At 39.1% G+C, this 72089-nt stretch overlaps 2 protein-coding genes across 2 annotated transcripts; both read left to right on the forward strand.

Moving 5' to 3' along the window:
* Nucleotides 1–8708: 8708 nt before the first annotated feature.
* Nucleotides 8709–11836, forward strand: LOC145135909 (DHHC-type zinc finger family protein). Its single transcript, XM_079070104.1, has 7 exons — nt 8709–9101; nt 9443–9535; nt 9643–9744; nt 9825–9896; nt 10031–10129; nt 11187–11282; nt 11554–11836. Exons 1-7 carry the CDS (start codon nt 8829–8831, stop codon nt 11647–11649), a joined length of 831 nt encoding a protein of 276 aa, XP_078926230.1. The 5' UTR covers nt 8709–8828; the 3' UTR covers nt 11650–11836.
* A 2843-nt stretch (nt 11837–14679) lies between these two features.
* LOC145140620 (uncharacterized) lies at nt 14680–16550 on the forward strand. Its single transcript, XM_079074049.1, has 5 exons — nt 14680–14813; nt 14912–15160; nt 15238–15355; nt 15563–15811; nt 15981–16550. Exons 1-5 carry the CDS (start codon nt 14680–14682, stop codon nt 16548–16550), a joined length of 1320 nt encoding a protein of 439 aa, XP_078930175.1.
* Nucleotides 16551–72089: the final 55539 nt, after the last annotated feature.

A 72089-nucleotide genomic window follows, 5' to 3' on the forward strand; every position in this document is an offset into this window, starting at 1 on the left:
TCTGGAATTTGGACAAAAGAGCTTAAGGATTAAGCTTTTAATAAGAAGGAAAAGGTACCAGGTACGCTGCACGTACGAAGTCAACCCTTATGTTTTTGGTCAAGCCTCGTGTACGCTAAGCGTACAAGCTGAGTACGTTGGGCATACTCAGTTGTGTTGATCAGGTTTGACTTTTTTACTATTTGACATGGACCAAGGTTTGACCAAGTTTGGCCTAAGGGTATTTTGGGTATTTTGATTATAAGTTGAGTTTGGTCATGTTCCAATGAATAGGTGACCGGTAGAGCTGATATTCAGAGCTGTATCTTGTTCAATGATCTTTTCAGACTGAGAGGTGAGTTTTTCCTCACTGTACTTGTGGGTCGAAGGCACCAATATCGATCCACTAGGTTATGTATCTTGGTTTAGAGAATGTCTCTATTTGTATTGATATGTTACAATTGTATTTTGTTGTTATGTGATAGTGATCTGTTGATCTGTCTGTGAGTCTGTTGACTGGTTATATGCTTATTCGTTACTGGTCATTTATCTATTATGTATATGTCAACATTGTATAGTTGATTTGAGGTGATGCTGCTCTGTGCGGAGGCCAACAAACCTAGGAGCAAGCCATGCATAACCTATAGGCCCCAGAGGCATGGCAGACTTATGTTGTGGTCTCGGGAGTAAGTTATACATGAGTTATGGGCCGGAAGGCAAGCCAGACTCATGTTGTGGACTCGGGGGGTAATCCAGTCCGTTAGTTGTGGACCCAATATGCATGTTGTTATATGTTGTGTGGTGGTACTTTAGGGGAACACACTAAGCTTTGGCTTACAGTTTCAGTTTATTGTTTCAGGTACTTCAGATGACCGTGGCAAGGCGAAAGTGTGATCGTACACATCCTTCGATATTATGTTTTTTGAAGTTTTATGATACACTGATCTTTGGGATATTTGTATTCGATACTTGATTTTGATATGGGTTTTGTTTGAAAAAAATGGTTTCTCTCAATTTAAAAATGAAAAAAAAATTTGATTTTTGGGATGTTAAAAGTTGGTATCAAAGCCCTACTTTGAGAGAATTGGATGAGCATCTGTGCAAATCCAGACTGAAACTAAGTATCTATAAAAGTTTTCGACATGATCTTCAAATTATTTTCAAATTGAATTCAAATTGCTTTCAGAAGTAACCTAGGAAGAATGAGATGTGTACGATCAATCGGAGCAAGAAAGTATACCCCAAGTGACCACATTGTTATTTGTTATTATATGATAGAACCGCATGCTAGTGATATGCTAGGGATCTTCAGGGAATTGCATGATAGGATTGTCTGATGTATGATGCCTGATAGCCTAGGAGGACTTCTTGTATGAAATTGACATCATTATTGTAGTTGCTTAATGCATCATAGTTGTACATAACAAAGATTTTATAACTGGAGAATGTTTGGTTTAGCCTTATTTCCTATTCCTTGTTTGGTTGTGGGATTAGGGTAAAATCAAGTATTTGACTGTCTATAGGATCTAGCGTTATGTATGATTAGCATGAACAAGTGGTTGCAGGGTTGGTGGAAGTTTCATGTATGATTATGTGTGTAAGCAACCGACCAGATAAGGAATGATTACCACTCTCTATAGAATGAGGATATGATGTATGCGTATCCTAGTTGTATATTTGTATCGGGTGTTTGTGATGATCCTTGAGACAAACACGGGTAGGTGTGGAAGGTAGTATGGGCCCGTACTACTAGAATCACAGGTTCCGTACGCGTAGCAAGGAAGTCAAAAACCTCGAGGGTTTCATCTGTCTGGGAGGGTTATGATGTTATGAATTGTGACATTTCTTATATATTCTGGTTTATTTTCAGTATGGTATTCACGAGGGGATCAGGTTCTGGATCTGGAGCGAGTGGCCAGGATAGGCTAGGGTTAACTGATGATTAGATACGAGAGATGATTGTCACTGAGGTGGATACTGATGTATGGGGATCTATTACGGAGTTGTTTGGGTCTATCAAGACCGCCATGATTGAGCTATTCGATGATCGTTATGTTGCACTCTCTGAGACTGTTCTTGTTGCAGCTACTGCGGCTATTGCTGACGCATGGGTTCGAGGGGAAAGAGCTTTCCAGTATTGGGACTTTGATAATACGAAGCCCCCACAGTTTGATGGGGTCAAGGACCCAATTGTAGAGATAATGTAGCTGTCTGATGTGGAGGGTTATTTCTTCACATGTTCTTTCCCTACTGACCAGAAGGTCAAGTGCGCCCTGAAACTTCTCAGGTTGGGGGTGAAGGATTGGTGGAGATTGGTGACTGGTACTTACACTCCTGAGCAAAGGGCTGCTGTTACTTGGGAGAAGTTTTGGGAGATGTTCTGTGCGAGATACATTCCCTTGGTGGAGAGGGAGAGGTTGGCTCAAGAGTACTTGCACCTGAGACATACGACTGAGTTGTTGACTGAGATCACCAAGATGTTTACTAAGAGGGCTCTTTTCGGCCCTGAGTTTGCTGCTTCGGAGCAGGCTCAGATGACTCGGTACCTGAGCATGCTCAAGACGGATATTCGACGGTTCATATCCACCCAGTGTTATGCTACCCTCACTGAGCTTTAGGATGCCATGAAGAGGCGGGAGATTGAGATAGAGATTCAGACGAGGGAGTTGAGGCAGGCTCCTGTTCAGTCACAGCCTGCACTGAAGCGGTTCAAGCCCGCTGATTTGAGATCCAGGGGACAGAGGGACCGCACTTGTGGCAAGTGTGACAAGGTTTATGTGGGTGCTTTCTGATCATCATCTGGATGCCAAAAATGTGGAAAGGAGGGGCATTATTCCAAGTATTTTCTTCAGTAGGCCCCACCCATGGGTCCCTGGATTTGTTACCACTGTGAGAAGGTTGGCCATATGAAGGCCAACTGTCCATTGCTCAAGGCTAGATTGGCACAGGGTCCAACACCAGCTACTCTGAGGATCACAGATGAACGCCAGGGTAGGTCGGAGCCCCCGAGGGCTTGAGGTCGTGCATTCTATTTCACTACAGAGGAGGCTAGAGATGCGTCGGACGTTGTTACTGATATGTTTCCATTTATTATTTTGTCATTTATTTTACGGTATGCTTATATTTATGACTCTGTTAGGTACCTTCTTAGTGAACTCCTTGCCTGCTCTTGTGTTTTTTTGGCTCGGGTGCGAGTCGGTCCTTTGTATCTAGATCCTTTAGTCGGAGTATTGATATGACTCTTGGAGAGTTGGAGTGTCTGTTACGGGTTTCTATCGCCAAAAAACACGGGATTCCTGCTTCGAGAATTTAGCAGGGTTGTGTCTTAGAGATTTTTGGGTTGCCTTATCTGATTGATCTGATTCCCATTCCCATGGGAGATGTGTGCGTGATAGTATGGATGGATTGGTTGAGCAGGTTTGGGGCTATGATTGACTGCGAGGGTTAACAGGTGGTAGTTCGAACCCTAAGTGGGGGAGAACTGGTTATTTATGGAGAGGGTACCAGGATTGGGTCAACCTTTTGTTCTGTTGCTAGGTCTCGGCAGTATATTCAGCATGGTTGTATGGGTTATCTTACATTTGTGGTTGATACTCGAGCTGCAGTTTCGGATGTGCCTATTGTTAGAGAGTTTGTTGATGTATTCCTAGAGGAGTTACCCGGTGTGCCTCCTGAGATGGCAGGTTGAGTTCAAGATCGAATTGGTTCTAGGTGTGGGTCTGATTGTTAAGGTGTCGTACTGATTGGCACCACCTGAGATGCAGGAGTTTCCCTTACATCTTCAGGAGCTGTTGGTCAAGAAGTATATTAGGTCGAGCATTTCACCATGGGGATCACCGATTTTGTTTATCAAGAAGAAGGATGGTTCACATCGAATGTGCATTGATTACTGGGAGTTAAATAAGTTGACGATGAAGAACCGTTACCCACTTCCACGAATTGATGACCTCTTCGATCAGCTGCACGGTGCATCTTGGTTCTCCAAGATCGATTTGAGGTCAGCGTATCATCGAATGAGGGTTAGAGAGGAGGATGTGGAGAAGACCGCATTTCGGACTCGTTATGGTCATTACGAGTTTGTGGTGATGCCATTTGGGCTCACCAATACGCCTGCAATATTTATGAATTTGATGAATCGGGTACGCAGGCTGATGCTCGATTGATTAGTCATTTTTTTCATTGATGACATCTAACACACATTACCCAAAGCCAAACAGTACAGGAGATTGATTGCGATCCAAGTCTCATCTTCAATTGGATGTCTGTAACAAAGGGTAACTAATAAACTTACCTTATACATCAATTGGAGCTTTGAGCTTTTGGGATTTGAATGTTGATGAATGACATTCTTCGTCGTATGTTATTGGGGGAAGTGAAATGTTGCTAGACGTTCACCACTGTCTATATCAATCTATGATGAGTCTTGTGCAAGTGGGAAATTGAAAGATCTTATATGCCCAAGATTTATTATAGAATGATATTGCTAATAACATATGATCATATATGGTCACACCTTATAGCAAGTTACAACTGATAGATTATTTATTAGTATAATTTCATTCTTAATAAATATATCAACACTTGTATCTTAATTGGAAAAACATTATTTTGGGAAATAATATTTTATCAACATATTGGAAATTATTATTTCTATGAAATAATAATAAAATGAACAAAAGTAGTAATATATCATATGGTATGATTATTTATGCTATGTACAAAATATTGGACACGTTAAGTAACCAACTTAGTTCATATCCAACTACTAGTTAATGGCTTGAGTGTAAGACACATCTTATCTCTCTTTATCATCATTTGGATGAAAATTGCTTGGAATGGGCATAAGATTGTTTTTTCATTAGTCTATTGTGTCTCCCATGCATGATAGACAAGTCGTACCTCTTTTTCTTTTTGGTCTTGGGTTTTTGTTACATGCTTTGGTATTTAAAGAACACTAAACTAATGAAAGAGTATGATTCTTCTTGCACTTCTTTTTCTTCTTCCTTTGGAGACCAAAATCGTGAGGTAGAAGAGCTCCCAAGGGTTGCCAAATTTCGAAGTTAAAAGCCTCCTCCCTCTCCTCTTCTATTTTACAATTTGGTGCTACAAGTGAATGCTTAAATTGTTGCTTCTCTTTAAGCATATTTTGGAATATGGTTTAAAGCTTAAGAACAATATTTTACAAGTGAATGACTAGCATCTAATGGTGGTTTCATCTTGCTTGGTGGATACTTCTAGAGAGCTTCTTCTTTAGAGCTTAAAATCATCTTCATCAACTTCCTAATTGTCAAAAGGAACAAAATTCTTAAAAGGTTGTAATACTTTTCTTTCTATGGTTGTTTTACCTTTCTAAGACTTGCAAAATGATCTTTTTGTGGGAATAAAGCTACTTTTATTTTGTTCAAAATTAAAGTCTTCTGTTGCTATCTTTGTGTTTATGAAACAAATTTTTGAATAAAAACCCAACAGTAAAAATCTCCACTAGGTCCTGATAAATCCTTAATCAGTCCATAGACGTTACTCCACCGACTAGAAGATGTCAAATGATTAATCTTTGCCTACATAATTAGTGAAGCAGTAGCAGTCGATAAAATTTCAATAACTTGAAGAATTTCTATCTCAATAGAAACTATTTAAGGAATGCTTATTTTTTTTATTAATTATATTAACCTATTTTGTTATTATATTAGTGATATTTATGAACTTTTTTATGGTATTAGTCATATTTAATCTTTTAAAATTCAAAGAATTAACAGTTTAAGGTCTCGATTAATACCTTAACTCCTCCCCCCCCCCCCCACTGTCTCACACATACACACAGACATCAAACTTTAATAATTTTGAAGAATTTCTCTCTTAATAAAAATTATTTAAGGAACGATTATTGTTTTATTAATTATATCAACCTATTTTATTATTATATTAGTGATATTTACGAACTTTGTTATGATATTAGTCATATTTAATATTTTAAAATTCAAACAATTAGCTATTTAAGGTACCGATTAATACCTTACCCCACCCTCCCCAACACACACACACACACACAGACCACGCCACACCACATCAGGCTAGCTAACGTTGAACGTTTTTTTTTACAAACTTGAATAATTGTAAAGAAAATCTTCATAGCATAACTAATACTCGATTATTTAATAAATTGACAAAACTACAAAATTGGTCCTTGTGGTTTACAAAAATCTGTGGATAGAGTCCAAAAAGTTTTCCGACTTGCGTGGAAGGTGTTGGTGATTTTAGTGTCACCATGTCATTTTAAGTAACTGGAACTAACATGTGAGCTAAGAGGCTTCAAAATTTGTATTCTATTATATGTGCGGGGTTGTGCGGAGTGCACGCATGTATAAGATCGAATTAGAAGCCAGTTCGACGACTAGTCGGGGGTCCGGGGGCAGCGCCCCCGGGTCCGGGGTTTCCAAAGGGGCAGCGCCCCTTTGGCGGGGTCTAGGGGCAGTGCCCCTAGCGGGGTCCAAGGGGCAGAGCCCTTGGCTGGGGTCGCGCTGTATCCTAGGCTGAATTTCTTGTAACCCAGACATAGGGTAGAAATATCAGTTCGGAAAGTGATATCACGATCCAAGTCGGTATCCAGATCTCCACCACAAACGCTAATATTCCCAACAGAAGGTCCAAAATCGAATACTTTTTGTGGTTTTAGTCCTAAAATTAAGAAATTTATGTGTTTTTGGTCCTAGGGAAACCTGAAAGGACGATTTTACCCTTCTAATTTCCTTTTTGTATTTTTTGTATTTTTATTTTAATCTTTTATCAATTAAAAATAGAAAAGAAAAGAATGGACCCACTTCTCTCTCTCTCTCTCTCTCTCTCTCTCTCTCTTTCTCTCTCTTTCCGATGACCAAGAAGACCACGACTCAGACTCTTCCTCTCCCTTCGTATACTCCTCCCTAAACCCAATGACACCACCATGATCCTCTAAACCCATGGTCATCGGCACCATTGTCGACCACCGCCGTAGCCACATTTGGTTCGCAATTTGTCCCGATTAGCCCTCGAATGCCATAACTCCCCATAATCGATTCAATCCATGACTGTGGATGTTGGTGTTATTCCATCTTTCCGATTTGAATCTGGAGGCGATTCTGAACCCAGATAAACCTATTAATCTCATGCTCAAATCGATTCAATCTATGAATGCATTATGGATGGACCATATTCTGAATCTTTTCATCTGATTAATCCAGATATGTGTCTTGGTCAAGAAGAAGATAGGAGAGACACGGAAGCCTTACCCTTCAATCACATGTTCAAGGTCCAAATGAACCCAGATGAATCGATTCAACACGGGTCGTGTAAATTCTAGGCTTGACTTCCATGGATATTGCATATCTAGGGCTTGTAAAGTTAAGATTCAAACCTGCAAATTGATTGTAGAGTGTTTGTGTGTGTATCTATGCATGTGTGTTCATTAGTGTATATGAGTTTTGAATCAGGAAGATGTCGATAGAGAAATGGAAGATGATGCAGGTTAAAGTAAGATTTTGCATGTGAAAGGGAGAGGGGATTCATGTCTGAACATCGGTGTGGATGAATGGAGGTTAGGAAGAAATTAACCAACACCGTTTTCGATACCCCAAATCAGAACCAATAGCATCACTGCTTTTTCTTGCTCCATTCAATCGATCTAAATTCTGTAAAATCTCGTATTCTCCAATAGACATACCTGCAGCCATGTTTGTTCTTGATTGTGCATAAAACCTCCAAATTGGATGTTGGAATTGCTAGGGTCGACGGTGATAAAAAGGTCGTCGGACCCGTTCTACTTAGAGATGCATCTCTGATAAGGAGGTCGTCGAATTTACAGCTAGAGTGGAAATTTTTATTTTTTATTTTTTATGATTATTTAAATACTAAAACAAATTAAAAAAATGTAAAATAGAAATAATAAGGGCAAAATAGTCATTTTAACCTTTTTAGGACTAAAATCACGGAAAGTTTCTGATTTTGGACCATCCATGCAAGTCGAAAAGATTTTTGACCCCATCCAAAGTTTTTTACAAACCACAAGGGCCAAATTTGTAGTTTTGTCTAATAAATTCTTTAAGATCATGCTTTTGGCAGACCGATTCGGGGGGATAGAATGTTAAATTGATAATTTGTTAAAACTATATAATAATTTTTAAACGATATAGAATATCTATTAATAATTCCTTATGCAGTATATAGTATATGATACATTAGTAATTTATATTTCATATGTGGTCCGAAAATGATCTTATAATTTTAATGACTTGTTTATTTGACATTATATCCCCGAATCGGGACCCGTAAAAAATATTATCTTAAAGAATTTATTAAATAAACGAGTGTTAATTTATCAGATTTCTATGATATGTAGTTTTATTGTATTAAACATTGATAAAATAAAGTGTATTAAATTATGATATTACTTAGTTGGATACAAAATGAAGTTGGGGTGAGGTGTAACGAGCCGAGTTGAACCGAATCCTGTCAAACTTGAAGCTTAACTCGACTAAAATATTCAAGCTTGAAGCTCGACTCAAGCCTAAATTTGCCGAATCAAATTTCTCATGAGTTAACTCAGTATGGTTTACACCCTAAATAATCAACATATTTTACAAACATCTACGGGATTTTTTATGCTTAATTATAAATAAAAAGTCAAAGATTTTTATGTTAATAGGATCAAAGAAGATTACAAAGTTATTAATACAATTTTGTATTTCATACTTGAATGCAAAATTAATACAAAATTGACCCGATTACAAAATTTCTCTTTCATTTCAACAGGCAAAGGGCAAAACCCATTCCGACTCAACCCTGTACTCTTCCCCAAAATCAAGCAATCAAGCGAGATGAAATGGCGAAGATTCGTATCGTTCCCTATACTAGCAGTTTTGATACTAATGGAAATGGTCTATTACGGTACGGTTTTCGTATTTCTTGATGATTGGTTAGGGTTACAGAGCCCAGCAGGTTGGATAAATGCCGTGATCTTCACTTCGTTGGCATCGTTCACTCTTTTCTCGTTTTTCGTCTCCGTTCTCACTGATCCTGGTGGTGTCCCATCTGGGTATTTCCCTGATATTGAGGACAATGATGGCTCAGATCAAGAATCGAGAGACGCTGTAAGATTTACGTTTTATTCATATCCCCTTCGAATTCGTCATACATATTTTGATTAGACCCATATCGGTTTTCTCTTTAGAATAGCTTATGTTAATTGAATTTGGTGATTATTTGTGTTTAAATGGACCCAAAGGGTGATGATCAAGGTTAAAATCTTTGTTCAAGGTAAAGAATCATCTATGAATACATTGAAATCGCACAAACATACAATTGGATAAGTTTTATCGCTGTAGAATACTTGTTAGAATACTTGCTACCTAATCAAAATCACAAGGAATTCAACCAAATAAATAGTTCATACACTTATCTTTTTCTTGATACAATACGATGCGTATTTCAGGAAGCACTTAAAAAGAGATGCGACAAATGTCCTGCATACAAGCCTCCAAGAGCACACCATTGTCGAGTTTGCAGAAGGTGTGTCTTGAAAATGGTGGGTATGAAAGATTGAAATCACAATAACATAATCTATGTATTGACCTAAAAAGTCAAATATTTTTTTTCATCATGTTATCTTCTCATTCTTTAACTTTTGTTTAGGATCATCATTGCACATGGATAAACAATTGTGTAGGACAAAGGAATTATAAATCCTTTTTTCTTCTAGTGGCATATGGAACTATCTCAAGTTTATATTCTTCGGTATGTATAAACTATAAAGTATAAATCTTTCTTTATTTTCAATGAAATATACATTTTTTTTAATCGTTTCGGTTTACTAGGTTATAATCATTGGTTGTGGGATTCAAAAGGATTGGGATTCTACACAAACAACTCACATCAAAACCTTTTATGTAAGATTATATATTTGTTTTCATTTCTTTTGTTTAACTTTTCATATTTCTTGTTAGCATTAAACTTACAACAATTTTACCTTTTGAAATGTTTCTCTTATATTTTAAAAGACTTATTAGTTTATAATTATCAGATTACATCAGGGGCAGTGATTTCTCTCTTAAGTTTGACTCTTGGAACACTCTTGGGGTGGCATATATACTTGTTGACCCACAATATGACCACAATAGAGGTTAAAAAATTGCTTCCCTTTTTAATTTATGCAAATATGTTTCACTTTTTTACTAAATTATGCAACAATGTTTAATCTGTTTACTAATATATGCAATAATGTTTTACTTTTCGGAAAATAGCAATGTAATTTTCTATTTCTTACCAATATAGGCAATGTACTTTATTTTTTACTTATAATAGAAAGCAATTAGCTTACATTTCTTCACCCATAATAGTAATGCACATATTTTTTTTACCAATAATAGCAATACGTTGCTCTTAAGGGTAAAAATAAAGTATATTTTTTACATTGCCTATATTGCCTACATTGGTCTTAAAAGGAAGCATTGTTTGCATAATCATACATTTAACAGTTATTAAATTATGAGATTTGGTTAGGGTTAATCTCAAAAAAGACCTTATATTTTGTGTTTTTTCCAGATTAAACCTCAAATTTACTTTTTGCTTGAAAAAGACCTTATATTTTTTCATTTTTTTCCGTAAAAACCATAAAGTTTGTATTTTTTTTCGAAAAAAATCCTCAACCTTCTAAATGCTTCCGAATAAACCCTGAACTTTTTTAGTTTTCTTTGAAAAAATCCTCACATTTTACAATTTTTTTGGAAAAAAAAAGGATTAATCTCATAAAACACCTTGTATTCTGTGTTTTTTCCGGATTAAACCTTAAACTTATTTTTTTGCCTGAGTATTTCTTTTCATATTTTTCGATCTGGCCCTTTTAGTCATTTTTTTCCAAAACAATTTGTAAAATGTGAGGTTTTTGCGAAAAACAAAAAAAGTTGAGAGTTTATTTGGAAGCATTTAGAAGTTTGAGGTTTTTTTCAGAAAAAAAAAAATACAAAGTTGAGGGTTTTTTACGGAAAAAAATGAAAAACTACGAGCTCTTTTTCAAGCAAAAAATAAATTTCAGGTTTAATGCGGAAAAAACATAAAATATAAAGTCTTTTTTGAGATTAACCCATTTGGTTATCAATCAAAAACATGTCTCTTAAACTACGTGTCTAATTAAACATATTCCAATTTGATAAAAAAGAATTGATTTTTTTTTTAATCAGTATTATGAAGGGACTCGGGCAGCATGGTTGGCTAAAAAATCCGGGCAGATTTATAACCATCCTTATGATGTTGGCGCATACAGAAATATCACTATGGTACTTTTCTTTTTCTATTTTTTTTTTTTTTTTTTCACTTTTTCCCTTAATGAATTTGAAGATCTTTGAAAATTTGATTTCTGGGTACAAGATCTTTGAAAATTATGATTAGAATGATAAAAAAAAAAAAGTAATAATTTTGTCGCATCAAAAAAGGTGGGACGAGTTTTGTTGTGGAAAAGACATGGAACCTTTCTATTTCTGTTAATATGCAAAGGTACATGTATTGATGCACGGAGTACAAATAATAATGCGTTTTTGTTGTTTACAGGTTTTAGGCCCAAGCATTATAAAATGGCTATGGCCAAGTTCATTGGGCCATGTTAAAGAGGGAACAAGCTTTCCTACAGTTCGAGATACCTTATAACATCATTTTCAGTTTCACACATCAATTTCACAACAAATGAGGTAAATATCAAGCATTTTGGGAGAGGATATTGTTTAAATGGTTTTCTTGTATTTATTTTAATTGATACTTAGATTAGATCAAACAAGATTGTTTATTCTGAAAGCGCAATTCTTGATAAAAACGTTTATTAAGTTTTGTTTTTTAATCTATTTGTATGATAGAAACGTTTATTATAAAAGATAAAAGGAAATATACCTAAAATATATAGTATATCTTTAACAAAGTCTGATTCGAACTATGAAATGAGAATAAAATTTCTGCACATGGCAACTAAAATTTTAATATTCATCTAAATTCATAATTATTATTAGTATATTTTTATAATTAGTTTTCTTTAACAACTCAAAAAATAAATATATAATAAAAAGTAATGAGAACTAGCGTTATATCTTTCGGTATCGGATATTCCGATGTGCTAAAATATCAAACTATAAGATACTTTCTTTTGCTATGTTATTTTTTGCGCTAAATAACAAAATACTTTTATTTTTTTCCATTTTTTTTGATGACATGATTTAAAAAGGACAATTTAGTTTCTATTTAAATTAAATGGATTATAAAGTCTACTAATTGGATAAAATATAAAATGAGGTAGTTTTCGTTTTTCTTTCAAAAGAAAAACGTAATGCAACTATTTTAAATTCCAAACAATATGCCAATAACAAAGAAAATAGGAAATTTCATTACAATAACTAAATTTGAAGAGACAAAATATCTACGACTTGTGCATAAATATACATAGCTCCTGATTTTTCATTTTTCATTCAGTTCTTGATATACCCATAACCCATTCAACCGCCTTCACCAGATCATTGTTAGTGGAAATCTCTATAGAAAAGTACATGAAGGAAAAATTCTAAATATCACCAGAAGAAACACCCTTCAATTTCAAAGTCTCGAAATGTTTCTCTTTATTGATGAACTCTTAGAATGAATGACCTCTAATTTAAAATCTAAGATCATGTCTTTTCCTTCATCCATGTTGGCATGAAAAAACGGTAAGGAGGAGAGAGTCATTCCCTCCCAACTTACTACTCCACTGCCATATCAGTTCCACATCAATTTTTCTCTCTCATCTCTCTTCAATCTTTCTCAGCCCACAATACATAAAAACCTTATCTTTCCAACTCATTCAACCCATTGTCAAGCCACTATTTTTGATACTTATACACATACAAATTAATTTATAATGTTTTTAATACTGTAATTCAAATATTTTCTCATAAAATTTGGGCTCATAAGCTTATTTTCACCGAAAGGTTATTTGATAAAATTTGGGCCAGAAAGAACGAACCAGAGACTTGGATCAAATCCCCTACGACTCTCTTACTTGTTTGTCATTTTCAATCGGAAGCTCAATTAGATTGAAAGAGATTCAGAGAACTCTTTGATAAGATCGGAGCAATCAACGATGGGGAAGATTTCGGTGAAGGTAAAGGCTGTGACATACGCCATATCTCCTTTCCAAGTCCTCAATGGATGAGGAGTAAAGGTTGAAGCGGGTTCACCAACCCGCACAAGAGCTCCCACCTCCCTAAACCGCTAGAACCCGCCATTGAAAGGCCATGACATGGCGTACCGCTAGTACCGCCCTAAACCGCCGGCGAACCCAACCTCGACTCCGTCCTCCCTTACAATCTCAAAATCAAACTGTTGAGGAGTGACATCAGGCTTATTGCTATTGAAGGAGGGTGGATGGGGGATAGGATGAAGCCATAGAAAACTAAATTTCTTAAATTCTAAAGATATAAAACTAAGGTAGTGATATAAAATTCATGTAGAAACAGTGGCAGATCCACTATAGATCCTGGGATACCCCTCAAAAAAAATTTAGTAGTGTTAATTTTTTCCAAAAAATTCGTTTTATGTTTGGGGTTTTATATCGGAAAAAAAGTTGGGCTATCCTAAAAAATTTCATGTTATTTCTAAATGGTCCAAAATACAAACTAGCCCAAATGGTCCAAAATTTTTAAGCCCACACCAACTAGTTTATTGAAACAAAAAGGTATTAAGCCCAATTAGTTTAATGAAAAGAAAATCGGACGTAAACTCTAATCTTTATGTGATCTGTCGACTCGTCTTCTGTTTCTCATCCTATCGTCGACAGTCAAACTTCATCGCACGTAACCCTTAGTCGTCTTCTCAATTGTCGTCGCTTGTCGGAGGGAGAATTCTGACGACCTCCTCATCGGCTCCTCCATCACAATGAAACAAGTTAGTAAAAAAATACTCAATCCTATTATGTATTTAGGTTAATTCAAATTCCAATTTTTTGTCATTAAGCTTGAAAAATTAGAAATTACCAATTAACTTTGTTAAATTAGGGACTTAGGGTTAATACTTAATGATTTTTTGTTGTTGAAACTTGAAATCAAGTTATAGTTGATATAATTTGATTGTAGGTTGCTATTTGTTCATTTGTTGTTGAAACTTGGAATGAAGTTTATAGTTGATATATCTTGATAAATGATAATTTGATTGTAGGTTATTATTTGTTGACTGTTGTTGAAACCTGAAATCAAGTTTATAGTTCATATATTTTGATTATGGGTTGCTATTAAAACTTTTTTCAAAAGACATTTAGATGTTGGAGACAACAATAGTGAAGGAACTTCCAAAAAAAATAGAGCTAATGAAAGTAACCAAGTTCCACAAACTAATCAACCTATGCCAAAACCACAAGAAACACAATCTAATGAACCTACTCAAAAACCAAAAGTGACACAATCTTTTGATTTGAATGATCTTCCTTCGGACCCGGGAGATAGGCCAAATATTATATCTTATAATCCTAATCAAAGGGATGAAATAAGGAGGGCATATTTGATTAAAGGGTCTTATCAACCAAAGGGGCATAGTTTTGAATATACATTATTTAGTAATAAGCCAAGACGTTTTGTTGTGTAATGGTTTACTGATTTTCCATGGTTAGAGTATAGCATAAAAAATAAGAAGGCATATTGTTTTTGTTGCTACTTGTTTGGAGACATGGTAGGGGAACAAGGTGGAAGAGATGCATTTATAACCGAAGGCTTTGACAATTGGAGTAAAAAAGGCTCATCCCAGAAACATATGGGTATATTCGAAGTTATCACCATAAGGCCCAAGAAAAATGTGATTTGGTATTGAGAAAAAACCAATCTATTGGGGAAGTCTTGCATAAGCAAACAAAACTTGAGAAAAGTAATTATGAAATTCGATTACGTGCTATAATCCGTAGTTGTAGATTTTTATTGAAATATGCATTACCATTTCGTGGACATGATGAGATGGAAAAGTCTAATAATAAAGGACTTTTCATTGAAGTCTTATATTTGATTAGAGAAGATAATGAGAAGATTTTTAAAGTTACTTTAGAAAATGCTCCAAAAAATGAAAAGTTGACTTCTCCGACGATTCAAAAAGATATTGTCAATTGCTTTTCAAAAGAGATAATCAAGTCTATTTGCGATGAAATTGGTAAAAATGTGTTCGCTATATTAGTTGATGAGTCTAGTGATGTTTCCAAAAAAGAACAAATGACTATAGTTTGAGATATGTTGATAGACTTGAGATTGTAAAGGAAAGATTTATTGGAGTTGTTCACTTGTTGGATACATCTTCTTTGACTCTTAAATCTGCCATCGATACCGTATTTTCCAACAACAACTCGAATATGGCTCAGGTGAGAAATCATATAATATTTAATCCTTTAAACTTTAATACGATATTAGTTTTATTTTTATTTCTTATATTTTTTTATTAATTTTTCAAATATATAGGTGAGGGGGTAAGGTTATGATGGAGCAAGTAATATGAGTGATGCATTCAATGGTTTGAAATCTTTGATTTTAAATGAACCACACATTATATACATTGTTTTTCACACCAGCTTCAATTAGTGGTTGTGGCGGTTGCAAAAAAACATAATGATGTTGATGAATTCTTTAAACAACTAGCTTTGGTGATTACTGTCGTTTGTGGGTATTGTAAGAGAAAATATATGATACGAGAGATGCAAAAAGAAAGAATGACAGCTGAAATTGGTATTGGTGAAACTGAAACAGCAAGATGGTTGAATCAAAAGATTTCTCTTGTTCGAGCTGGAGATACTAGATGGGCTTCACATTTTAGAACAATTGTAATTTTGTTGAATTTATTTGCAGAAGTTGTAGTGGTCCTTAAATATGTCAAAGAGGAGGGGTATACTTTATCTAATCGTAATCAAGCAAAGAGTATTTTGTCATATTTCAAGACACTTGATTTCGTGTTTCTTTTACACTTGATGTTGGAAATTCTATGCCTCACAGATACCTTTTCGATGCATCTTCAAAAAAAAAGATCAAGATATTTTGGAAGCGGTTTCGTTAGTAAAAGGGACAAAGAAAGCATTGCTAGCTTTTAGAAAAGATGGGTTTCCACAAATTTGGAAGAAGTTATGTGCTTTTTGTGAAAAACATAGTATTGGAATTGTGGACATGTCGGAATATTATGTTACTCCACGAAAGCGAAGGACCAATAAGACTAATCAACATCATTTTGAAGTTGTGATTTTTAACACAATTTTGGATATGAAAATTCAAGAATTTGGGGATAGATTTAGTGAAGTTGGCACGGAGTTGATGGAGAACATGGCGGCTTTGTGTCCTTGTGACTTATTTTCTAGTTTTGATAAAACAAATTTCTTAAAGCTAAGCGAGATATACAAAAACGATTTTGATGATTCAGAAAGGGTACAACTTAATGGGCAACTTGATATCTATTATCACTCTTTGCTCCATGATGAGAGATTTTTCAACTTGAAGGGAATTTGCAGACCTCTCTCGTTTGTTGGTGGAAACTGGGAAACACCTCTTTTTTTTTGGTTTATAGATTATTAAAACTAACTTTGGTTTTGCACGTTGCAACCGCAACCGTTGAACGGTTTTTTCTGCAATGAAGTTCTTGAAGACCGATTTGCGTAATAGAATACATGATGATTTTATGAATGATACTTTGATTTGTAGCGTAGAAAAGAAAGTTGTAGAGAATGTTAAGACTGAAAATGTAATTACTTGCTTTCATAAAATTAAAGAACGAAGATGTGAACTTTAAAACTTAACTTTGTTATGAAAGTTGAGCTTTATATCTAATGAAATTGCGGTTTTTATTTTTTTCTTATTGTATATTACACAAAAAAAATTTCAAAATACCCTTTTACTTTGACCTGTGTAGAAATATATGTATATCTATAATAAACAAAAAGTTAACGATTATTACTATATAATAGGGTTTCTATTGCATTAATTTATCATCACACCATTTGAACCGTGAACGGTTGATTTTAATAATCTAATAATGTATATTGTTCTTATAATGACAATAGTTGAGCAAATAAACTTGTTTGACTAACTATTTAGTTTTTAGGAAATATGATTATTAAAAAAGAATTAAATTTGTCATCATTTTTAGTTCTTTACCAACATCATTTTGACGTATAGGGACAATGTTGTCACGTATAGCAACATCAACATCACAAATGTACTTACTATTTTTTGTATCAACATAATGAATTTGTCGTTGTACTATATTGCATATACAATATATCCATGAATTTATGGTTGTACTGGATCGACGTTGTTTGTTGTTGTACTAGTGTTTCATATACAACATCTCAGGGGATATTAAATAACAACTTAAGAAATAAAGATACATGTTTGATTGTTGTTACCTCTCCCGTTAGACCAATTCTCATTGGAGCCATTTATTCTTTCGTTAAATCGTTTCTCACCAGAAGATTTTCTGCTAAATCGGTTCCCACCAACAATTGATTGATTCATTACATTGTACTGAATAGTTGGAGCTTCTTCAATTGGAGCACTATCTACTAGATATACATATACAACAACAGAGACTTTCTAAATAACATGTTTCAAGTGTTTAACGCTAATCTCATCGACTATCTCTATAACCTACTTTAATGTATGATGTTGGAAAGACATATTGATACACTGTTTGTATTCCAAACATGTCTTCAATTGACCAAGCTTAATAAATTTGAGAAATTTATATTTGACAAAAGTTATACGCATATTTTTTTTAACAAAAAGCCATAATATATTGAGTTTCATCATTTTACCAACTGTCATGAACCACTAACACAAACAATAATATTATACAAAGAGGGAAAAAAATTAAATTCATGTTTTATTTTTCAGGGAGAACTGATATAAGACAACTTTTTGTTAAATTATTTATGTTCCAAAAGTATATTTTATAATATAACCATTATTTTTATAAAAAAAATCACAATACAAGTGTTAGATTTTGCAGTAAGGATGTCAGATTTCGCAGTACATGAATGACATAAATACATGGTTTTGTCAAAAAAAAAAAAGCTACAATTTCTTAGATGATATCTACAAGATTGTAGATGATATTTGAGATTTCATAGATGTCATATGAGAAAAAGGATTTTTCAAGCCAATTTCACATATAGATATCAATTGATTTTGCAAATTTTATTTACAAAATCCTAACCTCCTCCTGGAGAAATTTAGGGTAAATTACATCAATCGTCCCTCGTGCAAGTGTCAAAACGCATGTTTGGTCTCTATTTTCAAAAATTAATTCGGAGCGTCCATTGTTTGTTTTATACTTGCATGCTCCATCCCTAAAAGACGAATTTATTTCGGTTTTAGTCTGTTCCAAATTTAAAATGACAATAATGCCCTTATGTATTTATTTATCAATTAATCTAATAATATTTATTATTAATTTTAATTTTAAAATAAAATGGGTCCCACTTCCACCACCCCTCATCCTCTACTTTCACTTCACTCACCCAAGTTAGTATCCCCTTTTCTCTCTTAACCTGAAGAACACCACACACCACCATCACCTCCCAAATTCCTGCAACCGCTACCTCCCCTATAATGTCAAAATTCGGTCATCAGATGTACATATTTATCTAAAGTCATCACCACCGGAGGTACATTCGACCTCCAAACCACCATCGTTGCCTCTAAGCCACCGTCACCTCTTCACCTATGTGCTGCTAACGATATTCGTTGACTAGGGTTTCGTCATATGTGTACCTCCATCAACGTCGGCTAGGTTTTCGACAAATCTATATTCAAAATCTCTGTCTCCATAGTTGGATCTACACCTTCTGTAACACCCAAAATTTTCATGCCAAATTAAAACTTTTTCAAAACATTTAAAACACATGGTTATTACAAACTTGTTTTCAAAATAGTATATTGTCAGAGTATCCCAGAATCAAATCATAAAATCATAAAATGTGAGGAGCAGTACGATCACGCCTTTGCCTTCCCGCGATCATCAGAAGTACCTGAAACAATAATCGATAAATGTAAGCTCGAAGACTTAGTGAGTTATCCCCAAAATACCAACGTCACACACTCATAATCATATCATATAAACCATCAGCATGTATAATGAGCCTTCAGCCTGACTGGACCGCTTCGCAGGCCTTCAGCCCATCTGGACCGCTCTCCGAGCCTTCGGCACGTCTGGACCGCGTCGCAGGGACTACAGCCTATCCGGACCGCTCGTCGGGCCTTCGGTCTGATTGACATGCCATCCTGGGCCTATAGTCTATCCGGACCGCCCTGGGTATGTTGGCCTTCAGCACAAAGCAGGTCCGTCTCAACCCAACCCCCAATCAAACAACATGTGCACATAATATCATACGCTAACTCATATCATATAACAGTCAAACCGATATAACAGATCACTAACATAGCATCATCCTATAACCAGGAAACTTACCTAACCAGGTAACTAAGCATAAGCATACCACCATCCTAACTACCAGGATGTAATCAACAACATGTCATACCATAGTCCAGATACAAATATATAAAAGGGCCGGCCTTGGTGCCTTAGACCCTATTGATATAGTGAGGATAACTCACCTCGCAAGTAGCTCGGAGGGTAGTGTCAAACTCTTCCAAAAGTAGCTCCAACTCCAACACCTATATTCACCAATGTCCTTTGCTATCAATATTCAAACTACCCTCAGAAGTCAACTGGTCAACCCTTGGTCAAGGTCAAAGCCAACTATCAAGGTCAACAGTCCATGTTGACCTCAACTCGTCGAGTACCCTTGGCTACTCGCCGAGTTCCTGTCATGACTCGTCAACTCGCCGAGTCACTTGAGTGACTCGTCGAGTTCCTAGTGTCAGTGGCCGTAACTCCGTGGCTACCTCGCCAAGTTTTCCCCTTACAACTCGTCGCGTTCATACGTGTCTAAAGGTTGGGAAAACCCTAGCCGACTCGCCGAGTCATTCGACTGACTCGCCGAGTCCAAGGCAATCTTCATCGGACTCGTCGAGTTGTTCATCCAACTCGTCGAGTACAGGACCATCTTGATGTGGCTCGTCGAGTTGACTATGCAACTCGCCGAGTCTCTTCAGACCTTCATCCATACAGTTACTTTTTAAGCCATGCAGCGGCTCCATATTGCAGATCCAAGCTTCTAAGGCATGTTTATCACGTAAAGTTGCAAACTTTACGTGCATGCAAGGCCCTAGAGTCTCTAAATGACCAATCTAAGATTCTAATGGAGCTTTACACCTTAGGAGAGTCTCATTCTTGCAAAATCTGGAAACTTTATGGACTTAGAGACCCAAGAGAGTTTAGATCTGAGGTTGCAACCTCAGATCTTAGCTCAAACATAAGAAAGGCTTCCTAATTAGTTAGAAAAGCCCTAAAATCCACCCAAAATAGATCTAGAATGAAAAGAGGTCAAGGTAACAACTTGATACCTTCCAAAAGATGCTAACTGAGGTAGATATCAGATCCCCACACGTTCCTTTCTTCTAGCCTCTTACCCTCCAAGCTCTTCTTACAAAGATCCACTTTCCAAAGCTTAAAACACACAAGAATGAAGCACCACATGGATTAGGGTTTTCTGGACTCTCAAGAGACTGTAAAGAGGCTGAGGGAGGCTTATGACTCTTTAAATAGGGTGCAAAACCCCGGGATTTAGGGTTTCATCTGCCAGCTCCTACTCGTCGAGTCCCTTCTTGGACTCGGTGAGTAGGTCACTAAAATACGTGGACCAACCCGCTGCTACTCGACGAGTAGGGCAATCAACTCGTCGAGTAGACCTTGGAATCAAAGAAATTCTTATTTAAATCAATACCTGAGAATCGGGGCGTTACAATTCTCCCCCACTTGAACTAGATTTCGTCCTCGAATTCTGCCGCGACGAACAACTCCGAGTAGTGCTCCCACATCTCCACCTCTGGCTCCCACGTCCACTCGGACCCCCTCCGATGTTCCCACTGTACCTTTACCAAAGGTATGTCTTTGTTCCGCATGACTTTTATCTTCCTTTCCAGAATGGCCACATGCCTCTCCATGTAATTCAGGCGCTCATCGACCTGGATATCATCTAACGACACCATTGCCTCCTGATCCATAATGCACTTTCGCAACTACGAAACGTGGAAAGTGCTGTGGATCCGACTAAGCTCCTCTAGTAGCTCTAGCCTGTAAGCCACCTTGCCAACCCTTGCAATGATCCTGAACGGCCCAATGTAACGGGGACCCAATTTCCCCCTCTTCCTGAAGCGGATCACACCCTTCCAGGGTGAGACCTTCAGGAGAACCATATCACCCACCTGAAATTCTAACTCAGATCGACGCCTGTCGGCGTAACTCTTCTGCCGACTCTGAGCGGTCTGCAATCGCTGCCTTATCTGCTGAATCTTCTCAGTAGTCTGCAAGGGTACTTTTGTCCGCCCCATCACCCTGTGTCCCACCTCTCCCCAACAAACCGGGATGCGACATCTCCGTCCATACAACAGCTCGAAAGGCGGGCCGCCAATGCTAGAATGATAGCTGTTGTTGTAGGCGAACTCTGCAAGAGGTAGGTGGGAATCCCAGCTTCCACCGAAATCAATGACATACGCCCTCAACATATCCTCGAGGGTCTGAATGGTCCGCTCGCTCTGACCGTCAGTCTGCGGATGGAATGTTGTGCTGAAGTGCAACTGCGTGCCTAGCTCTCGTGGAACTTCTTCCAGAAACGGGAAGTAAACCTGACATCCCGATCGGAGACAATGGAGACGGAAACCCCATGACGAGACAAGATCTCGCGAACGTACATGTCGGCCAACTTCTCGGCCGACGAACTCTCCCGAATCGCCAAGAAATGGGCACTCTTGGTCAATCGATCCACGATGACCCATATAGCATCAAATTCCTTCGTCGTCCTCGGCAACTTGGTAATGAAATCCATCGTGATCTGTTCCCATTTCCACATGGGAATCTCTAGAGGCAGCAGCTTACCATGCGGCCTCTGATGTTCGGCCTTGACCATCCTGCAGGTCAAGCACCTCTCGACATACCAAGCGATTTCTCGCTTCATACATGGCCACCAGTAACTCAAACTCAGGTCTCTGTACATCTTGGTGGCCCCTGGGTGAATAGAAAAATGAGATTTGTGAGCCTCTTCCATGACCGTCTGCCTGACCCCACCAAACATCGGAACCCAAACCCGACCGTATCGTGTCAATAATCCCCGACTATCCTGCACAAACCGGGTATTCTCACCCTTGATCCTCTCCAGCTTCCAATTCTCCGGTCGCATGCCCTGAACCTGGGCATCTCTGATCAATCTCACAAGCAGAGAATCCACCGCTATCCTCATACATACCGCTGGGGTGGAAGACCCAGCTGTCTTGCTTCTCAAATCATCCGCAACCACATTCGCTTTACTAGGGTGGTAAAGGATCTCGCAATCGTAGTCCTTGACTACATCCAGCCACCTGCGCTGCCTCATGTTCAGGTTCGGCTGATCCATGATATGTCTCAAGCTCTTGTGATCCGTGTAAATGGTATAACGGACCACATAAAGGTAATGTCTCCATATCTTGAGAGCGAACACCACTGCTCCCAGCTCCAAATCATGCGTAGGGTATCTCGTCTCATGCGACTTCAACTGCCGCGACACATAAGCTATCACTCATCCCCTCTGCATGAGGACTGCCCCTAAACATGTGATGGATGCGTCACCACGGAATCCTCAAATCCCTCCGGGAGTGTCAAAACTGAAGCCTCACACAACCGCTGACGGAGGGTCTCAAACTCTCTCTGCTGCTCAGGGCCCCACCGGAAATCCACCCCCTTCCTCGTCAGACGAGTGAGGGGCACTGCAATCTTGGAAAAATCTTGTATGAATCTCCGGTAGTACCCTGCCAATCCCAGAAAGCTCCTAATATCTGAGGGAGATTTCGGAACCTCCCACTGCATGACTGCCTCGATTTTGGCCGGGTCAACCAAAATCCCATCCTGGTTAACGAGGTGCCCCAAGAACTGGAACTCTCCTAACCAAAACTCGCATTTCGAGAACTTGGCATAAAGTCGTTCTTGCCTCAGAACTCCCAATAACTCCCGCAGATGCTCCTCATGCTGCTCTCGGGTCTTGGAATACACCAATATATCGTCGATAAACACTATGACCGAGCGATCGAGCATCGGTCTGCAGACCCGATTCATCAGGTCCATGAATACTGCTGGCGCGTTGGTGAGCCCAAACGGCATCACCACGAATTCGTAATGTCCATAACGAGTTCGGAACGCGGTCTTCTCCACGTCCTCCTCTCTGACCCTGACCTGATGATACCCAGACCTCAAGTCTATCTTGGAAAACCAAGACGCACCCTGCAATTGATCGAAAAGATCATCTATCCTCGGGAGTGGATAACGGTTTTTCACCGTTAACTTGTTCAACTCCCGATAATCAATGCACATCCGGTGCGAACCATCCTTCTTCCTGACGAAGAGTATCGGTGCTCCCCATGGGGAACTGCTCGGACAAATGAACTGCTTTCCCAGCAGCTCCTGCAGCTGTGATGACAGCTCCTGCATCTCTGGTGGTGCCAACCGGTACGACGCCTTGGCGATAGGGGCCATACCTGGCACTAGGTCGATCCTGAACTCGACCTGCCTCACCGGAGGTACTCCGGGTAATTCCTCAGGAAACACATCGGTAAACTCTCTAACCACTGGAATCTCCGAAACCGAAACCTGCTCCCTGGCACGTGTATCCACCACGTACGCTAGATAACCCGCACACCCGTGCTGAATGTACTGCCGAGCCCTGGCAGCTGAACAAAACCCCGAACCCACTCTGGTGCCTCGCCATAAACAATCAGTTCTCCCCCACTTGGGGTTCGAACTACCACTCTCTGGCCCTTGCAGTGTATCATGGCACCAAAACGGCTAAGCCAGTCCATCCCTATAATCACGCACACCTCCCCCATGGGAATCGGTATCAAATCAATCGGAAAGGACACTCCGAAGATCTCCAACTCGCACCCTCGATAGACTGAAGAAGCAGAAACTCCGTGTTCGTTGGCGATAGGGACTCGCAACGGACACTCTAGCTCGCCCACTGGCACACCAAACTCCCTACTGAAAGTCTGAGATACAAAAGACCGACTCGCCCCCGAGTCAAATAAAACCAAAGCAGGCAAGGAGTTCACTAAGAACGTACCTAACCACAGGTACAACGGATAAGCATAAAACAGATGTAATAAATGAGATAAAGGATAGAAACATACCCACAACCACATTTGGTGATGCCCTGGCCTCCTCTGCTGTAAGATGGAAGGCACGCCCCTGAGCCTTCGGAGGATCTGCCCTAACTAGCCTCCCATCGGTAATCCTCAATGTAGCCGGCGCTGGAACCTGCGCCGGCCTGGCTGCGAGCTGCGGACAGTTGGTCTTCACGTGACCAACCTGATGACAATGATATCATATCCTCATATCCGATGCAGGGGCAGACTGGCGACAGTCCCTCGCATAGTGCCCCTCCCTACCACACTTGTGGCACCCACTACTCGCTCGACAGGCTCCCGAATGACCCTTGCCGAACTTTCCACAAGTGCGGCCCTGCTGGCCCCCAACCCTAGAATCAGCGGTCTTAGACCGCTTTGGCGCCGGCTGTGACTGTGCCGGTGCCCGTCGCTGCTCCCTCACATGCAGCTCAATCTCCAACTCACGCCGCCTAGCGGCCTCCTGTAACTCTAACAGAGTATCACATCGCTGTGTCGCCACAAACTGTCGAATATGCGTCTTGAGCATGCTCAGATAACGAGTCATCTGAGCTTGCTCAGAAGCAAACTCCGGGCAGAACATCGCCCTCTCAATGAACATCCGGGTGATCTCCGTCACCGACTCTCCCTCCTGTCTCAAACTCAAAAACTCTTGTGCCAACCGTTCCCGCTCAACTCGAGGAATATAGCGAGCGCGGAACATATCCCGGAACTGCTCCCAAGTAACAACAGCTCTCTGCTCGCCCGAATACGACCCAATCACCAACCTCCACCAGTCCTTTGCCCCGGACCTTAGCAAGTTCAGGGCACATATGACCTTTTGGTCAGTAGGACATAAGCATGTGAAGAAACATCCCTCCATGTCAGACAGACACCTCATGGATTTGATGGGGTCCTGAGTCCCATCAAAAGTGGGGGGGCTTCGTGTTGTCGAAGTCCCGATACTGGAAAGCCCGTCCGGCTCCCAACCCTGCCGTTGTAGCTGCAGCGGCAGCCGCCTCAGTGAGGGCTGCATAGCAATCATCGAAATACTCCACCATAGCGGTCTTAATAGACCCGAACATCTCCGGCAACTCGGCCCGGAACAAAGCAGCAACCTCATCATGCAGGATCTCTCGGATCCTGTCATCCGTCTCATCTGGCCTCATTAGGCCGATAGTCTTGGGCGCTGTCGGAGCCCCCTGTCCGCCTTCTCCCTCTCCTGATCCGGATCCGGAACCGGATCCAGTCACAAAGCGCCTGGTCATCACCATTCTGAAACATAACACAAGGTATCAGATAATCCATACAAAGAACTGGGAACCAACTCCCAACAAACCCTAGGGGTTGTGACTTCCTTGCTACGCGTATGGGTCATGTGCTTTCAGTAGTACGGGCCCATACTACCTTCCACACCTAGCATATTTGTCTCAAGTATCATCACAACGCCCCGACAATATACATAAATCATAGCGAGCACTCAAGCCTCACTCCTAGAGGAAGGCTAAATGTCTCGTAATCGGCAGACTCATCTCAAATAACCTACCCATCCATGAAACTTCCACCAACCCTGCAACACTCGTGTATGCTAACCATACATAACGTTGGACCCTATAGACTTTCGAATACTCGGTCCTACTCTAAGCCCACAACCAGACAAGGAAAAGGAAATAAAGCCAAACCAAACATTCTCAGGCTATAAGATCTTAATTATGTATAGTCGTGATGCATACACTAAGCAACTATAGTAATGATGTCAATTTAATATAAGGAAAACCCTAGGCTATTAGGCATCATATAATCAGGCAATTCTATCGTGCAATTCCTAAAATATCCCTAGCCTAGTACTAGCATGTTGTTCTAATCATATCTCGTAACTCAAATAACCAGTAAGGTATTTTGGGGTCTATCCGCGAGCTCCGTCTGATCGTACCCTTGCATCATCCTCTTATTATTTTGAAAACATTTTAAGAAAATCGTTTTATAACCTTTTCCTCAGTTTGAGACTGGAGACACATGAGTGTTTCCTCCAATTCACTCAAACCAAGGCTCTGATACCAACTTGTAACACCCAAAATCTTCATGCCAAATTAAAACTTTTTCAAAACATTTAAAACACATGGTTATTACAAACTTGTTTTCAAAATAGTATATTCTCAGAGTATCCCAGAATCAAATAATAAAATCATAAAATGTGAGGAGCAGTACGATCACGCCTTTGCTTTCCTGCGATCATCAGAAGTACCTGAAACAATAATCGATAAATGTAAGCTCGAAGGCTTAGTGAGTTATCCCCAAAATACCAACGTCACACACTCATAATCATATCATATAAACCGTCAGCATGTATAATGAGCCTTCAGCCTGACTGGACCGCCTCGCAGGCCTTCAGCCCATCTGGACCGCTCTTCGAGCCTTCGACACGTCTGGACCGCCTCGCAGGGCCTACAGCCTATCCGGACCGCTCGCCGGGCCTTCGGTCTGACTGACATGCCCTCCTGGGCCTGTAGTCTATCCGGACCGCCCTGGGTATGTTGGCCTTCAGCACAAAGCAGGTCCGCCTCAACCCAACCCACAATCAAACAACATGTTCACATAATATCATACGCTAACTCATATCATATAACAGTCAAACCGATCTAACAGATCACTAACATAGCATCATCCTATAACCAGGAAACTTACCTAACCAGGTCACTAAGCATAAGCATACCACCATCCTAACTACCAGGATGTAATCAACAACATGTTATACCATAGTCCAGATACAAATATATAAAAGGGCCAGCCTTGGTGCCTTAGAACCTATTGATATAGTGAGGATAACTCACTTCGCAAGTAGCTCGGAGGGTAGTGTCAAACTCTTCCAAAAGTAGCTCCAACTCCAACACCTATATTCACCAATCCTTTGCTATCAATATTCAAACTACCCTCAGAAGTCAACTGGTCAACCCTTGGTCAAGGTCAAAGCCAACTATCAAGGTCAACCGTCCATGTTGACCTCAACTCATCGAGTACCCTTGGCTACTCGCCGAGTTCCTGTCATGAGTCGCCAACTCGCCGAGTCACTTGAGTGACTCGTCGAGTTCCTAGTGTTAGTGGTCGTAACTCCGTGGCTACCTCACCGAGTTTTCCCCTTACAACTTGTCGCGTTCATACGTGTCCAAAGGTTAGGAAAACCCTAGCCGACTCGCTGAGTCATTCGACTGACTCGCCGAGTCCAAGGCAATCTTCATCGGACTCGCCGAGTTGTTCATCCAACTCGTCGAGTACAGGACCATCTTCATGTGGCTCGTCGAGTTGACTATGCAACTCGTCGAGTCTCTTCAGACCTTCATCCATACAATTACTTTTTAAGCCATGCAGCGACTCCATATTGCAGATCCAAGCTTCTAAGGCATGTTTATGATGAATCATAGAATCAAGTATTAATCAAAATCAGAGTAAAACGAATGCAGATTGAACAAACGATGTAAATAAGATCTGGTTTCTGCTCATTTATGCTTTCAACATTACAGAGAAAAATAGACAGGTTCTGTAAAAGACACTTATCTAACTCTAGTAAAGTTCCATATTTATAGGAACAGTGAAAGCATACAAAAAATATTAAGGCATTGACACTTAAGCTTCGTACGAAATGCACCTTAGTAAATAAACTTAACAAACATACGAAGGGTACAAAAGACTTCGACATATTACAATTAAATTCGACCCTTACAATCTCCCCCTTTGTAATAATGTCGACCTTCGTCAGTTAAAGAGTATATGTATAACATACAGCATAACCCTTCGAATCTCAGTGTACCACGAGATAATCTTCTTCAGCTCCTTCTTATCTCCTTCGTTATTCTTCTTGCAGCTATTCATACGAACAATGAAATTCGTATATTGGGATGTTGTGTATCTTTCCACTTCGGAAGCTTGAAATAAAAATCTTTTAGACTTTCCATTTTTATCCTTTCCAGCAAAGACTAAGCCAAACGGCTTTAAACAAATTTCCCCGTCTGCATACTTCTTCAACTCAGGTTGAGTTAAAGGAAGTTCCATTGGCACTTTTACTGTTAATCCCTTTGCAGTAGCTAACTCAACATCTGTAAGTGCTAAACACTCATAATAGTTGTCAATAAAAATCTTGATGTGAGCCATCCCAAGTCGAAAAACTTCAGGATCAGTTTCTCTAAGATATGAAGCATCTTTATCCTTTAACAACAATGCAACTTGTATCAGATCATACAAGTTCATCAAAGGAAAATCTGCCACTGAGAAATCACAAACTTGCCCATTTGCCCTCGAAACAATGAAGCGAAGATTCTGCATCATATTTTCGAATAACACATCCCTCTTTATACTTATCACCTTCTTTATCTTCACTAGTGACCAAATCTCCTCTGGAAGCTTTCCAAGTACAGCATGAAATCTGATCTTCATGTATGTGTACTCGTCATCATTGTTAAATTTCTCAGTAATTTTGTACTGAGCCATAATAAACATCATCTCATTAACAGGAAAATCCAATTGACTCATGTCTGTGTTGAGAACAACATAGCTTTGCTGTGGCTTCTTTTCGAAAGCATACGTATGATTATATGCAACTTTCTACTCTATCGTTTCATAGTTGTAATGCTTTGAAGGATCACCCTTGTTCATTTCAGGTGGATCGTTCGCACGAAGTCGCATAATGCTTTGCACAATTCGTAGCTTTTCAACCTCAGCCTCTGCTTCAGCTTTCTTTTCCTCCTTTGACTTTTCGACCACAATCGTTTTGCCTTTGTCTTTAACTGAGGAATTATCCACAACTTCCTTAGGCTTCGAACTGCTGCCACTTTCCCCAATCACAATTCCTTTGGAAATTGGTATTGAAATTGGCTTCATTGAAATTGGCATTGTTGTCACAATAGTCGAAGTAAATGGCCCAGCCGTTGACATGATTGGTTTTGTTATTGGAATCTTCGAAGAAAACACCGTTCCAACAACCTTTGCATCTGCATGCAAATCTTCATAACCAGCCTTCGTGCCACCAACATTCTTCTCTCCCCCTTGCACCCCTGTGAAAACAGGTGGGGCATTCGTTGGAAGAAGGCTCTAAATGTGAGAAAGAGGAGTTAATTGTTTGTGTAAAATGGCTTCAAAATGAACGAACTTCTGAGACAAAAATTCCGGAGTAATCAAGGAAGATGAAACTGATTTAACAGTTAAATCTTTTAGCTCCTTCAGCAGCTTGAGCACCTCCATAAAACTTTGATTTTCCGTTGTAGAAAGTTGAGTAAGTTGAGGACTCAAATCTTCGTACAACTTGACATATTTGGTAACAACATCACAAATAATGTCAACTTTTTGATTGATCGAAGCATAATCCCTTTGCACAATTGTAATCTCCTTTTGCATATCCTGACGAAGCTCCTGAATTTGCAAATTCACATCCTCCCTAACTTTCTTGACATCCTGAACAAATAACACATGTCGTTCCTTTACCAAATTCTTGAATTCTTTCACCTCTCCTCTAAACATCGAAGTTAGAGAATTCACTCTTAACTCATCATTCTGATCATTGTGATCAACCTTCTCCAAGAGTTTAATCTCTGAGTCTCGAACCATTCCAGAAACTTTACTCACCACCTTTGCTTCGAAGGTTTTCAACAAATTATCAACTTCTATACTGGACACAGACGAACTACTCCCCAAATCTGCTTGAGATTGAAGAATAGAATTCAATTTCTTGTTGAGAATCTTGAATTGTTTCATCGTCATCAACATATGATCGGGAAAGTTATCTTCTTCATCATCAAACAGCAAATCTTCAAACATGCCTCCAAAACCTTCGTTGTCAGTATCAGTCTCAACAACAGGTGGACTTTTAACAAATGAATCGATTTTGGGTGAATCAATGGATTGAGATGGAAAAAGAGTTGTAAAAGGTTGATGAAGAATGTTTTCAAATGTAGGTGAATTTGTAGTATTCAGTACAGTAAAAGGAGGTAATGACACAAAAGTATCCGTTATCGAAGATGCAGGAATACCTTGAGTTGTAGCACCAACTTCTTTGTTAGACTCTCCCTCACCCATATTGACATTTACATCCGTATCAGATACGTGTGTAAAAATGCCTGAAGTTCGAACCTCCTCAGTATGTGATTCAGTTAACGAAACTTCAGGTGGTATAACAGTAGGCTTCTCAGGAGTAGATAGAGATTGATAAATAATTGTTTCTGGTGTTTCAGGAACAATCTGTTCTTCGGATGACTCCTCTTATATAACCAATTTTCGTTGCCTTTTCTTCTTCTTTGAAATGTGTTTAGCCATGTCTTCAGCTCTACGTTTCTTTGACAAAGGCGAAACTGGAGCTGGAACCTCACGAAAAATGACTCCTTGATGAGAAATTTGTGGTTTACGAATATTTGAAGGAGAAGATTTTAATAAACCATCTGAAGATTTTTGTGAATCCCTAGACCTCTTCTTTAATCTTCGAAAAACACCAGATTTGGAAGGAATTTTCTCTATAACTATAGTATCATCAACAGGTTCCACTGGTTTTATGACAACAGTCGAAACATTCACTTCTGCCGTCTCAGGCTTCTTTGGGGACATCTTGGATTCGTGCACAAGCTTCTCAGGTGTAGCCTTTGCATCATTCTTAGAACGTTTTGATTTCTTCGAAGGACCAACCTCTTCTTTCGAAAATAACTTTCCAGTATCAACATCAGGATTGATGGTTTTCAAGTACTCAACCAACACCGCATTTGTTGGCTCAACCCTTTTTAGCATTGCATCAGGAATCCTGGCAATGTGTGTGAATACTTCCATATCATCTGAAACTTCCTTTGGGAAGTGATACTTCATAAACTCAGCTTTTTCTTCATCAGCAGGTACAACAATTCCTTCTTTTTCATAGAAATAACGAAGTATCAAACTCCAATACCTAGCACACGAAATGCCTTGAACCACATTCGTGTTTTCGACACTCTTTTGGAATTCCTTCCACAATTGTGTAGAGTAGTCGACAGAAAGATCTTAGTATAAGCCTGCCACCATCGCATAAACCTCCATGCGACCTTTGTCTAATCCAACACTTCGACCAGTCAAGCATCGAAGAAAAATTCCAAACAGTTGGAAGAGATGACTTCTTGAAATCACTAATCTTCGTGAGTGGGGGTTGATGACCCATCTCATTAAACATATGAACAACTTGTGCATAAGTGAGACCAGTAACAAGTTGAGAATTGGGAATATCCAGAATCTGACAAAAGATCTTCTTGGACAAACGAATTTTCTTGTCATTCACCAGTTTAAAGGTGATGATATCCATTGCTTTGCTATAGATAGCAGAGGATCCTACCTGTAAAAGCCATGAGAGAGGAACTGCGAACGAGTTGAACATCGCCTTCGAAAGAACAGAACTCTTCAATGCGACAATTAACATCTTCAATTCTTCAGGATAACGAGACACATCCCCTTCCACTTGATAATTGGTGCTTTGAATCTTCATTATTAGTTGAGAAGTGATGTCTTCAGTTGTGCGAGAAGCAGAATCAATGCCAGCCATGATTAGGGTTTTGAAGCTTTGAAGAACAGAGAGATTTGGGTATTTGTTTTCTTTTGTGAGCGTAAAGAGACAAATAACCCATAAATACCCTTTTTATATGTAACCCTGAATTTGAATGGAACGCGGGATAAGCATTAATTGAGATCTGACGTGGCACCTTGAAAGTCTCACCAGTCTGCCAATAAAGTTGCCATGCGTCAAAAAGTAACTGTCACATCGCCTTGAAACCAGGACTGAATACAAAACGTCTCATCAGACAGTCTGTTCGTGTCACCTCAAGGAATAGTAATCGTCATCAACTTTCGGATGAAGGTTAAGCTCTTTCGTCTTTGGGTTTAGAGACGAAGTCATTTGCTAGACTGTCGAAATCATCAGCCTGAGTTGGTAGTACTCAGAACCTCAAGGATTTCGTGTGTGCAGTGTGCCAAAGAAAAGATAAGAAACAAATTTAACGAAAATTTAGATCTGTGATGTCAAAAAAAATTTCGACACAAAAGCAGAGAAACCCCGGGCAAAGGTTGCTTCATTAATTATCAAAAGAGATAATCAACTGCTTGTGTATGTTCCCGTGAATTACAATCGAATACTTATAGAGAAGTATCGAAGGGCTTCTTTTGTGAGGCTTATTGGGTGGTTTATAATTTCGTTACATATCATCCTAAACATAAGGTGAGTAATTGTAACAGAAATTACTTGTTTGACCAGTGTAGTCAGTGACAAGTATGTTTTGAAGTATGTTGATAGTAACTTTGAAAGCAAATGAAACTCATACAGAAATCATATTCATAAAAAAAAATTTGTTCTTGATCCTGTTGGGTAACAAACATCGTGGGCTTCGATAGTTTGATCAAGATCACTCATGAGAATGGAATATGATTTTAAGTTTCGAAAAATGGTACTGAAACAAATGTTTCGTCAAATCTGGAACATAGTTCCCCGTCAATTCCTTACTAAGATAGAAAGTTGGGTTTCACTTTCATGACGGCCTCATGATGTCAGATCATTAACACAGAATTTTGATATATCTAAATCTTGAAGGGTCGAATCAAAGATCTCTTGGACATATGTCTTCGTGTGTGCAAGTGTAAGAAATTTGGTGATGAAAAAGATTGGTTTTGAGTAACAAATTGTACCTCTGTTATTTTCGGACAAAACAGATAACTCTTAACTCATGTGAGAAGAGTAAGGTAGCTCAATCGACTAATATGAATATAAGCCTGACTTGGGAAGAAATTTTCGTATGAAAAATTTCATTAAGGCTTTCATAAACACACATTGAGTCTACAGAGGCTTGGGTCAACATGCTGCAGCATGTTTCTAGGGACAGTCTAACTAGTACATAGTTGTCGAAAGTTTACCTTCCCATAGAAACACAAGCATGACCCTTAAAGAATTTTCGTGTTATCTGCACAAAGAGAAAGAAACAAAGAAAATAACAAAAATCTTTTTGATATTTTTGATTTTTCTAACAGAAAGAAAATATTTTTCGAAAAATAAAACAATTAACAAAAGAAAATCTTTTTGGTATTTTTGATTTTTCGAAAAGATAACAACAAAACGAAAATAAAATCTTTTTGGAGTTTTTGATTTTTCGAAAAGATAACAACAAAACAAAAATAAAATATTTTTGGAGTTTTTGATTTTTCGAAAATAAAACTAAGATACAAACTTACGAAAAACATTTTTACAAACAAACGAAAATTTGTAAACAAACTACAATTTGCCATTCTTACGAAAATTTTGGCAAACTAACGAAAATTTTGTACCACACAACCATCATGCAAATTGTCGAATTCGAAGCGTGTCGAAGCGTTGACTATGAACAGTAACCTCTGAATGACATCTTATTACCTCTGAATCGACACATTTGTATAGTCGTCCTTTGCTATACAATCGAAATTCTTCCTGGAACAGAACTTGCTTCAATCATTCCCAAACCCGTCAAAATTTGAACAAATGATTTTTCATCCAAAGCTTTTGTAAAAATATCAGCAAGCTGATCAGTTGTTTTTACAAAATGAACTTCAATGTTTCCATCTTCCACATGATCTTTGATAAAGTGATAACGAAGAGCTATATGTTTTTTTTCGAATGTTGTACTGGATTATGATAAATGCGTATAGGACTTTGAGAATCACAATACAATGGAATCTTTTTCATATTTACATCATAATCTCTTAACTGACTTTGAATCCAAATAATTTGTGATGTACAAGCAGCAGATGCTACATATTCGGCTTCAGCAGTAGAAATCGAAACACACGTTTGCTTCTTTGACTGCCAACTAACCAACTTTCCATCCAAAAATTGACAACCACCACTTGTACTTTTTCGATCCAAAGTACACCCTCCTAGATCTGCATCTGAAAATGCCTGAATGAAAAACCCTGTTTTCGAAGGATACCACAATCCTAACGAAATTGTTCCCTTGAGATAACGAAATATATTCTTCACAACTGTTAAATGTGGTTCTCGAGGATTTGCTTGATACCTAGCACAATTACATACAGAAAACATGATATCAGGTCTACTTGCAGTAAGATAAAGCAATGAACCTATCATGCTCCTGTATAAAGTAAGATCAACCGCAGGCGTTTCTAACGAAGGTGTTAGCCTTGTGCCAACAGCCATTGGTACTCTTAACTTCGTGCTATTTGTCAATCCAAACTTTTCGAGCAAATTCCTTGTATATTTCTCTTGATTGATGAATATGCCTTCTCTGTTTTGACATATATTTAAGCCAAGAAAATTATTGATTTTACCCATCATGCTCATTTCGAATTGGCTTTTCATCAAATTTTCAAATTCATTAGATAAAGCAGGGTCAGTAGAGCCAAAAATAATATCATCGACATAAATTTGAACAAGCATCAGATGATTCCCAACTTTCTTTCGAAATAATGTGGGGTCAACTGATCCTTGCTTAAATTTCGACTGTTTTAAGAAACTGTTAAGAGTTGCATACCATGCTCTTGGTGCTTGTTTTAACCCATAGACAGCTTTATCTAAAATATATACATGATCAGGATGTATTTCATTTACGAAACCTGGAGGTTGTTCTACGTAAACAGTTTCTTCGAGTTCACCATTGAGAAAAGCACATTTTACATCCATTTGAAAGACATCAAAATCCTTATGAGCTGCATATGCTAAGAATATTCGAACAGCCTCGAGTCTTGCAACAGGGGCAAAAGTTTCTTCATAATCAATCCCTTCTTGTTGCGAATATCCTTTTACAACTAGACGTGCTTTATTTCGTACAATATTTCCATCTTTGTCGGTTTTGTTTTTGAAAATCCATTTTAACCCGACAATCGAAACATTTTCAGGTTTAGGAATTAATCTCCAAACCTTGTTTCTTTCGAATTCAGCCAGTTCGGATTGCATTGCAACAACCCAATCTGAGTGTTCCATTGCCATCTTAACTGTCTTTGGTTCAATTTTAGATATGAAAACATTGAACATGCAAAATTCTTGATGAGTATTTAATACCTCATTCTTCGCACGAATCTGAGCTCTTGTTAATACTCCATCTTGAGGATTTCCAGTGACTTGATCTATAGGATGATTTTTTGTCCATTTCTCTAACAGTGGATATGTCGGATCGAATTCCAAAGGTGCATCTTCGTACCTCTCTTCATTTTCAGATCCTACAACAGAAACATTATCATTTAGATCAGGAAAATCATCGTTTTGATTAAAACTTATTGTATCATTTTCCTCCTCAACACGATTATCATTTTGATGCTCCCCCTCAACTAGATGCTCCCCCTCAACAACATCATCCATTCTCCCATTCTCCCCCTCGAATGAATGCTCCCCCTCAACCAGAGTATTCAAATCCAAGTGCTCTCCTTCCACTGGATTATTAAGCAGACTTTTGCCAACTCCGGGAGAATTTGTTGTTGAATTAACATCTACTATGTTTTGAGGAATTTCCAAGTCATCATTATGCTTCGAACATTTAGAGTGATGATTATGATTCGCATGAACTTCAGAATCCACAGCCCGGTCAGGAATACCAAAAATTAAATCATAATCAAAGTCAGATGAATTTGATTCTTCAGTTTCATCAGATGATTCATTAATAATTGGTTTTTGTTCAAATTGCTTTTCAACTTGTTTGACAAAATAATCATCGAAAGTAAGATTGAAGGTCTCTTCGACTTTTCTTGTGCGCTTATTTAACACTCTGTATGCAACCGAATTGTGCGAATATCCCAAAAATATGCCTTCGTCAGCTTTAGCTTGAAATTTTGAAAGGCTATCTTTAAGATTCATTATAAAACACCTGCAGCCAAAAACATGAAAGAATTTGACATTAGGTTTTCGGTTATTGATAATTTCATACGGAGTGATATTGAATCGACGATGAATGAAAGATCGATTTTGAGTGAAACAAGCTGTCGAAACTACTTCAGCCCAAAGATATTGAGGAAGATTCGCATATGTCAACATAGTTCTCGCTGCTTCACAAAGTGATCTATTTCGTCTTTCAACCACACCATTTTGCTGCGGTGTATAGGGTGAAGAGAAGTTATGCGAAATTCCTTTTTCTGTTAAGTACGAATCCAACACTTTGTTCTTAAACTCAGATCCATTATCACTTTTGATCTTTCGAACATTTTTCTTCAGACTTATCTCAATCTTCTTAATAAACTCGATCATTGTTTGAGCAACTTTAGATTTTAACCTGAGAAAATATACCCAAGTAAATCGTGAAAAATCATCAACAATTACCAAAATGTACCGTTTCTTGTTGAGAGTTGCAACAGTCGATGGTCCACAAAGGTCAATGTATAGAAGTTCCAACGGTTCCACAATTTTTGAATCTATCACAATTGGATGTCCTTTCCTGTGCTGTTTCCCTTGTTCACAAGCTGCACATAATGTATCATTGTCAAATTTTAGTACAGGTAAACCACGAACAAGATCATCAACAACCAATTTATTCAAATTTCGAAAGTTTAAATGCGATAAACGTCGATGCCATAACCACCTGATGTCAGAGGAAGCTTTCAAAAGTAAGCACACTGAGGGTTTGCCGATGATTGGTTTGATATCAAGAGTAAACATGTCACCATGTCGTTTGGATTTGAGTAAGACTTCGTTAGTTTCAACATTTGAAATGATGCTGCCTTCTTCGTTAAACACCACTTGATTGCCAATGCCCACAACAAGTTGAGAAACACTTATCAAGTTATGTTGAAGACCTTCGACATAAGCAACGCGATTAACAGTAAACTTTCCATTCGTTACTTTCCCATAACCTTTCACTTGGCATTTGTGATTATTGCCAAACTTCACAACTCCTGCATTTTCCAAGCTTCGAAAATCTCTCAGATTTTCCTTTCGTCCAGTCATGTGACGTGAGCAACCACTATCAATATACCATTTCTCATCATATTGCTCGTCACATAGTACATGCGATCAATGAAAGAATTTAGGTACCCAAGGCCGTTTGGGTCCTTGGAAATTAATTTTGAAAACAGAATGAAATGAAGAACTTTTAACCCAATCACAAACTTTAGTTTTGAGACTATCAATTAAGTCCACATCATTATTTAAAGAAACAGAAACATAAGTTTTTGTTAGTTTGGGATTGTCATTGACACATGCCTTCGTCTTTTTAGATTGAGTATGATGAAGCTGTTCTTTCGAAACCGGTTGCCAAGTTTTTACCTAAACATTCGAATCTTTTGAAGATGAGCTTTCAGTTGACGAAGAATTCACATAATTCTCATAGGCTTCGTGAATTTTTTGTTGAGAATATTTCCTTGATTGATATTTTCGTCCCTTTCCTTCAACCCAATGATCAAAGTTTTTGTCACGAGACAACCCTTTTGTGTACGAAACTTTTACGGTTTGTTTTCCGGTAGGATTTGGAAAATTCAGTTTTTGTGGAAAGAAATCAACATTTGATTTAGGTCGAAATGCCATAGCGTATCGACTTCCGTCATTGTTTCCAACACTTCGATTTTGAGAAAATCGATTTGGAGATTTTTGTTTTTAAGAAAACCTTGTTTGTTGATTAGAAGAAAATCGTTGTTGTGATGGTTGATTTTGAATAGTCTTTGATTTATTTTTGTTATCTTTTGAAAATGATGAGTTTGAAACTTTAGAAGAATTTGTTTTTGGTTAAAATTCAGATGTAGATTTATTTGTTTGAGCAGGATTTTTCTTTTGATCTGAATGAATTGCTGAATGAGAAGACTTGTTCTCAACAGATTTAGTCTTTGTGTTTTCAGTTGTTTTCAAATTCAAATGATTTTGTTGTTTTCGAAGTTCTATGGTTTGCCAAAAAATCTTCTTTCGAACTTGTCTTTTTGAAATTGCATTTTCTTTTGAAAACTTGTCAATTTGTTCTTTAAATTCTTTGGAATTTAATTTGATAACAATTTCTTTTTCCACAACAACTTCTTTTGTAACTTATTTCACAATTTTCGATTTTTCAACCCATTTGCGTTGAGGTTTTTGTCTTTGAAAAACATACGAATTCTTTGTTAAGGTATTTTCGACTGTGCTTTGATTTGAAAAGAATCCTTCGTATGTTGTCTTCTTGTTGTCATCTTCGACCATTTTGTTGAATTCTGGTTTAATGTTCTCAACATTTTCAGTAGTAACAAACACTTGATTGGGAAAGACAACATCATCAGTACATTTGAAATTAGGATACACCACTTGATTTGTTTCCAAATAATGGGCTCCTTTTTCGGACAACACTTTGTCGAAATTTTCAGTGTCCCCAAATACTTGATCAACAACAACTCGAGGAATTTCTTTTTCTTTCAAATCTTTGCTTGGTGAGACCTTTTTGTCCGATTCGTCATCATCATTTTCACCATCACTGCTATCCGTTTGACTATCTCGGATATCCACAAACTCAGAATCACAAACTTTGGAAGTTGAAGGTTTGTCAATGTCAATCTTAACTTCCAAATCCTTAAGTTTTTCTTTTCCTTTAGATTTTGATGCAACATTTATGACAGACAACTGAGAACAATCAACATCCTCAATATCACTAATTTCGCTAATATTGTCAGAGTTATCTTTAATATCGGCAAAATTAGATTGAGAATCAGATGTCGAATTCTCAGTCTTTTTCAAAATTTTGATTTGTTCTGATTTTGTCAAAGTATCATTCACAATGTTAACTAATTCATTTGTATCAAGACACTCATCAATTTTGACAATTCCATAAGCATATCTATCATTAGGAATTTTGTCAAACTCAGCAATATTTTTCTCACAATCATACGAAATATTATCTACCTTTGCTCTTTCATATGCTAGAAAAGGTAATAATTTCCTATGTTGTTCCTTGCTAATATCACATGAATGATGCAATGCAGTTAATTTGCCATTTAAACGTTTAACAGAATTGCAGTAGATATTTCGTTAAGCTAACAAAAGTTTTACATCACTAGATAATGAATCTCGATCACACATTATGCTTGTTATTTGCAATTCTAAACATTCTATCTTGACAAATTTCAAATCTAATTTCTTTTGTGTCTCTAACAACTGATTGCTTAATTTCTTAGCTTCATTGCTAGCAGAAACAACCAAATTATCGAAATAAGCAACAATATCATCAAACGCAACAATTTCAGAATCATATGCACTTAAAGGAATATTAAAAGATTGAAGAATATTACGTACCTTTGTTGTCATTTGAGACTTATCAGCAGATTTTGACACAAAGCAACGGCCCTTGACCTCTTCGTCTGAATCTTCCTCCAGCTTCGCATACATAGCTCCATGTGTAGGATTACTCATTTCCTCATCATCGGAGCCCGAAGACCAGATTTGATATGTGCCATCATTCTCCTGTTCACCTTGAGCCACCAAAGACAAATTTTTCGCCTTCGTACGTACCTCTTCCAACCTCTCCACATAATACGCCTCATCCTTCACTCTATTCTTCTTCTCATCTTTCTTTCGAAGCATGCAATCATTTGCTAGATGATTTGCTCCATTGCAATAATGACAATCCATACCAGAATCTCCTTTCAATTTCTTCTCTTTCTTCTCCTCAGCACCCTTCGCATCATTCTTCTCATACTTCTTCTTCTCTTCTCCTGTAGATTTGTTCACGAAACTTCCTTTTCCCTCACTTTGCTTCGCCATTGAATTAAACGGTTTCTTGAAAAACTTTTTGACTCGGTTGTTAGAGTAAAAAGCAATTGCCTCATCATCGGAATTCATGAGAAACCCCTCTTCATCATCAGCATCACCTTTTTCAGCATTTTCCTTTTCAGTCACTTTAGAGACAAGTGCTAATGGACCTCCCATACTAAGCTTCGACTCTTCTGCCATTTCGTTCACTTCACTTTCGTGAGTTTTCAGTTGATTGTACAAATCATTCAAAGAAGATGTATCGAAACTTTGTTGATTTTTCACCATCATGCTAACACTTCTCCATTCTTTACGGAGTCCCATAACAAAGGTGAGATTGAATTCCATGGCAGACCTCGTGATTCCATAACGATTACATTTGTAAATCAGCTCATTCAGCCTATCATAGTAACTTTCAATCGTTTCACCATCTTTTTGCTTGAAATCCTTCAATTCAATCAAACATTGCTTAACTGAATTGATTTTCGTCTTCTCGCTACCTTGAAACTTTTCTTTGAGATTATTCCAGATTTCCTTTGCAGTTGTACAGCTTCTGACATAGTTACACACCACTGGAGGCAATGCACCACGCAACTCCCTTATGCATCGTTTTTCATGTTTCTTCATACGATCAGTTTGATTTTCCACACTCGTAGTACTAGATGAAGATCCAATTGGTTGTAAGTTCGTTGGAAGAGTAACATTCCCTGAGATGCAAGACCAAAGCTCTTCATCGATTCCATTCAAGTAATCCTGCATACGATCAGACCACTGATCATAGTATTCAGGAATGAGCATAGGAATCTTAGTTGAAGATCCTAGCAGATGAGAGTATGAAGTCATCGAGTTGAGATTGAAGTTCGCCATTGATGTAAGAAAGATAATTTTTGAAATTTTTTGAGAAATCAAAGAGAATTTGAAAGCAAATTGCTGAATTGAACAGAAAAACAAAGTAGAATACTCGATTCAACAAATTTGTTGCAGAATCAAATCACAACTTAAGATCTAGAAAGCTTTTTCACGTCAAAAGATGCGGAACTTTTTGAACCAGAATTTTGATTCAAAAATCTTTTGAAACAGAGTGAAAATTAGATCTCAGATCATGATTCCTGCTCTGATACCAATTGATGAATCATAGAATCAAGTATTAATCAAAATCAGAGTAAAACGAATGCAGATTGAACAAACGATGTAAATAAGATCTGGTTTCTGCTCATTTATGCTTTCAACATTTACAGAGAAAAATAGACAGGCTCTGTAAAAGACTCTTATCTAACTCTAGTAAAGTTCCATATTTATAGGAACAATGAAAGCATACACAAAATACTAAGGCATTAACACTTAAGCTTCGTACGAAATGCACCTTAGTAAATAAACTTAACAAACATACGAAGGGTACAAAAGACTTCGACATATTACAACTAAATTCGACCCTTACAGTTTATCACGTAAAGTTGCAAACTTTACGTGCATGCAAGGCCCTAGAGACTCTAAATGACCAATCTAAGCTTCTAATGGAGCTTTACACCTTAGGAGAGTCTCATTCTTGCAAAATCTGGAAACTTTATGGACTTAGAGACCCAAGAGAGTTTAGATCTGAGGTTGCAACCTTAGATCTTAGCTCAAACATAAGAAAGGCTTCCTAATTAGTTAGAAAAGCTCTAAAATCCACCCAAAATAGATCTAGAATGAAAAGAGGTCAAGGTAACAACTTGATACCTTCCAAAAGATGCTAACTGAGGTAGATATCAGATCCCCACACGTTCCTTTCTTCTAGCCTCTTACCCTCCAAGCTCTTCTTACAAAGATCCACTTTCCAAAGCTTAAAACACACAAGAATGAAGCACCACACGGATTAGGGTTTTCTGGACTCTCAAGAGACTGTAAAGAGGCTGAGGGAGGCTTATAATTCTTTAAATAGGGTGCAAAACCCCGGGATTTAGGGTTTCATCTGCCAGCTCCTACTCGTCGAGTCCCTTCTTGGACTCGGCGAGTAGGTCACTAAAATACGTGGACCAACCCGCTGCTACTCGACGAGTAGGGCAACCAACTCGTCGAGTAGACCTTGGAATCAAAGAAATTCTTATTTAAATCAATACCTGAGAATCGGGGCGTTACAATTCTCCCCCACTTGAACTAGATTTCGTCCTCGAAGTCTACCGCGACGAACAACTCCGAGTAGTGCTCCCGCATCTCCGCCTCTGGCTCCCATGTCCACTCGGACCCCCTCTGATGTTCCCACTGTACCTTTACCAAAGGTATGTCTTTGTTCCGCATGACTTTTATCTTCCTTTCCAGAATGGCCACAGGCCTCTCCATGTAATTCAGGCGCTCATCGACCTGGATATCATCTAACGACACCACTGCCTCCTGATCCATAATGCACTTTCGCAACTACGAAACGTGGAAAGTGTTGTGGATCCGACTAAGCTCCTCTGGTAGCTCTAGCCTGTAAGCCACCTTGCCAACCCTTGCAATGATCCTAAACGGCCCAATGTAACGGGGACCCAATTTCCCCCTCTTCCTGAAGCAGATCACACCCTTCCAGGGTGAGACCTTCAGGAGAACCATATCACCCACCTGAAATTCTAACTCAGATCGACGCCTGTCGGCGTAACTCTTCTGCCGACTCTGAGCGGTCTACAATCGCTGCCTTATCTGCTGAATCTTCTCAGTAGTCTGCAAGGCTACTTCTGTCCGCCCCATCACCCTGTGTCTCACCTCGCAAGTAGCTCGGAGGGTAGTGTCAAACTCTTCCAAAAGTAGCTCCAACTCCAACACCTATATTCACCAATGTCCTTTGCTATAAATATTCAAACTACCCTCAGAAGTCAACTGGTCAACCCTTGGTCAAGGTCAAAGCCAACTATCAAGGTCAACAGTCCATGTTGACCTCAACTCGTCGAGTACTCTTGGCTACTCGCCGAGTTCCTGGCATGACTCGTCAACTCACCTAGTCACTTGAGTGACTCGTTGAGTTCCTAGTGTCAGTGGCCGTAACTCCATGGCTACCTCGCCAAGTTTTCCCCTTACAACTCGTCGCGTTCATACGTGTCCAAAGGTTGGGAAAACCCTAGCCGACTCGCCGAGTCATTCGACTGACTCACCGAGTCCAAGGCAATCTTCATCGGACTCGCCGAGTTGTTCATCCAACTCGTCGAGTACAGGACCATCTTGATGTGGCTCGTCGAGTTGACTACGCAACTCGCCGAGTCTCTTCAGACCTTCATCCATACAGTTACTTTTTAAGCCATACAGCGGCTCCATATTGCAGATCCAAGCTTCTAAGGAATGTTTATCATGTAAAGTTGCAAACTTTACGTGCATGCAAGGCCCTAGAGACTCTAAATGACCAATCTAAGCTTCTAATGGAGCTTTACACCTTAGGAGAGTCTCATTCTTGCAAAATCTGGAAACTTTATGGACTTAGAGACCCAAGAGAGTTTAGATATGAGGTTGCAACCTCAGATCTTAGCTCAAACATAAGAAAGGCTTCCTAATTAGTTAGAAAAGCCCTAAAATCCACCCAAAATAGATCTAGAATGAAAAGAGGTCAAGGTAACAACTTGATACCTTCCAAAAGATGCTAACTGAGGTAGATATCAGATCCCCACATGTTCCTTTCTTCTAGCCTCTTACCCTCCAAGCTCTTCTTACAAAGATCCACTTTCCAAAGCTTAAAACACACAAGAATGAAGCACCACACGTATTAGGGTTTTCTGGACTCTCAAGAGACTGTAAAGAGGCTGAGGGAGGCTTATGATTCTTTAAATAGGGTGCAAAACCCCGGGATTTAGGGTTTCATCTGCCAGCTCCTACTCGTCGAGTCCCTTCTTGGACTCGGCGAGTAGGTCACTAAAACACGTGGACCAACCCGCTGCTACTCGAAGAGTAGGGCAACCAACTCGTCGAGTAGACCTTGGAATCAAAGAAATTCTTATTTAATTCGATACCTGAGAATTCGTCTTAGATGTAACGTCCCAAAAATACTAAGTAAAAACTTTGATTTTTAAACCACCAAAAACCTTACAACCATTTGTTCAAAACCAATCAATGTATATAAAATTCTCAAAACATCAGAGTGTATCAAATAGATAATGCAGAATATATCTTCGGAAGATGCTATGTGATCAAGTCGGCCCCTTCCCTTTCGAACCGGAAGTACCTGGAATATTTTAAACATGAAACTGTAAGAACAAAGCTTAAAGAGTTCCCCAAAATACCACATACCATACATAACATAACGAGTCTATTTCAAGCCTAAATAGATGTTATGGGCCAAATCATAGTCTTACTTCCTGCTATAGGCCAAATCATGGTTTTTACTTGTACAAGTGCCAGGGGTCGAATCCTGGTCTTCCATACAACTGCCAGGGGCCAAACCCTGGTCTTCCATGCAAATTCCAGGGACTAAAACCATGGTCTTCCCTGCAATTTTGAAAGGCTAAACCTTGGTCTTCCATGCAAGAGTCACAAAGACAACTAGCTGTTGGATTAGTGTCTAAGTCCATAACTATAATTGGTATATACTTGACCCGACCCGGCATGGTCCATTTGGGTTGCATGGCATCGTGCATTTGGATAGACTAAAATGAGAGAAATAACACTTAAGGTTTATTAATATATTATAAGTTCTAATATATTAATAAGATTATTTAATTAGTATTGATCAAGAATTAATCTAGAATTAATTAAGTGATCAAAAGAAGACTAATTAAATATATGGGTTGATTGTGTAAATCATCCATACTTATATAGTGGGCTAATGCTCCATGGATTATCAAGTTGGGCCAAAACCCGTAGGATGCTCCATGGATGCTCCATGGTGTATTTGAACCCATGGATCCAAGGAAATGGAAAGCCATGACAATTAGGGTTTACCCTAATTGTGACAAACTATATAAGCATCTTATTCTTGCAAAATCGGACACCATGTATGCATGAAGAGGGCAAACCGATTTCATGAAGTGTTCTACTTTCTCTCTAAGTTATTCCAAGTGCATATGATGTTGTGTGAACCATTTGAGGTGTCACATTTGGGGCACTAGGCTCTTGAGCTCCATGGAATCAAGCACCAACAAAGAGGTATGTATTTCTACTAGTTTTTATATTACTTGTACTTCATAATATGCTAGTTAGGATAAATACCTTGGAAATTGATATTTGCATGTATAATAGAGAAAACATAGATCCAAGGTGTTTAGGGTTGCATGTACACCATAGGAGTGTAAGAATGCTCAAAACCCAACAGTGGTATCAGAGCCAATGCTTGTTTTCACTTATACTTGATGCAAACTGCTTAAAAATCGAAGTTTTGTGTTGTCTGAACGGGGGACTCGACGAGTCCATTAAGGGACTCGACGAGTCCAAGACAAAATGCATCCAACTCGGCGAGTTGGTTCATGCACTCGACGAGTTGGACCCCCAAACAGCATATCTTCAAGTTTTGATGCTGGAATTGGTCTAGAATCATTACCTTTGATTGTTTTGGTCTTATAAAACTTGTTTTTAATTTGGTAATGATTATGTTAAACCAATTTCAATGCTATAATCGAAGTTTCAAGTTTATATATGTTTATGTAATTCTTGAAAATTGTTGATTATGAATGTTCATGCTTATGAGTTTTGGTAGATCATAGGAATTATGTGCAAATTGTTTGTTATTATAATTCTTGATCTCAATAAAATTGTAAGGAGTCCATAACTTGTCCTCAAATTATGGATTACCAAAAGTTTTTTTATGTTTCCTTGATTTATGAGTTAGTTTAGATTAATAAAAAAAATTGTGTTTTTGTTGTTTTTGATCCAAATTAATCTAGAGTTAGTTCATAAAATATGTTTTTGTAACTTGTCTTCAAGTTATATGAAAAGTCATATTTATTAATCTTAAAACTCATAAAAGTGTCATAGGTTACATAAAAGTGAAGAGTCTTTTTCATTAAGTAGTATTATGACTCCATAACTTGTCCTCAAGTTATGGATGTTAAAGAGTCACTTCTTTAAAAGATGTCATTAAAAGATAAGGAGTTACATAAAAATGAAGAGTCTTCATTTTAATGTACATTAAACTCATAAGTTATGAAATGAAAAGTCTTGAATAGTTTCAAAACTTGCCCTCAAGTTTTGGAATTTGTAAAGTTACTCTTCATGTATACTTTAATTCCAAATTGAACCCTTAGAATTTTTAAAAGCTAAACTTCAAACTTTATGGACTTCATTAAATTAATTAAAGTGTTTAATTAAAAGAGTTAATAATTCCATAAAGACATGGTTTAAGTTTAATTAAATTAAGAGTATAGTTTAACTAATAGATTAAACCACCAAGTATTTTAAATGTTTAAAATACACCCTTATACTATTATTATAATTTTAATTATATAGATATGTATAAGATAAAGTCAATCTTACCATTAGTAGGCCTCATTCACGAACCCGGTCTATAAGGGGGGTATAAGGTTACTGCCTATAAAATGGCAGTTTAATGGGTGTCCACTCTCACCCACCGCTTCCTTGACTGGTGGAGGGTCGTTAGCCGAACGGGTAGGAAAGGACTATAATTCTCCCTTCATTAAAAGTATAATGATAAATACTAAGTAACTAAACACTTATAAATTCCCAATCTTAGTTACTTAGGAAAATGTGAAATAGGTGCTAACCCATGAAATTACACTTTGTACCTTACCAAGTCGTTAGTGGAGCGTGTGTGGTTAACCGACACATTAATAAGGACTAGTAAGAGTGGCAAAGGGTAACTTGACTTTATTATAGATCGGTGGAGCGTGTGTGGTTAACCGGCACATCGATTAGGTGATAAAGTTAAGGGTACCAAGTCAATTTGCATGGTTATTCACACCTTGTTTGTGATCCTCGGCATCCCAGTCACAAACTTGAGAGGGCACAATCGAGATTCAAACATGCCAATGAAAGTTCAATGTATCTCAAAAGATCTAGGAGTTTCAAATCCAATTAAAACTTAATTATATTTCGTTTTTCATGTTGGAAATTGGTAAATCGTCATTTACCTACCTTCAACTATTTTATAATTTGAATTACGGCATCCCTCTTCCAGTTATAAATAGGTTGTTGGGTCCTAGCCTTAATATTTGATATTGGGTGTTATATTAAGGACTTTAAATCAACTAACTTGAATTTCTCCCTTATAGATGTCTAGTTTAGACAACTATGGTCTTCCCAAATCTTTAGGAACAAGCTTCCTAATGAAGATGATATCCCAAAAGGCAATCAAGGTGAAAGACTAATCCCTTTATTGAGCACTAATGGGACTGGAAATCATACTTCATTTCCTCCACCTCCTCCAATAAATCTCCCTATCCCACAAGTTTCAAGACTTGATAAGTTCTAAGTCACTCAATCCCTGTTGGCAAACAAAGTCTATATGTGCTTAGGTCTTGGAGATTAAGTCACATATTGACAAGCTGGGAGAGTCGGGTGTCGAAGTCTCGAGGTAGCTGGCTGTTGACTTGGTTCTTCAGTCACTCCCTGATGACAGATCACGACATGACCCTTTAATGATCTTATCTATTTGCTTGGTGATGCTGAATCAGCAATGATTTGGAACACTGGTAAAGCAAATTTGATTAGAAGATCGACTTCCCAAAACTTCATGGACATTGACAATGGTAACACTGGAAATCCAGAAAAACTTTCTCTTCCCAATGGAAAGGGATCGGCTATACTCAACTCGGTTGACCAAATGGTAAAGAGAAAGGCTAAGTCTGAGATAGTCCCATGTACCATTCCCAAAGAGTCCATATGTGCCTATTGCCAAAGGAAAGGGGCATTGGTTGCGAAGCTGCCGAATTTACCTGAAACCTCATAAGGATGGTAAAGTCAAAAGTTTGACTCAACTTCAGGTAAAGTCCGTTATCTAACTCTATTAAGTCTCTTTTGGAGATTCTTAATACATGATGTAATGTAATTACATTTTGATGTTTTTGAAGAATCAAAGGAAGCTTAAAGAAAAGGTGTGCTGATTCTGATCGCATGGTTCGATGACCAGAATTTTGAGCCACTACATAAGAGTTATGAGATATTGCTTAGGAATAGATAACAACAAAGTTTTCATAAGAATTTGCATTGTAAGGATAAGTTTTTCCGCAAGTTTTAAAATAAAAGAAAAGTTTTGATTTATTTTAAGTATCCTTACAAAGGCATTTGTGAAAAATTGTTGTTTATATGTTTCCATTGATAAGCAATATTGGAAAATGAATTTGATTCTTTTGTTTGTGGTAGTGTCATAATTTATCAAATAAGGAAAGATTTTCATCATCCAAGTTTCAGTTGGATAGAAACTTGGAATCATGCAAGTTGTATTGTGTGATGAATGAGATTTTTCATCTTTGGTAAATTAAGACTAATTCCTTGTTCACATTCGCATGTGAGTCAAGCGAATGACTAAAGGATCGGGTACATTAGGTTGTGCACTAGTCAGGTCCACCACAAAGGTTGAATAAGAAGAATCAAATAAGGCAGAAAGATAAAAGTTTCTCCAATCTGAAGAGATGGGAGAGTACTTGTGTATCTTGTTTTATGATTATCTTAGTGATTATGGAACCATATCACAATTGATCCCCTAAGGACACCTTAGTTCATTTGGTGGCTAAGGAGAGGAATCATGAATTATGGAAATGGCTAAATCAAAGGATAAATCATACTTCGTTCCAAAATAAAATCTTAGAGTCATACTCCAAGATTGAGCCTTGAGTGACATAATATTAAGAAATGTTTAAAACACTTGTCAAATGTAGAGTAAAATGTTTTCTTACTCTTGTACATTTGAAATTGGTAAGTTGTAATGCTTTGGATAAAACAAAGACCAACTAAGCCCAATTGTGTGAAGTGTTTGTAAAAGAATCTGCACTATCTCTTGAATATTTAGCAAGAGAGTCTTATATGTCAAGAGGACAGTGGGAGTCTAAAAGATCTTAAGATAGGTTCAAGAACTAATCAAGATATTTGTTAATCACTAGCCCACGACTTGAGGTTTGTAACCTATCGTGTTGACATATCATATTTTTGTGCCCATTCCAGTTAAAGTTGGCTTTGCATACGAGTTCTGAGAGTTCTCAAATGGTTGCATAAAACCTGGAAGCAATGGTAGGCCCTTGTGCTGCCGGGTGGCAAGAAATTAAGATTGAACAAGTTCAGTCCATATGTGTTTGGATTTGCCACTAACCTTGTCTTGTGATTATGGTTATGACAAATTCGCATGGATAGGAACACTTACACCATAAAATCTAAGTGTCATAAGGTTTCTCTCCGATTCATGAAAATGATGGTGAGGAAACTCTTTCACTAAGTAGATTTTAAGTAGATAGCAATTGTGAGAATGACAAAAGGTCTAAACATTATGATTACGGCATCCCTCTTCATAATTGTTTAGACACACAAGTGAGCTATCTAAGGAAAGGTGTATGATTTTGATAAAGTCTTATCAAAGCATCTTGTATCAGAAATCTGAACTTTGGTAAGAAAGTCAATAAAGCATTGTTTTTCTAGAAGTCCAGCTGATTTCTGAGTACATGTCAAAGCTAGTGGGAGCATAAGTGTTATGCTAGTAAGATAATAATCATTATGATAGTGGGAGCATGATGATTATGTTGCAAGTTAGCAATGTTAATTATAGAAAACAAAAGTTTCAATTCGCTTTGAAAAGTTTTCCCTATAATTAAGGGAGAGGATTTTATACTTCATTCCAATTCTACAAGCTTAGATTTAGATTTTAATCAGCTTTAGTCAAGGATATATATGAATGTTATGTTGGAATGGTTCAACATAAGGAAATTCTGTATATGTTGCGTTCTCAAAATTTCGGTTATGATTACGACATACCTCTTCATAGTTCGAATTGTGAGAATATGGCAAATAAAAATTTTATAGCATGAATCATGTCCAATATGCTTCGGGTATAAGATCGATTACATGAGCTATAATAGTTATCCTTTCTAAATTTTCCTAATGCTTAGGGAATTAAGAGGGGAAAAGGGATTAGAACTGGATATGACTAAAATGATTAAGCAATTGTCGAGGACAATCTGAGGTTTACCAAAGATTGGTTACTCATGGACAATTGGAAGTATAGAGTAAGGACCATATTGACATATTTTGAAAAGAGGCAACTCTTGTTCAAAAGTGATGGTCAAAATGGGAATGTGGAATTGTTTCCATAGGTGGAAGATGTTCTTTGAATCTATGTAAGATTAGAGAACTTAATGCAAGAAGGATGTTCAAAGGAATGTACTTTGAATTTGAGACTTCGTTTCCATGGAATTGATCTCCATTGGAATTCTTTGTAATGTTTGTTGCCAAGTCTTTGTGACTTTTGGGTATAGTCATTATAAGAGGATCATTGCATATAAGTTTAGAATCTAACAAGATTACGGTAAATAACAAGAATTTGGTGTTCTTACATTTATTGTAAAGAACTTGGGATTGTGAAATGAGCGTCATTGAAATATGCTCAATCGATCTGTTTCACAAAGAGAGGACTACATGTAAACATAGTGTGCATGCTTGGAGCATGGCATGACTATTGTTTTACTTCAAGTGTTAAGTTGATTAATCGAAACATGAATAATGAGTAATCAATATGGTGCTTAGATAAAAGGGTTTTTATTTACACTCAAAGTGTTGGGGCCATACAGGATTAGTATTATTTTTGTGTTTCACTTTGCATGTTTTGACTTCCAGAATAACTAGATCATTCTTCCCGAATGACTAAGTTATTCAAACCATCCACAGTCGGTCATATGTTGGAAGTAGATATGAATCAAGACTGTCATGAATTTGGCTTGTATGATTTGTCTAATGTGCATTAGACATAGCAATGGTTGCTACAACATTCATGAGTGCTCATAAGTTCTGAGTATTGGATTCAACCCACGCTCATTTGGATTCACTTCATGGATTTTATCACGAGTGAATCATGAGACGATAATATCTTATATTCTTCAAACCTAGAGATATGAGTTGTTGACTATGAGTTGGTTATACATTGATTGCACGTAAACGCATTGGTAACTCGATGTTATAAAACGTGCCATTGTGTATGATTCAACAAGTAGTCAGTACAAGCATATGAGTCGAAGTTTATCCATTCCTTTTAACTTCGGGATAAAAGCGATATCTGTGGGCCCCTCGATGATTTAGTGATGACAAAACGTAAATGCTCGGCCGGGCCTGGATTGATTTGATTTGTTCAATTAGTCAGTCGTCATAAATCGGAAATCGGGAAACAACAGATGGACAGAGAGAATGATTATAATCCATGTCTCAGTCCATATGATATCTAGAATGGAGGAATATATGATCACTTATCTAATGGACGCGTTATTGATTTGTTCAGAGTTCGGCAGCAGCTTTTAAGAGCTACGATTGCTGGTCAGGTTGTGAAGGCGTACTTGCAATAATAGTTATTAGACTTATCCAAGTGGGAGACTGTTGGATTAGTGTCTAAGTCCATAACTATAATTGGTATATTTGACCCGACCCGGCATGGTCCATTTGGGTTGCATGGCATCGTGCATTTAGATAGACTAAAATGAGAGAAATAACACTTAAGGTTTATTAATATATTATAAGTTCTAATATATTAATAAGATTATTTAATTAGTATTGATCAAGAATTAATCTAGAATTAATTAAGTGATCAAAAGAAGACTAATTAAATATATGGGTTGATTGTGTAAATCATCCATACTTATATAGTGGGCTAATGCTCCATGGATTATCAAGTTGGGCCAAAACCCATAGGATGCTCCATGGATGCTCCATGGTGTATTTGAACCCATGGATCCAAGGAAATGGAAAGCCATGACAATTAGGGTTTACCCTAATTGTGACAAACTATATAAGCATCTTTTTCTTGCAAAATCGGACACCATGTATGCATGAAGAGGGCAAACCGATTTCATGAAGTGTTCTACTTTCTCTCTAAGTTATTCCAAGTGCATATGATGTTGTGTGAACCATTTGAGGTGTCACATTTGGGGCACTAGGCTCTTGAGCTCCATGGAATCAAGCACCAACAAAGAGGTATGTATTTCTACTAGTTTTTATATTACTTGTACTTCATAATATGCTAGTTAGGATAAATACCTTGGAAATTGATATTTGCATGTATAATAGAGAAAACATAGATCCAAGGTATTTAGGGTTGCATGTACACCATAGGAGTGTAAGAATGCTTAAAACCCAACAGTGGTATCAGAGCCAAGGCTTGTTTTCACTTATACCTTATGCAAACTGCTTAAAAATCGAAGTTTTGTGCTGTCTGAACAGGGGACTTGACGAGTCCATTAAGGGACTTCATAAAGGTTGAAACTTTATGAATCTCTAGATCGTTTGGAGTTGCTCATGGTTTGGATTTGAAGTTTGATGGTTGGTTTGTGCCATGCATAAGATTTTGGTCATAAAACCCCATTTTTGACCTAGGTTGAGTCCAAGACTTTCATTGGACATATAAATCTAAAAAACATCAAACTTTAGGATGGATTTGGTGTTATAAGCTCTTCTGGAGAAAATGAGCTTGAGACTTAAGGAATTAAGTGGTTCTTGATGAGTCCTTACCACTCTTTAGCCTTTTGGATCTAAGACTTTAGATGTAGACCTCTGGTGGATCTCAAGTGATAAAGGTGGCAACTTTACCCTCTTGGACATTAGAGATGATCAGATATGGACTTTGGAATCCTTGGAATTGAAGGATTCGTCTTAACTCATTAAGACGTTTTGGATCTAGTCCCCACGACATGGCTTAATTTGCCACGACGTGGCGAGTGGGGGATTCGCGTTTGTTTTGTCGTTTGAAGGCCATGACGCGGCCAAGGATGGCCACGACGTGGAGGGTCCATCTTGACCGTTGACTTTGACCTGGATTTTTACTAGGGTTTGACCTAGGGGTATTTTAGGTAATTTAGCCTTTATGATGAGATTGTGTCATTAAATTTATTAAGGTGATTGGTAGTGTTTATCTCGGAGCGACGTGCTATTTAATTTGCTTATCTGTCTGTGAGGTGAGTTTTCTTACTATATCCATGGGTCGAAAGAACCAATGCTGGCCCATGACTTGTTATGTGGCATGCTAGTTGTCTCTGTAATGCTTGTACGAAAGAACGGGATTTGTCCCCTGGCACTTGTATGTAAGACTAGGATTTGGCCCTCGACATTTCAGGGAAAGACCATGGGGATAGCCATGGCACTCGTATGTAAGACCGAGATCTGGCCCTCGTCATTGCAAGGAAGGACCATCGGGGTAGCGCATGACACTTGTATGTTTTGTGTATGTGGTATTTTAGGGAACTCACTAAGCTTTGTGCTTACAGTTTATGTTTATGGTTTCTAGTACTTTTGATTCGAAAGGGAAGGGCCCGACGTGATGGCACAACATCCTCCCCTGATGGTTTCCGCATTTGAAATAATTTGTACTTTGTTGTTTTAAATATTATAACTTGATATGGGTTTTGAACATTTAATGAATGACTTGATAGACTTTTAAATGAAAAACTTTATTACCATTTTTGGGACGTTACAAGTTGGTATCAGAGCCTTGGTTTGAGGGATTCAGGCACACTTTCGGGTGTGTCAGAACTCAAACTGAGGAAATGATAATTTTTCTTAAGAACAATGAAGTTAAACTACTAAAAAGATTTTTATTAAGAAGATGGGGTGTGATGCGTGCAATCAGCCCAGCTCAAGTAAGTGGTTCCCAAATTACCCATATATATGTATTATGAGTAGTATGCTTGATATGAGAATTGCATGCTAGATTAGGGCTAAGGATACCTTCAGGAATCATATGATAGATTTGCCTGATTTATGTGATTCCTTATAGCCTAGCGGAACTTGATGCTATGTATTACTTGGGATTAATATCGTCTCTGTTAATTGCTAAGTGTATGCTTTCAATTTTGTATACGATTAGGATTATGTAGCCCTAGAATGATCAATTTGGACTCATTTCCTGTTCCTTGTTTAGTTGTGGGCTTAGGGTAGAATCATCATTTGACAGTATATGTGATCGTATTTTGTGTATAACTTGCATGCATAAGGCAACCAGTGGTATTTATTGAGGTTCTTGGTATTGCGAGTGGTGAGAGTTGAGAATTCCTAGCAGAGTCTAGGATATGTATGATGTATTGCATAGGATTGGTATATGGTTTTAATGTGGTGACTTAGACGAATCAGGATTGACCTTGAGGAAGGTATAGGTAGGTGTGAAAGGTAGTATTGGTCTCATACTACTAGAAGCACAGGACATGTACCTGAGACAAGACCAGACCTGGAAATTCTAAGAGGCTTGTGTAGAGGAATCCCCTCGAGTTCTTTGTTGATTGTTTATATGTTGTGTTTCAGTTTGGAGGATGGTGATGATTACTCGAGGAGGTCCTGGCTTTGGTTCTGGTTTAGGTTCTGGCTTCGACACAAAACCTATTGATGAGCGTTTATGCGAGTTCATTTCGGCTGAGGTTACTCACAGTATCCTTGATGCTACCCCTACGTTGTTCAGTACCATCAAGGAGGGGATTATGGAGCTGATGGATGAGAGGCTCAGAACCTTTCGAGATGATATTGTTGTGGGTCAGATAGGAGCTCGAGCTCCTTTATTTCGTGAGTTCAAGGCTTGTAGAGCTCCTAAGTTCTTTGGGGCTAAGGACCCATCTCTAGCTGTCGTTGGATCGCTGACATGGAGAATGATCAGTAGACGAACTTTTTCCCTGATGGGGAAAAGGTGGGATTTGCATCCTGCCTACTGAGGGACAGAGCACGATACTAGTGGGAGGAGGTTACCCGAGATGTAGGGACGTTGGCAGTGGCAGTGATGACCTGTGAGGATTTTGTTCAGAGATTCCAGAGGGAGTTTACACAAGCTATCGAGGTGCAACAGCTGGCGAGGGAGTTGTAGGACCTTCGCCAGACTACCGAGACTATGGCGTAGATTACCACAAAATTCAGGGAGTGAACTTTGTTGGTCCCGCAGTATGCTGCGGACGAGGAGATGAGGAAGATGAGATACCATGACATGTTGAGGGAGGATATCAGGGAGTTCGTGATCTTTTCAGGGTGCAAGACCCTGAATGACATGATCAAGAAGGCTGTGAGCGGGAGATTGAGTGGGACCTTTGGGTAAAGCGAAATCTGGAGCAGGTACAGACAGTTGTGGCCCAAGACTTCTGATGCTCGCACTAGAGGCCAGCAGGGTCGGGGCCATTATGGAAAGTGCGTCAAGCCACACAATGGGGCATGCCGAGTGGTGAGTTCAGGTTGTTACAGTTATGGCCAGTCGGGCCACGTGATTAGGGACTACCCTAGGAGTGCTCTGATTTTCTTCCATTGCAATCAAACCGACCATAAAAATGCCGATTGCCCGAGATTGTTAAGGGGGCTGTGGCGGCGCCTGCACCAACCACATTGAGGATTACTAATGACCGACAAGGCAAGACGGAGGCTCCTGTGGTGAAGAGCAGGGCATTTCAGCTGACCACTGATGAGGCCCGTGCAACACTGGATGTGGTTAATGGTATGTGTTTTATCCATATATTTTATTGCTTTCTTTGTTTATGCTTATGTTTATTTTGGTCTTGTATAGGGACCTTTTTGGTTAACGGTATGACCGCTCATGTCTTGTATGTTTCGGGTGCTACCCGATCCTTTGTATCTCTTGCACTTAGCAAGAAGTTTCGTGATGCTCCGGGGACATTGCATTCTCCACTAGAGGTATAGATTGCAGATGACTATACTATGAGTGATGTGAGGGTTCATCATAGGTGTGTTCTAAATCTATTTAGCGGAAGGTACTCTATTGATCTAGTGTTGATTCCTTTGCGGGGATCGATGTTTATTATCGGGATGGACTGGTTGGGCCCCAATGGGGCCATGATTGATTGCGAGCGGCAGTTGGTGAGGGTTCAAACCCCAAGTGGGGGAGAACTGGTTATTCCTGGCGAGAGAGATTTGCATGGACCGGCTCTCTGTTCAGCTGCGAGATCCAGGAGATATCTACATCAGGGATGTTCTGGGTTCCTAGCTTATGTTGCACACACTAGAGACGAGGGCAAGACGGAGCTGAGTGGGGTGCCCATTGCCCGGGATTCTCCTAATGTATTTCCTGAGGATCTTCCAGGAGTACCTCCCGAGAGGCAGGTTGAGGTTCGGATTGATCTGGTTCCCGGTGCGGCCCCAATAGCGAAGGCACCGTATCGTCTGGCGCCACCTGAGATGCAGGAGTTGTCTATGCAGCTTTAGGAGCTTCTAGACAAGGGTTGTATTCATCCAGGTAGTTCTCCGTGGGGAGCACCAATTTTGTTTGTGAAAAAGAAGGACAATTCACACAGAATGTGCATCGATTGTCGGGAGTATAATAAGCTACCGGTGAAGAACCGTTACCCACTTCTGAGGATTAACGACTTGTTTGATCAGCTTCAGGGTGCATCTTGGTTTTCCAAGATTGATTTGCAATCGGGGTACCATTAGATGAGGGTCAGAGATGATGATGTACATAAGACAGCCTTCAAGACTCGTTATGGTCATTATGAGTTCGTGGTGATTCCCTTCGGGGTCACCAATGCACCGACATCGTTCATGTATCTCATTAACCGAGTCTGCATGCCGATGCTGGATTGGTCTGTGATTGTATTCATTGATGATATCTTGGTCTACTCCAAGACCAAGGAGCAGCACGAGGAGCATTTGCGATAGGTGTTGGAGACCCTGAGGAGGGAGAGACTTTATTCCAAATTCTCCAAATGTAAATTCTGGTTATGCGGGGTGCAGTTTCTGGGGCACATCGTCAACCATAATGGTATCTTGGTCGACCCAAACAAGATCGAGGCTGTGATGCGATGGGAGATTCCGAGGACCGCGTCTGAGATTCGGGGTTTCCTGGGTCTCGCAGGGTACTATCGGATATTTATCCAGGATTTCTCCAAGATTGCAGTGCCTTTGACCCGTCTGACGAATAAGAATGTGACCTTTCAGTGGGGGCCTGATCTGAAGTTGGCTTTTGAGACTCCGAGGTAGAGATTATGTGAGGCCCCTATTCTCGTGCTTCCTTAAGGTTTGGATGATTTCTTGGTTTATTGTGATGCCCCTATTTCGGGTTTGGGGGTCGTTCTTATGCAGAGGGGCCATATGATTGCTTATACTTCGAGATAGTTGAAGCATCATGAGGAGAACTACCCTACGCATGATTTGGAGTTGGGGTCCGTGGTTTTTTCCCTCAAGATCTGGAGGCACTCTCTGTATGGGGTTTGGTGTACTATCTACATGGACCACAAGAGTTTGATGTATTTGATGGACCAGCCGAATCTAAATATGCGGCAGCAAAGATGGTTGGATGTGGTAAGGGATTATGATTGTGAGATCCTGTACCACCCTGGGAAGGCCAATGTTGTGGTCGATGCTTTGAGCTGTAAGACAGTGTGTTCTTCTACCAGGGATATCTACTTAGGGATGATTGTCACTTATCCTTTGATGGATTTGATCAAGAAGGATCAGGAGGAAGGATTGAAAAAGGAAAATTAGAAGGTCGAGCGGAGCAGGGGATAGGTTCCCTTATTATTAGAGACAGTCGGGGGTTATTGACTTAGTGTGGTAGGGTTTGGGTTTCAGCATCAGGTGGGGTGAGACAGATGGTTCTGGAGGAGGCGCATAAGTCAAAATTTTCTATCCATCTGGGGGCCACGAAGATGTACAGGGATCTGAGGTTGAGCTATTGGTGGCCCTGTATGAAGAGGGAGATAAATTGGTTTGTTGAGCGGTGCCTGACTTGCAGGAAAGTCAAGGTTGAGCATCAGAGACCCCACGGGAAGATGCAACCCTAACCCATTGCCATGTGGAAGTGGGAAGAGATTAACATGGATTTCATTACGAAATTACCAAGGACGAAACGTGGTGTTAATTCTATCTGGATCATCATTGATAGACTGACCAAGAGTGCGCATTTCATACCGATTTCCAAGAGCATATCCACTGAGAAGTTAGCCGACATCTATATTCAGGAGGTGGTAGTTCGGCACTGGGTGCCAGTTTCGGTGGTTTCGTATCGGGATGTTTGTTTCACCTTTAGGTTTTGGAGGAAGTTTCATGAGGAGTTGGGTACTCAACTGCATTTTAGTACAACATACCATCCCCAGACTGACGGCCAAAGCGAGCGGATAATTCAGACGCTCAGAGATATGCTTCGGGCTTGTGTGTTGAATTTTGGAGGGAGTTGGGATACTTACCTTCCCCTTGCAGAGTTCCCCCACAACAACAACAACTATCATGCAAGTATTAACCGTCCGTCATTTTAGATGTTGTATGGAAGAAGGTGCAGGACCCCGATTAGTTAAGGGGAGGTCGGGCATCGAGTCATGGGGAGTACAGAGGTTGTACTCAAGACTACTAAGTTGATTCAGCAGATGCGCGACAGGTTTCCAGTTACACAAAGCCGACAGAAGAGTTATGTAGATCGGCGACGTTCGGACCTCGAGTTTCAGGTAGGGGACTTTGTGCTTCAGAAGGTGTCACCTTGGAAAGGTGTCATCCAATTTCGGAAGCGGGTCAAGCTGGGCCCCAGATTCATTTGTCCTTTCAGGATATCTGCCCGAGTGGGCAAGGTTGCATATCGGTTGGATTTGCCCGATGAGCTCATCCAGATCCACAACACCTTCCATGTGTCCCAGCTTTGGAAGTGTGTGACTTAAGAGTTTGCAGTTATTCCTCTGGATGATATTCGGGTTGATGATCACCTGAATTATGTGGAGATACCGCTGGCGATCCTAGCTCGGAAGACGAAGGCTCTGCATAAAAAAAGTGTCATTGGTCAAGGTCTAGTGGCAATATCTGAAGGGTTCTGAATGGACATGGGATCTTGAGGCGGAGATGCGAGAGAACTATCCAGATTTATTTGTTGCAACGGACTTCAAGGACGAAGTCTGATCCAAGTGGGGGAGAGTTGTAATGTCCGAACCCTTGGAGGTAATTAAAATTTATGAATTTTGGATTTTGGGCGGTACCACGTCGTGGTGAAGGCATCCCACGACGTGGCGAGGGTTGATGGGTCGCGAATTTTAAATGGCCGCCATAGCATGGCAGCCTATGGCCACGGCGTGGCGCTGTTTAATGAGAAACCCTAAATTTCTAGGGTTTGCACCCTATTTAAGGGAATATGATGGATATGATTTCTCACCCTCAGTCTCCATCACACTCTCTCAGCCTCCTAGCAAACCCTAACTCCCTTTGTTGCTCTCTAAGCTTTTTGGTGTCAATTCTTGAAGATTAGAAGAAGGAGGAGTGACTTCTAGACTTGGAATCAGCAAGCAACTCTTCTCACCATCTTATTGTGAATCTTTTGGACTCTTGTAAGTCCCCGAGGTTCCAAGATTTTTGATTATAGAGTGTTAGATCTTATATTTTTTTCCCATTTCTTCTTGATCTTGTTAGATGGGATGGAAGACTTCATAAAGGTTTCAACTTTATGAATCTTTGGATCATTTGTAGTAGTTCATGGTTTCGATCTGAAGTTTGATGGTTGGTTTATGCCATGAATAAGATTTTGGTTATAAAACCCCATTTTTGACCTAGGTTAAGTCCAAGACTTTCATTGGACATGTAAGTCTAAAAAGCATCAAACTTTAGGATGGCTTTGGTGTTATAAGCTCTTTTGGAGCAAATGAGCTTGAGACTCAAGGAATTAAGTGGTTCTTGATGAGTCCTTGCCACTCTTTAGCCTTTTGGATCTAATACTTGAGATCTAGAACTCTTGGTGGATCTCAAGTGATAAAGGTGGCAACTTTACCCTGTTAGACGTTAAAGATGATCAGATCTGGACTTTGGAACCCTTGGAGTTGAAGGATTTGTCTTAACTCATTAAGACGTTTTGGATCCAGTCCCCACAACATAACTTAGATAGCCACGGCATGGTGACTGGGGGATTTGCGTATGTTTTGTCATTTGAAGGCCACAACGCGGCCAAGGATGGCCACGACGTTCAGGGTCCATCTTGACCGTTGACTTTGACTTTTGACTTTGACCTGGATTTTTACTAGGGTTTGACCTAGGGGTATTTTAGGTAATTTGGCCTTTATGCTGAGATTGTGTCATTAAATTTATTAAGGTGATTGGTAGAGTTGATCTCGGAGCAGCGTGCTATTTAGTTTGCTTATCTGTCTGTGAGGTGAGTTTTCTCACTATATCCATGGGTCGAAGGCACCAATGCCGACCCATTACTTGTTATGTGGTATGCTAGTTGTTTCTGTAATGCTTGTACGGAAGACCAGGATCTGGCCCCTGACACTTGTTTGTAAGATCTAGATTTAGCCCTCGACATTGCAAGGAAAGAACATGGGGTTAGCCCATGATACTCGTATGTAAGACCCGGATCTGGCCCTCGACATTTCAAGGAAAGACCATGGGGGTAGCCCATGGCCCTGGTATGTTTTGTGTATGTGGTATTTTGGGGAACTCACTAAGCTTTGTGCTTACATTTTATGTTTATGGTTTCAGATACTTTCGATTTGAAAGGGAAGGGCCTGAGGTGATGGTACAACATCCTCCCCTCATGGTTTCCGCATTTGAAATAATTTGTACTTTGATGTTTTAAATATTATCACTTGATATGGGTTTTGAACATTTAATAAATGACTTGATAGACTTTTAAATGAAAACTTCTATTACCATTTTCGGGACGTTACACACGTCGTGGCTATCTAGCTTGATCCCGATCAAAATCCACTACCACGCCGTGGCAGGCTTGCCACCACACCGTGGCACAGTCCAGAAAAGATGGCCGCGAGCCAACCCAGAGTCCGTGTCGTGGCTGGAAAATCGCCACACCGTGGAAACCGTAAAAAAAACTTAATGGATTTAACTCTTAATCCTCTAAGCCTTTAGTTTTAAATTTCTAGAATGCTTTTTGGGCACCTTAAGGGTCTAGAAAATACCAACTTTATGGACATGCACGACCCATGCATGTCTCTCACCCAACTAGGTCAAAATATGAGGAAATGACCCTAAAACTTCATGCATAACTCTAAAATCTCAACTAACTTCTAGATCCATAATATATTAAGCTCAAGTGTCACACCCCGACCGATGGCGGAATCACCGGGGTTGCGACGTGAAACGTTGGTTCATAGTTAACAACATACATCGAATATTACAGGATTCAAATAACATTACATTCTTCCAAAGTATGAAAAAGAAGAAATACATTCTTTAGTAAATCCCAAACGACGACTAATACATAATTCAAGTTCTATAAAGCATATAACAAGTGGACCGGTTACTCGGTCAATAGTTTATTTAAGGAGAAATATTCTCCTTACCCTGTAGGCGTTCTTCCAGCTTTTAAGTTCCTGAAGATACATACGTTTTAAAAATACGTCAACAAAAATGTTGGTGAGCTTTATAGGTTTAGACTCCAATGGTTTATAATCAAAAATACATTTGTGACCTTTTAAGATTATAAATATGTATTTAATCCGCACTTGTAATCCCATACAAGTAAACACTTCATCGTATTGAAAATATTATAAATACGAATTATATATAATAATGTTTTCAACACTTATCCATTTTGTTCAAAAGTTCCTTTTTTACGATAAAACTTCTAGATTAAAATTTATGGGTTCTAGTATGAGCCTATAACCGAACTATGGACGCGCAAGCCTTTGTAAAGTAGTACGGTGAGTAGATGTACTGTAACCATCACAACGCTTCATCGATGTTGAGAAATATATAAGTGACTGAACGATTACGCCCGTTTTGACTCGTCAGACGATGGTTGTAGCTAGCAACCGCAGGCGGGGCTGTCAACCCGTATAGATCTATATCAATGTTCCACGTTCCTTTCAAATTAACGGTTATAGCACAGAGGTCTTTGTACTAAGTTTTTGAGTTCTTAGCAATGAAGTGTTTCTCATACAGAATATCCTTAAATTGTTAATTCTAGGATTTTTGTCGCCATTTCTATTCCGAGCCTTAACAATATTTGCATTTCTTTGTCGTCACATTCGGATATATTGTGACAACCCGAAACTTTTTCCGTTTCTATTATACGGTTTCCGTTAATAAATTTTGAATTTTATTAATTTTCCGTCAAACTTCTTGATTTAGAAAATCACCTAGTTTTATATAATTAAATTTATATATGCGAGTCGGAACCAAATCACGCGAAAACCCGAATCTCTCGAAAAATTAAACAATTTCCGGCCTTAGTAAGTTTATGGTCGTAAACACGTGTACGGTCGTACACTCGTTTACGGCCAGCGTCGGGTAGACCCCCCACCACCGACCACGAAGACCCCTATAAATAAGAGTCCATACCCTTCATTTAGACGTTTCTGGCCGAAAACTCTCTCCTTCTCTCTCTAAACTCTTGACCATAAACACCTAAAACACCCTTATTCTTCCGGAAATCATCGAGAATCACCATTGGGAGTCATTTCGGAGCATCTAGAGCATGTTTCACGTCGAAATCAGCATCTGTGTTCTTGAGTTTACGGCCGTACACACTTTATATCTTCAAATCTTCAAAGGCCGTAAAACCGTTTACGGCCGTACACTCATCGAATCTTCAAAAGCCGTAAACCCTTCAAGAGACAGTTCATGGCCGTAAACCCCATTCACGGCCGTACACACTTTTAAGTGATGCATTTGACTGAAACCCCACTTTCCTCGATTCGATCAAGTCCCGGTAACATTCCTTAACCGAAAGCAAGTGTTTTCCTAACACTTTATCTAACGAAATCGCTAATTTAGATACGTTATGTATTTAATTGTTATTAGGATTCCGTCAAGCACCACACGCTACAACTCGAGGGTCTTCATTCCAGTTCGTTGATTCGACGTCTGCGCACTACTAACAATGAGTTCATACCCCTACTCTTTTATGGTTTTTAAACGTTTTCAGGGGGAATACAAGCCAAACACAAATGATTTTGTGAACTATAACAAAAGGATTTTAACAAGTATAAAGCTTATGCAATTGATACAGACAAACGATTTCCACGTTTTTATAAAATATTTAGATATTTTATCCCTTTTGTATTATATTGAACATAAGGGACGTTTTCAATGTACAATCATAATTGCATAGTTTTCAGATCAATATACGAACCGAATACACAATATACATGCAAACTATAATAGGTATAGTTTGGGGTTTTCAATACACTGCTTTTACGATTTCAGAGTTATACATTGCTAAACATATAAACTATGACAGATTTATTTTATGATATACATTACTACAAGAGTACAACATTTAATAATTATTTAAGTATAATTATTACCTTATACAGTATACACACGGATTTCAATACAGAACTGCACGTAAACTAGATTATACAAAATTGTGAGACTCTACTTCAAAACTGTACCCTTAGGTGTACTGAATTAAATCCTATCATAGTATAACCAGAGTCTCCTGGAGGGAGAGCGTGAGATTTGTGAATAGATCTATTCGGGACTGACAATCCCACATCTGAACTGCTAGCTACAGTTAGGCAGGCATGCCTGGGGTGACAAATGTCATATATCCGACACTTGAAGAACGTCGTAAAGGTCACTAGGTCATATCAAGCATGGTTATACGACTCACAATAAGTATAAACTAACCTTTGTTTACGAGATTTCATTCTTCATTAGTTTTATTTTAATTAATAGAACTATTATACATTACATTGGGGGATTCCAGAGATACAATATACGGTTTTATTTAAATAATAAGACTACTATACATATTGGTGGTAGCCAAGGTTTTCAAACAAAACATACTATACATACTGGTGGTAGACATGGTTTTCAAACAGAACATACTATACATACTGGTGGTAGCCAGGGTTTTCAAACAGAACACACTATACGTACCAGTGATAGTCAGGGTTTTCAAACAGAACATTCTACACATAGTTTTTCATACAGAATTCATCATACAATACATCTAGTGGAAACCGAGCATACATACTAATATGTTTTACATACTACAACCGGATACAATAACAAACATTCATAGTTAGTTCTATAACTCTTTAGTTTATGCATCAGGGTTACGTATGAAGAATACTCGATAGACTGTGGGATATGTGGTTTCCGCCTCATTTCCTGTTCCTTGTTTAGTTGTGGGCTTAGGGCAGATCCATATAACCAACTGTCTGTTCGATATTGGTTTATACGCGACTAGCATGAACTAAGTGGTTATAGAAGTAACTGGTTTTACCATACTTCTACTAAAGAAAATATTGGATTTTCTTGGAAAACATGTGAACCTTTTTACAGAGTCATCAACAGGTTTTCATTACAAAACATTGCTTATGAACTCACCAGCTTTATGCTGATACTCTTTCAAAACTGCTTGTATTCTCAGGAAATCAGTAGACAGGTACCTCCGGGAGTTTTGAGAAGACGGAGCGTATAGAGTCACGTCTTTTTCTTTTGATTATACTTTTGATGTATAAAAACAAGAATTAAACAGATGTAAACCCATTTCATATATGTATTCAATGTAATTGTTTTGTTTACTATGATTGCTATGATACAATTGTTGTGATACTACACATGACGTCCTCCACCCCCGAACGTTTCCGTCGTTCCGGTTTGGGGTGTGACAGATTGGTATCAGAGCTATTGTTTATAGTGAACTAAGTATACCGAACCTTACATGGTATACAACTATAAACACTAAGGGGCTGAAGCGCTCTGAATTAAAACTATACTTTTAAAATATAAGTATTTTATAACAAGTATACAAGTATACATACGTATCAGAAACAGTAACATAAGTAGAACAAAACAAAAGTATTTTGATGTTGGACACTGCGGTTAAACCTGGGCAGTTATGTAATCATGTCTAGGGTCAATATAGCCTGATCAACTATATTTATTCGAGACATGACCAACATGTGCTTGGGAGTGACTGTGGTGTTGCAGCAAGCCTAAAACTTACCAAGTATATATACATCAGGTATCGATAGAACAAAACATACAACTTAAAATACTATAGGAGTATTTTAGCTAGAGTCGAATACAGTATAGAGATTCATTCCAAGTGTTGCTACATATTTCTTCTTAGCGATAGTTTACTTACATTAGTAACCCTTCTCTATTTATCGCTTCGTAGAACACTTTATCTATCAGGCTGAGACATATCTTTGTGTTATATCTCTTGGTTCTAAAATTCTAGAGGACTTATCATCCTCTTTTTCTTCATTCTTTTTAGAACAAGATGTCTCCCAGAAAGAGACCCAACAGAAAGAACAACAATCCCCCAACTGATCCAACGCCACCACCTCCACAGTTCGATCCTGCCATGTTCCATGTAACGCCCGGGTTTCGGGGCTAAGCATTATCAGATGATGTAATAGTCTAGGTCAACCATTTTAACTCTTTCGAGATATTGAAGATGAAATATTTGAATATTATGTGCCTTTATATGCTTATTACTTATTTATAAATGTGTAATAAATAAAGAATAAAAATAAGCATCAAAATTAAAGTGTTAGATAAGCCCAATATATTTACATAAAGTTTTAGTGGTCGAAACAAGGATTTCGGGGATATAAAGAACGCCGAAATCCGAGTTATAACGAAGAAGTTATGACCCGTTGAAGTTTCGCGATGGAACCGGCACGGCACCGGGAAGCGTAAATAGTGAATTTACGATAGAGCGACTTTTAGCCTTAGCAATCCAAGGGGAAGTTGTAGAAAACATTAAACCGAGAGCGTCCATAAAAAGAACACCCAAATCTGACTTCGTATAAAGAAGTTATGATTTTTCGAAGTTTCGGCTTAGCAGTATACAGCCCGAAGTTTGAATATTAGATCGAGCGATTTTTAGCCGACACAACCTAAACGAGAATCGAAGATCTCGTTAATAGTAGCATAACGATAAAAAGACAGACGAAAACGGATGTCGGATGAAGAAGTTATGAATTTTTAACGGACCAATCCTGTCCCGGCCTGTTAAAAATATAACTTTTAAAATAAAGTCAAAATTAGCCGACATAGTCTAAACGAACGTTGTAGAGTACGTTCCCGCCTACGCGTGGATATAAAGAACGTCAAAAACGGAGCTCGTATGCGAAAGTTATGATTTTTAGAAGTCGGAAAGGAAAATTGCGAGACTGATGCGAAATTGATGACGTGGCATGATCTAGGCCGTCGCTTGCTGATCACGCCTCGCTTCGGATGGATGACACGTCGCCTCGCATTATGCCCCGCGTCCGAGGCCAAGTACGCCCAGCGTACTTCGATTCTTATCAGTTCCGAGTGTGAGACATCTGGAGGCTCGCTGGCACCTTATCCGAAGCTACGCCCCGCGTAGCAGTTCTGTACACCCAGCGTAACACCGAAGGCTCGCGCCTATTAATAGGCTGCGAGGGCAGCCGACTTCCTCACTCCAAATTCACCTCTTTCTCTCACTAGTTTCTCTCTCTACCACCCCTAACCCCCTCCTAAGCCTAGGTAAACCCCCTAGCACCCGAAGGAAGCCCCGAGGCTCCCGGAGTCCCGAGAAAAAGGGCCTTTCGGTTTACAAACGCTGCTCCGAGCATAGCCCGGTTTCTTATAAAACCCGCTGTAAGTGTACGCCTACGCTATTTTTAATATAGCTTTTATTTAATTATAGTAACATTATTAGGACCTTAAAATAATTATTTGGGCTATTATTATGAGTTATATAGAGTGTTGTTTAACGCTTATATAATAGTAATAATAGCTAGACTATTAATTAGTCGCGGTTAACGTTAGACTAAACCCTAGTGGTATTGATACTAGGTTTTGTCAAGGGAAAATTGTTTTGAGATAACGAAGCGCTGTCCGAGTACCGAGTCACCACCTTAACAAGTGAGTGCATAGTTACTTTCATCTTACACATAGATATGAAGTATTTTACATAAATTACGTGCTATGTGTGCATATTGTCTGAGTACTTGCTGTCTGTACTAATGAAAGATTTTTATACATGTTTTAAATGATTTAAACTGTATAAGTATTTTATATCTACAAAATTGTTGGGGTAAAACATGGGTAGATGTAATAGACGATGTGTGATAAAATGATGAGAGGCCTCGATGTTGTTGGTGATCCAGTCATCTAGCGGAGTATAGATGACGACCACGGACTCTTCTAGACAGTCCAGTGGAACGCTACCAGGCTCGCAACCTGTAGGTGTTTGTGAACGATGTGTTTACCGGTGTACTCCATCCCCCTCATGGTTGCCTTGAGGACATTTATTGTTGAGGAATCCCCTTAGCAGTAGTGTCCATCCCGATGATGGTCCTTAGGCTAGGTCCCTTATGATAGGTGTTTAGGGACGAAAAGTGAGGATAACGGGAACAGGTAATTGGGTTATTGTTGGTTGATGAAATTAAATAACTTATTTATTGTGGGTTGAAAACCCTATGTGATCACCAGGCTCCCAAGCCTGACCCACTCAGTTTCATGTATTACAGGTAGTGGTGCTCGAGCATAGATGTGATGTTTTGGATGAGGGATTACGGATATAGGCCTGTAGATATGAAATAAGGTAGTAAGGCTTATATTGTACTGTTTATGCTTTTGATCTGTATCGAACATGACATCCCGATTCTTTTTAATGAAATACATTTCTACGGAAATGCTTTGATAAATGTTTATCATATTTTTATTTTGAGAACAAATTCCACAACACTTTTATTTAAAATGTTACTCTGATTTTTAAACAAAGCATAAACAAAATCGGTCTTTTCTGGCCGTGAAAATGGGATGTCACAGTTGGTATCAGAGCATTAGTTTAAGCAAACTAGGAATTTGTTTTCTAGACTTAAACTTAGAATGCTAAGCGATGATTGTGAGGTGTGAGCACTAGCTTATTTTAGGAATTTTGCCTAAATACTTTTATGTGCTAAATGCTTTATGCCTGACATGCTGTTATTTGTTCGGATCTATGGTCTGTTGCCGACCGGATCTGGAAACCTTATATGTTTAGGATTCTAAATGTACGACTACGATATTAGAACTAGCATGTAAACATTTCGGAGAGATAAGGGTGATTTAAACGTCTATCCTAAATAAAGATCTAAATTCACCTTATTCGGTGTATAGATCAAGATGGCAAGAACCCGCAGTGGAGCTGGGAATGCGAATGGGAATAGGAATCAACCCCCAGTAATTCAGAAAATACCTGTTATAGTAGAAGTTGCACCCGAGCCAATCACCATGGCTGGAGTACAGGCCATGATTCGTGCTATGTTAGCAGAACAAAGGGAGGAAATGAGACAGATGTTGCACGCAAATAGGGACGAACCTACCATGCCCGTTGAACAACCCGAGCTGAGTCCCGAGCAATCGGAGGAAGGGAACTATAGCCGCTATGTGAGTCAAGTTGGGACTCAAGGAGAACGAAGGAATGACCCAGAGAAGGGAAATGACAAGGATGGGCGGATGTATAAGAATTTCTTGGGTGCGAAGCCACCAAGTCTCTCAGGAAGCCCAAAGCCTGTTGAGATTATGGATTGGATCTCCGAAATGGAGATGGTGTTCAAGAGTTGCAACTGTAGCAAGAAACAGAAGACCGTCTTCGCAGTAAGACAACTGAAAACTGGAGTCTTGAGCTGGTGGAAGTTACTGGCAGATACAATGCCACGAGGAGAAGCCCTACAGATGTCATGGGATGAGTTCTTGGAACAACTGAAGATGTAGTACTGTTCAGAGATAGATCTGATTGATCTGAACAATGAATTCCAAAACTTGAAGAAGGGGAGAATGAGCGTTGACGACTACGCTACTGCATTCACGAAAAAGATGAAGTTGTTTCCATACCTAGTGCCAACCGAACTCTCCAAAATTGAGAAGTTCGCGAATGGACTGCCAGCCGACTTTGGCCCGACAGTCAAGATGGCAACCACTCTGAAATCAGCTGTTCGAGCAGCTAAGAATGTGGAGACCCAGCAGAAGGAAAGGGGTCTGGAGAGGGCTGAGGTTGGTGAGAAAAGGAAATTCGATGGATCTTCAAGGTCCAACAAGAAAAGTAAATTCTCGAAGTCCGGTTCGAAGGGAGGAGGAGCCGAAGAAAAGTTGTGTGACAAGTGCAAGAAGAAGCACTCCGGAAAATGTGGCGGAGAAGTCACCTGCTTTAAGTGTGGAAAGACCGGGCACTATGCCAATGAATGCACCCTCACCAAGAAAGTCTGTTATGGGTGTGGCGAGGAAGGGCACATTTCGAGGGACTGCCCGAAGAAGAAGGAGGCAGGAAGACCCAACATTCCACCAAATCCGAAGGCAAGAGCCTTCCAGATGACACTCGAGGCTGCAAAGGAGGCAACAGACGTCGCTTCAGGTACCTTCCTTGTAAATGGTTTGCCTGTCAATATATTGTTTGATTCCGGAGCAAACTACTCATTTGTGTCACATAAGTTTGGTGGGAAACTAGCATTGCCCGTAGAAAAACTTGATAATGCCCTGATTGTAGAAGTTGCCAGTGGCAAATTCGTAACTGTTAGTGATCGTATTAGGAACATCGTCATCGGCCTAAATGGAAACGAATTCCACGAAGAGCTGTTGCCCATAGAGTTGAATGGTTTTGATATCATTTTGGGAATGGATTGGCTTAGTGCCAACGATGCCGAGATACAATGCCGAAAGAATATAGTAAGGGTGAACCCACCTGGAAAAGAGTCATTCATGGTGTACGGGGACAAACGCAGAGTAAATTCTGGAATCATCTCCCTGATGAAAGCCAGAAAATGTTTGTCCAAGGGATGTGCATCATACTTGGCATTTGTTATCGGTGCTAAGAAGGAAAAGAAGGAGGTGCAGAGTATACCAGTGGTGTGTGATTATCCGGAAGTCTTTCCCGAAGATCTTCCCGGATTACCGCCTGATAGACAAGTAGAGTTCCGAATAGACTTGCTACCAGGAAGGACACCAATAGCAAAAGCATTGTACCGATTAGTACCGACGGAGATGAAGGAGCTTATGACGCAACTTCAGGAGTTGTTGGAACACAGTTTTATCAGACCTAGTTCATCACCCTAGGGAGCTCCGGTGCTATTCGTGAAGAAGAAAGACGGAAGCATGAGGATGTGCATAGATTATAGAGAGCTGAACAAGGAAACGGTGAAGAACAAATACCCATTGCCGAGGATTGATGAACTATTCGACCAGATGTAAGGTTTGAGCTATTTCTCAAAGATCGATCTTAGGTCAGGATATCATCAGCTGAAGGTGAGAGAGCAGGATATCGAGAAGACTGCATTCAGAACAAGATATGGACACTACGAGTTCTTGGTTATGTCATTTGGACTAACCAATGCTCCAGCAGCGTTCATGGATTTGATGAATAGGGTTTATAAACCATTCCTCGATAAATCCGTGATAGTGTTCATAGATGACATTCTCATCTACTCAAAAATCCAGAAGGAGCATGGCAAGCATCTACAAGAAGTGTTGGAAGTGTTGAAGAGGGAGAAACTTTATGCAAAGTTCTCCAAATACGATTTTTGGATCCGAGAAGTCCAATTCTTAGGTCATGTGGTTAACCAAGAAGGGATAATGGTTGACCGAGGAAAAATCGAAGCGGTGATGAAGTGGGAACGACCAAAAAGTCCCACGGAGATTCGAAGCTTTCTGGGATTAGTTGGATACTACCGACGATTTATCCAAGGCTTTTCTTCGATAGCTGCTCCATTAACAGCTTTGACCCACAAAGGAGCTACTTATACATGGAGTGAGAAGCACGAAGAAGCTTTCGAGAAGCTGAAGAAGAAATTGTGTGAAGCACCGATTCTTTCTCTACCCGATGGAGTTGAAGACTTCGCGGTCTATAGTGACGCATCTGGAGTCGGGTTGGGTTGTGTCCTGACCCAAAGAGAGAAGGTGATAGCATATGCATCTCGACAATTGAAGGAGCATGAAAAGAACTACCCCACTCATGATCTAGAGTTGGCAGCAGTAGTTTTTGCCTTGAAGATATGGAGGGATTACCTCTATGGCACGAAGTGCAAGCTTTTCACTGATCATAAGAGTCTCCAGTATCTCTTTAATCAGAAGGAAATTGAACATGAGAAAACGACGCTGGCTAGAGTTACTCAAGGACTACGACTGTGAGATACTTTACCATCCCGGTAAAGAAAATGTTGTTGCTGATGCTCTCATTCGAAAAGTCAACCTTGAGAGAAAAAGGCCAAGAGGGTTGAGAATAGAAGTTGTCTCGACGATTGTGGAAAGTATCAGGAAAGCTCAAGAAGAAGCTTCAGAGAAGAATGACCGAAAGGAAGAACGTTTGGGCAAAATGTTAGCTTTCGGTACAAACAGTCAAGGACTGAAGGTATTCCAAGATCGGATTTGGGTACCTAAGACGGGAGGGATAAGAGATCTTCTGATGGAAGAAGCTCACAAGACCATGTACTCGATTCATCCCGGTAGCACAAAAACGTATAGGGACCTAAAACCCTACTACTGGTGGCCGACGATGAAACTCGATGTTGCGAAGTATGTGGCCGAGTGTGTGACATGTGCGAGAGTTAAGGCACAACATCAGAAACCGTATGGGAGTTTAGAACCTTTACCTGTACCTATGGGTAAATGGGAAGACATCACCAGGGATTTTGTGACTAAACTGCCCAGGACGAAGAACGGTCACCACATGATTTGGGTGGTCGTGGATCGTTTCACTAAGAGTGCACACTTCATAGCAGCCAACGAGAGGTGGTCTATGGATAAGCTTGCAAATGCTTACGTGAAGGAAGTGGTAAGACTTCACGGTGTTCCTCTGACGATTGTATCGGATCGTGATAGTCGTTTCACGTCAAGGTTTTGGAGAAGTCTACAAGAGGAATTGGGTACGAAGTTGTGTTTGAGTACGGCTTACCATCCACAGACTGATGGCCAAAGAGAAAGAACGATTCAAACACTGGAAGATATGCTGATAGCATGTACCCTCGAGTTCTAAGAGAACTGGGACAAGCACTTACCTCTGGTAGAGTTTTCCTACAACAACAGTTACCATTCGAGCATCAAGATGGAACCCTATCAAGCCTTGTACAGACAGAAGTGTCGTGCGCCGTCTTGTTGGCTTGAGGATGGGGAAAAGCAGTTTATGGGCCCCGAGATAGTCCATGAGACTACTGAAAGTTGAAAGTAATCAGGGAGAGGATGTTAGCAGCTCAGGATCGTCAGAAGAGCTATGCTGACAAGAAAAGACGATCGATGACTTTTGAAGTTGGAGATTCGGT

This window comes from Lactuca virosa, chromosome 9 (assembly GCF_052849685.1).
Source record: "Lactuca virosa cultivar CGN04683 chromosome 9, Lactuca_virosa_CGN04683_v6, whole genome shotgun sequence".
Taxonomy (NCBI): Eukaryota; Viridiplantae; Streptophyta; class Magnoliopsida; order Asterales; family Asteraceae; genus Lactuca; species Lactuca virosa.

Coding starts and splice junctions, on each gene's coding strand:
- LOC145140620 (XM_079074049.1), top strand. CDS start 14,680: ATGGTAGGGGAACAAGGTGGAAGAGATGCATTTATAACCGAAGGCTTT. Junction 15,161..15,237: donor GATGAAATTGGTAAAAATGT/GTTCGCTATATT, acceptor ATATGTTGATAG/ACTTGAGATTGTAAAGGAAA. Junction 15,812..15,980: donor CTTCACATTTTAGAACAATT/GTAATTTTGTTG, acceptor TATGCCTCACAG/ATACCTTTTCGATGCATCTT.
- LOC145135909 (XM_079070104.1), top strand. CDS start 8,829: ATGAAATGGCGAAGATTCGTATCGTTCCCTATACTAGCAGTTTTGATA. Junction 9,102..9,442: donor ATCAAGAATCGAGAGACGCT/GTAAGATTTACG, acceptor TGCGTATTTCAG/GAAGCACTTAAAAAGAGATG. Junction 9,897..10,030: donor CTCACATCAAAACCTTTTAT/GTAAGATTATAT, acceptor TATAATTATCAG/ATTACATCAGGGGCAGTGAT.